The sequence below is a fragment of the Apodemus sylvaticus genome, chromosome 18, assembly GCF_947179515.1.
Source record: "Apodemus sylvaticus chromosome 18, mApoSyl1.1, whole genome shotgun sequence".
NCBI classification, from domain to species: domain Eukaryota; kingdom Metazoa; phylum Chordata; class Mammalia; order Rodentia; family Muridae; genus Apodemus; species Apodemus sylvaticus.
Window position 1 is genome coordinate 57400263 of NC_067489.1, and position 72089 is coordinate 57472351.

Below are 72089 nucleotides of genomic sequence, written 5' to 3' on the forward strand. Positions count from 1 at the left end.
GTGTTGACATTTTCCATCTGTTATCCATTGTATGGCTGGATTTGTGGAAAGATATTATGTAAATTTGGTTTTATCATGGAATATCTTGGTTTCTCCATCTATGGTGAATGAGTACAGGGTATAGTAGTCTTGGCTGGCATTTGTCTTCTCTTAGGGTCTGTATAAGATCTGCCCAGGGTCTTCTAGCTTTCATTGTCTCTGGTGAGAAGTCTGGTGTAATTCTGATAAGTCTGCCTTTATAAGTTATATGACCCTTTTTCCTTACTGCTTTTAATATTCTTTGTTTAGTGAATTTGGTGTTTTGGTTATTATGTGCCAGGAGGACTTTCTATTCTGGTCCAGTCTGTTTGGAGTTCTGTATGCTTTTTATATGTTCATGGGCATCTCTTTCTCTAGGTTAGGGAAGTTTTCTTCTATAATTTTGTTGAAGATATTTACTGGGCCTTTAAGTTGTAAAATTTTGCCCTCTTCTATACCTATAATCCTTAGGTTAGGTCTTCTCATTGTGCCCTGGATGTCCTGGATATTTTGGGTTACAAGCATTTTGCATTTTGCCTTTTCTTTGACTGTTGAGACATGTTTTCTATGGTATCTTTAGCACCTGAGATTCTTTCTTCTATTTCTTGTATTCTGTTGTTGGGATTTGCATCTATGACTCCCGATTTCTTTCCAAGGTTTTCTATTTCCAGAATTATCTAATTTTGTGATTTCTTTATTCTTTCTAATTCCATTTTTAGATCCTGGATGGTTTTGTTCAGTTCCTTTACTTGTTTGATTGTGTTTTCCTGTGATTCTTTAAGGGATTTTTGTGTTTCTCCTTTAGTGCGTCTACCTATTGACCCATGTTCTCCCGTATTTCTTTAAGGGAGTTATTCATGTCCTTCTTGAACTCCTCTATCAGCATCATGAGATGCGATTTTAAATCCAACTCTTTCTTTTCTGCTAAGTTGGGTTATCCGGGACTAGCTGTGGTGGGAGAACTGGGTTCTGATGTTGCCAAGTAGCCTTGGTTTTTATTGGTAGGGTTCTTGTGCTTGCCTTTTGCCATCTGGTTACCTCTGGTGTTAGTTGGTCTTGCTGTCTCTGGCTGGAGCCTGTCCCTCCTGTGGGCTTGTAAGCCTGTGGTGGTACTTCTGGGAGACCAACTATATTTAGGTGGGGTCTGAGCACAAAAGGTTATAGAGCTGTCTGGCTCCCTGATGCAAATGTCAATTAGAAAGTTCCTAACCCAGCTGCTCTACTGATCATATGCCCTGTGCAGTCCTAGCTGTTCCCCTCTAGAGAGATATTGGAAAGAAAGTGGAAATCTCACCTCCTGGCTCAGAAGTAGAGACACTGCTGGGAGATCACTCTCTCCTTGCAGGCTGTTCACTGAAGACTGTGAAGCAGCCTGGGTGCCTGGTACAAATGGCAACTGGAAATTTCCTGTCCCAGCTGCTCCACTGATCTTATGCCCTGTGTTCTCCTAGCTCTTATCCTCCAGAGAGATATTGGAGAGAAAGTGGAGGTCTCACTTCCCCTCTCAGAAGTGGAGCCACTGCTGGGAAATCACTCTCTCCTGGTGGGCTGTTCACAGAAGGCTGTGGATTTGCCTGGCTCCATGGTACAAATGGGCTTGATGCAAATCCTTAACCAGCAGTTTCTCCTTTCGTCTTCATGTTACATAATTCCACTGTCCTCTCCAAACATACTTGAATTGGGTTGTAAGAAAGTAGGCTTTCCCATAGCTTTTCTCACATACGTTATTCTTAGGTTAGTTTTTTACCTAAAATCCTGATTTCCTCAATCTTCCCAAAGCCTTCCCCCATCAAGCCTGATTTCTCCTAACATTCTCTCTGTCTTCGTCTTGAGTTTTACTCATAAGTCATGCTTCTTCCTTTATTCTTTCATATGTCATTTTATTTTGTATTTTATTCTTACTATATATATCATATCAAAATCAATTCTGATCTTTAATATATTTCCCTGCATATCCATGATATTTTTGCATTTATACTTTTATTTTAAGACAAACTAAAATTTTAAATGCTTTAAAATGCTTTTGAAAAGTGCCAACATTCAAAATTGTGAATACTTAATACATTGGTGAAATATAAAGAAATAGACATTAGAGATGTACCTGTGAACTAGAATTTCTTTTTCAGTGGGACATCACATAAGAATGCGATGTTACTAGAGTTCTTCAGTGATGATCAAGACTCAGAACTAAAAATATTTCTAAACATCATGAAATGTCTGTCCATCATATACAGCTATGTTAGAAGACTAAGAATTCTAATCTCAGAAAATGATCCCTTCTAGTCATTCTTAAGTAAGCAACAAAAATTATCTTCAAAAATTCCAAGTTCATGTCAGAATCCCCGCCAATGTCTCTCACCCCCACCATACTTTTAAAATATTAGTGCTTATAATAAATGTTTAATTTTGCTAGTAGAAGTTTGTTTTTTAATACTAATTATGCTGAAGTAAAACTAATCATTGTCTAATATAAGTCCATGAATTAAGCTTCCATATTTTGGTTATTAAATGATTCTTTTAATTTCAAAATGTATAATATTTGTCATTTACTGATAAACTCTCTCACAAAGCCCTTTGGCCATCTTCATCAAGTGTTCCAATTTATTGGAATATCAGTAGAGCTCCTGAAGTCATACATGTTGATTGCTTAACCTTGTTCATTTACAACATATTTTGATGTGCCTCAGTCCTAAACTAATCAGAAGCAATAAAAATGACTCTAATCGCTTTAGCAGACCCACTAATAAGATTCTAGGGCTGCACTCAATTAATTATTCTTAATGATGATAATAATCTTTGTGCTTAATCACTTTTAAAATTTCTACCTACTTTATCATAGAAAGCTTTTGTGTTCATCAAATGAATATTGGAAAATAGTTCAAAAGAAAAAGAGCATGCTACTGAAACACCATTGTTCACAACACAGTTTAAATCCTTTAGTCTTAATTCATACCTGCCATGTTCTCATCACTGTTGGGGGAGGAAGAAAGAGAGAATATTATGAAAAATCATCGTGCATTATTGTACACCTACACAGATACACACATTATATTTCATCTCTGTTTAACTTGGTTTTATTATTGCACCATTTTCATTATTGCTATTTCCAACTTTCCCTCAGAATAATTTCCTGCTACCTGGGAAACATACTTTTAATTTCCTTTCAGGAGTATCTCCTGATGTTGTGATCTTATTTTCCCTTTATGCCAGTACCATTTTTCATCTGTATGTGACAGACCCTGTCATTGCTAACAAACCCTCAGCAACAAAATCCTTTTCAGTCGATTAAAGACAACATCTCATTGTGGCCATCAGCTGTCAGTCAATTGGAAGAGAGGCTCTTACCTGCTTACATATTTTTCTCTTTCATTTCCTGTGATCTCAGCCACAATTGTTTATCTGTTCACTTCTTATCATGATTTTAATTCATTTTATTAGTTCTGTCAGAAAGTTTGGTTTAAAATTTAATTTTAGGATTTTCCAGTCCTGTTATAGATATTTAGAGGGTTTAAAGACAACCAGCTTGTTTGTTTTCCAAAGCATCACATTCCAAGAGATCTCTGGTGTTTAGTTTGTCTCACACTACAATGGAATGTGAGAGAAGCTTTCAGTATCTATACAACATAGAAAAGTATTTCAGATTATATGAGATAATAAGTCATAATTTCCTCATACTGCTTAATTCCAATGTGTTTGGTTATTTTAAATGGTGGCTTGAACTTTTTCCAAGCAGAGAAATTTTGGTCTTCTAGAAAATCATGAAGTAGAACTCAGATTTTTAACAATGCCTAGACAGAAAAACATCCAATAAAACTGCCACTTCAGGAGGAGCAGAGAAGAAGCTCCAGACTCTAATGATTGTGGTTTTCAGAAATTATTCACATTACATTTTTAAAATGTGATTAATTAAAAAATCTATATACTTCAATTAAATTTATACTATAAAGTTAAAAACTATGATTCACATTTTACTAGGAAATAAAAGGTTTACTGATATATTTTGCCTATAAAATTATATATATAATGGTGATTAAATTATTAGTCAATTTATGCATTGAATTTGGGGACCTCATTACCAACAAATATTTGTCTTCCAAAAGAGACATTCTTATTGGATCTGGTATGCCAGGCCTGAATCAAATACTGAGGAGGCGACAGGAGTCAACTTCAGTTTAAGACCCTCCTGGGCTACATAGCAAAGTCCAAGACATTGTGGACTGCATAGTGGTGTGAAACAGTGCAACAGAGGGAGGAAGGAGAAAGAAAGACAGAGAGGTTCCAGAAGGACTGTAAGTGTCTTGTTAATAATAAATGATTGTGTGAATGACTTTATGTGCTGGCACTGTTAGAATGATCCTACAACTCCAGATACTCAAGAGACTTAGGTATGAACATGATAAGTTCAACCCAGATAGTATAGTGAACCTTCACTGCAAAATAGTAATGGAAAAGAGAGTTTTGGTCCCTGGGAACTTTGGGAGTACTGGATGGCTCATATTGTTTTTCCTCCTGTAGTGCTGGAAACCCCTTTAGCTTCTTGGGTCCTTTGTCTAGCTCCTCCATTAGGGACCCTGTGCTCAGGTCAATGGCTGATTGAGAGTGTCTCCCTCTGTATAGGCAGCAAGAGTATGGCCTTGTTGGACATCAATGGATGGCCCTGGGTCCTGGGAAGCTCAATGCTGCAGAATAAGGGCACACACACACACACACACACACACACACACACACACACTGTAATACTAATTTAAATTTCAACAATCTTGTCTGCTTTCTGAAAACCTTTGTCGTGTCTTAGAGATTAACCATTTAAAAAGCCTCTTTAACATAGCAGCTTAGAAAATGTCTTGCTGCTATTTGGGGAATTCATCTTATTCTTATATAACTGAAGGCTCTCATTAGCTAAGCCTATATATACCTTGGTGTTAAAAGAAAAGTAATGGACTAATTATATCAAACAGAATTTGAACCAAGAATGTGGCTTAGGAATTAGTAAGAAACTCAGAAACCAGAAAGCCCCGTGTAGTCAGTATGCACAGAGGATATAATAGGACAAGCAAGCAAGGTTCCTATTAGGCATCTGTCTTATTTGGGCATGGTATGATTACTTGGGTGTTTGTCATCGTCTGAAACTCAAGGTGTGTGATTTCTATTTGTTGCAAAGATTAGAGTTCCACATTCAGTTGAGGTTTATTTAATGTTAAATTACCCCAGTTTCTTCCATAGGAACCCAAAGTATTGATAAATTCAATTCATATCCCTTTGTACTATCCATTAACATTAGAAAACTTAGAATGAATTAGAATGTTTAATGGGTAGAAAGTGAAAAAAATTAAACCATTAAATGTTTCTTGCTTCATTTTTTAAATGTATGAGAACACAGAAATCACTGTCTCCATACAATTCTCTGGCCACGTGTATTTCAGATGAGTCCAGGACCAAAGAGTTCAACTACTTGCTTTAAAAAAAATCACTTTCTTAAAAAAAATTGCAAAATTTTTTTCATTAATTTTTCAAGTATGTTTTTTTAAAAAAAATAATTCGCACTTAAGTGTAATTTCCCTTCATCAGTTTGGTTAGAATTAATATTTCAAGCATCTTTACCCAATGCATCCAAGTTAATATTTCATACACTGTACCTAAAATGTCTGTAAAGCAAAAATCGAAACTTCAATAAGAGCATACCATATGATTATTTGTGTTGGCAAGTACTGGAGTAAAGGGAAATGTGAGAGTTGTGCTTTGGAGACCAAGTTAAAAAAAAAACTGTGAGTGTATAGCACATAGAATTTATTGAACCAGGTCTCCAGTATATCGAATATTAAGAATCTTTATCCAATAGTGGAATGAAGAATAGATGCTTTTGCAGTTTTATAACAAAACACCATGAGTGTTCTGCTAAGTCATTTGATTTTTGTCTGAGAAAGTGCAAAATAGTGCCTTCTGGGGAAAATGTTTTAAAATTTATCTCTATAAAACCAGAGTCCAAGACCACATAGCCATCATTCAGAACTGTATCCATCCAGCAAAAACAGATAAGGCAGCATCATAGCTGAGAAGGCTGCAAAAGTAAGCACTGAGTCGCATGTGTGTGAAACGAAAGTTAATTTCCAAATTCATTTTCCAAAAGATGCTATGGGCAACCAACAGTGACATCAATAGGAAACAGTGCATCTTGGGCACCAGCAACATTGAGGTCTAAGTGCCTGCTGCCCTAAAACTTTAGAGAAATTTAAGAAGAATATCCTGAGGAAAAGCTCACATTTCTAAAATATACAGGAATGAAGCCATGTGTTAGCTATTTGAAATAAATCCATATTTAAAAAAATCAGAAAAATTACAATTTAAAATATAATATATGCATTTACAAATCTTCATATTTATTTAATACTAAAGCCCTCTTAATTAGATACTACAATAATTATCTCCAATTTCATTGAAATAAAAATTGTGAGAACTATGGTTTTACCTTTTCCTTGTATACCAAATTACTGTACAGATAGAACTTGAAGAAAACATACTTTTATTACTTTGTGATTTTAGTAGGTGCATACTAGATGATACCTCTGCCTCAGACTCTCACCAGGTACAGCAAAGCTGTCAATCATGTCAGCTCTCCTGGACTCTTAGCAGATTTCACTTCCTTTTGATGATGTATTCAAGATTTCCACTTCTTTTGTAAAATTTTAGTATTGTGGTAGTTTAAGTAAGAATGCACACACACACACACACCCATATTTGAATGCTCAGACATCAGAGACTCATACTATTTTAAAGAATTAAGATGTGTGACCTTGTTGGAGTAGGTATAGTCTTGTTGCAGAAAGTATGTCACTGGGGGTGAGCTTGAGATTTCCAAACCCCAAGTAAGGTCCAGTCCTGCCCTCTCTTTTTCTGCCGCCTATGGATCTGGATGCAGACATCTCAGCTACTCTATCTGCTTGTGAAATACCATGCTCCCCAACATGTGCATAATGGACTAAACCTCTAAGACTATGAGCAATCCCCAATTAAGTTCATTCATTTTTTTAGGAGTTCTCTTGATGTCTTTTCATGTCACACTCAAATTCACACATTGACTAAAATAGTATCATTTGGGGTTATAATTAATTATTTGTGTTTTGTGATTATAATATAATTACATTGTTTCCCCCTTTTTATTCTTCTTTCAAGCCCTCTCATGCAGTCCTATGTGGTATCTTTCAAAATCAAAGTCTCTTTCTTCATTGTAATAGATATTTCTTGCAGCGAACAATATCAGAATGTAATACGATTACTTTACCAATTCATTACACATAGCATGATATAAATCTTTATTGGAACTTGGCATAGTAGTGCATCACAGAATCATAGCATTGGTTAGACTGACGCAGGAAGTTTGTTAGTTCAAGGCAAGTTAGGTTATATAATGAGTCCTTATCTCAAAGTAAAGGTTAACTAGGTAAATAGTAGTTTTAATCAATAGTTGTTGGGAATTAGATATTTGTAGTTTTTGATTTATTTGCTTGGATATTTTAATTTTCCTGTTTAACTTGGGAGTGAAATTTGGAGAACCTTCTCTCTATAGTCAAGAAGTAGTTTTAGTAGAAATAGTTTGGCTTCTAGCTCAAACTATATGTGGTTAAACACTGTATTTGTTTATCTGAGTTACTAATATTTGAGATTTTGTGTTTATGCTAATAAATTGCAATTTTTATCATTTTTTGTTGTAACCTCTGACTTTGGAATTGTAAGAGCATTAATCTCATATTTCCATTTAAAATCCTTTATTTCCTTTCTGTTTGAGTAAAGTGTTTGTTATTTTTTAAAAAATATAATTTTTATAGAGCATGATGGCACATATATGTAGTCCAGCATCTTGGGGCAAAAGCCCAGAGGATGTCAATTTGAAGATCAACTTGATGTCAAGAGGAACAACCCAATATCAAAAGAAACAAATGATTTTTAACAACAAAATCATATGGATTTATCTGTACTTTAATAAAGATTTATATGACAAACTTATATATTTGATAGCTATGTGTTTGTTCAATATCTATTTCTTCTTGAATACAGCCTAATAATTTTTGTCTTTCCAGATATCCATTGACTTGACTTTTAAAAGTTATGGACACAGAGATTTTTAATACTCAATTTTTAAACACTAAATAGATGATAATCATTAAGCTTACCTCCAATTAATACCTAATTTCAAAAATAGCTTTAATTAGAGGAGTTCTTAGAGCTAGATTGGCTTGATTAATCTCAGAAATCAGGTTGGTTTCTCTGATTCTTATTACTTTGTATATTGTTTTAAAACTAAATAATATATCAATGATCTTCATGAAGATAGTAATATTTTGCAAACCAGTGTGGGGTAATGAAACTATATTCATGATGATTTAATACACATGATAAATAGAAGTACATAGCATCAGTAATTATAATGTGATATATTTAAATTATATAAACTTTAATCATGAATAAATTTTAGAAATTAGTTTTATCACTGAATAACAATTTTGCATCTAATTTGAAATTATTTATCCTATAAATATTGCCACCTGTATTATGTGGAATGTGCTGATGTTCTTATTAAAGCATAACTTGATATTAAAACTTAAATTCCTTCTAAAAGAAGTATTTTAGAAAAAGTTTGCTCATTGTTTGAATAGTCTGGCAACATTATGGCCTTGAGATATTCTAGTTCCCAAAATATCACTAAGGGCATCTTTCTTCCCTGGAGACTTTATTATTTCCAATAACCAGACTCTGGAGTTGCATTACCATCACAGAGCATCATTTATATGTGACATGCATTTCACTTTCAGAGCAAAGTTTTACAAAGGGCTGTCAGATGTTCCCTTGTGAATTTTAAAGAATAATGAGCAAATCAGAATATTTCTTTTAAAATTAGCTTCAATTTCTGTTAAACTAGCCTCAAAAGAAAATGAATAATAAAAAACCCAAATAAAGATGCAAAAATTTAAAATTTAATTCTTCTACTAATTTAACTGCAATATTTACCAGATTAATGGTGCTTTGGGATATTTAACAGTAATTCAAAATTATGTGCTCTATCAACTACTTTATATTCTAAATAAATGACTGTGGAATTTTCTCTTCTAAAATATTCAGAACAATTTAATAACTAGAATATATTTCCCATGTTCAGTTATTTATGTATTATTAAGTCATATAATCTTAAATTTATTCACCTAGTCATTAATTGCCAGTTATATATGCTATTTATTTGTCAAGAAAACTCCCTAGCCCACCCCCAAAGTGTACAGGTTCTTTCCATCTCTCTTAGCTTCACAACAGAGCAAGATGATAATCCCATATTGATGCAGATATCATGGATAACATTGATGCATGTAACCAAACCATGGTTGTAAGAAAGCAAGCTTAAACTGAGGTGGAAACTTTCTCTCTGATATATTTTTACAATGACAGAAGGCGCAGTATAGGCTTTTGGGAAGAAAACCACATTGGTGGTCTACCACAGATATAAACACTAGAACTATATATAAGCTAGTCAAAGACCAAGGACTTTGGAAGTAATATGCTCTATAATGAAGGCTACTGCTTTGAGTTCACTAAGTTGGCACAGTGTCAAACTCTCTTTCAAAAGCCTATTTTTATACCCATAGATGCACACTACTCTTAAGTATCTATTTTAATCATTAATTAAAATATTAATTTATGATTTAATAATAATAAAAGCATTAATAATGGAAGCTTGTCTATAATAAATCTAGTAGTAAATCCAAAGTGTCTTGGCTACCCAAAGTGTATGGAAAATAGATTGCTGAATATTTGACTAGAAACAGAACATTTATGCCACCACTTCTAAGGCTCATGGGATATCATAGAAAAAGAGATAGAGTGAACATAAAAGCTAGAAAATAGGGGAAAAATAGAATGCCATCCAGTTATCACAATCATAAACTCACAAATGTTTCAATTTCTTACAATGGGATACTTTAAGACTGTACTTATCCACATCCAGACATGGATGGAGGAGGGGGCTCATGGGACTTTACCCATATTTGCTGAACAACTGTTAATGAAAGATAGTAAAGAAGATAGTCAGCATCTTATGAGTCTACCAATTTCCAATGGATAGCTCCATATACATGGCCACACAGTAGATCACAATATAAAGCACACAACACGGAATGGGAAAGAGTTCTTCCCCAAAGAAGGAGGTTGGCAGAGTGAGAGATATATAAATAGAGGATGAGAGTGTTAGAATGCATTACAGACATGTGAGAAAAATTTAAAGAACATATTTAATTATTTTTTAAATCTATTTCTTTGTAAGAGATTATTCCTATCACAAATGCAGTCAGGATTCCTGGATTCGAATGCTGACTACAAACCTGGATTATTCTGCTTGCAAAATATCACCACATTGAGCTTGTGGCACGCAACTGTGCCACACTCTCTGCGTGCTTTACATATTTTTTGTATTATTCAACTTTACATTACTCATAAATTAACTTTACTACTCTTTGTACACTTCCAGTTACATATAATTACCCTATTTACCCATTGACTTCTAAACCTTTGGTTCTCTGTCCAATTTCATCTAATGCTGCATTTTCATGTTAGACCATGAATGTTATTATCAGTAACTATATTTCCTTCAGCCAGTTTTCATATGAAATTCTGACAAAAGTAACTTCATCTCAGTTAACAATGAAAAATGGAACACATCTTTAGTTATAATTTATCTAATTAAGTATAGTTGGATAAATAACTATAAACATTTGTAATTTTCTTTCTATTATAAGTTATGTTTTTCTTCTTTAGTATTCTTCTTTTTCACAAAAACATCCTAAATTTTTTGTATTTTCATAAAAATACATGCATATTACTGCATGTTTTATTTTATATTAATCCTTATCTCATTTAAAATATATTCTGTTCTTGTAACCTTTGAAACAGAATTAGCACAAACACAATTTTTCCTCTTGTAACTGAAATTGCAGTTTCTTTGCTGGATTTGTTCTATATTTAAGCAAAGAATAGTACAGTATCAAAATCAAAACAATTTCATTAATTTTACAAATAGTCAATACTATGCAAGCAATTTTACACTGAGCAGATGAAATCAATGTTTTGTAGATGTTTTCAGAAATACCCATGGCTTTTAACTGATGTCTCTGTTATATCCAAGGTATTTATAACTGTATGACATATTTAGAATGATTTAAGAAAACTTTTCTACTTGAATTTTTATGCCAAGTGACTGAATCTTTAGGACTTTCGGGGAGTAGGAGCTAGGAAAGGGGAAATCATTTGAAATATAAATAAAGAATAAATCGAAAAAATAGTAAGCTATAGCCAGAAGGGAGAGGAAAATAACCTCTAGAAGTAGAAGGAAAGAGGGATCTGGGACGGAGAAGGGAGAGGGAGGGAAAAAGAGTACAGTTCACATACATGGGAAGAGATGTGGAAGAAGAACAGAGGCTCAGGAATTTGAAAGGAGGTGTATAGTAGTGAGGGAGGGGGAACTGGGTGTAATCACTAAAAAGCCCCAGATGCCAGGGACCCAAGAAGTCCCAGAACCTAACAGGGCAGACATTAGCCAAAATACCCAACATAGGGGAGATAGATCCTTTAGAGACTGTATCCAATGGATAGGTATGGCCCACAATTGAGGAATGGGGCCACTCACCCACGTCAAAAATATTAATTCAGAATTTCTCTTGTCAAAAAGAAATGCAGGGAATAAGAGTGGAGCAGAGACTGAAGGGAAGGCCACCCAGAAACTTCCCTAACTAGTGATTCATTCCACCTGCAGACACCAAACCCAGACACTATTGCTGAAGCCAAGAAGTGCTTGCTGACAGGAACCTGGAATAGCTGTTCCCTGAAAGACTCTGCCAAAGACTGACCAATACCTATGTGGTTGCATGCAGCCAAGCATCGGGCTGAGCATAGAGATCCAAAAGGAGACATTAGGGGAAGGACTGAAGGGGCTGAGGGAGTTTGCAACCCCATTGGAAGAACAATACCAGCCAACCAGAGCCCTGAAACACCCAAGTACTAAACCTTCATCAACCAAAAGGTTCAATGGGGGAATCGAAGGCTCCAGCTGCAGAGGATTGCCTTATAGAATGTCACTGGGAGGAGAGCCCCTTGGTCCTCTGGAGGCTCAATGACCCAGGGTAGGGGAATGCTAATGCACTGGAACAGGACTAGGTGGGTGGGTGTGTGAGCAAAGCAGGGGAAAGGCGGGAATCGAGGTTCGTAGTGGGGAATCTTGGAAGGGGGATGACATTTGAAATGTAAATAAATAAAATATCTAATAAAAATAGAAAAAATAAAATAGTAAGATAATAATATATTTTGTAAAATAGTCTTACAAAGGTCAATAGAGATACACTTTAACACTAAAATCACTATAAGCCAAAAGAGAGTGATAATTATTCCATAAAATATTATTAAGGAATAAGATAAAATGAAAAGAGTTAGAAGTATAAATATAAATGTATATTCGCTGAATAAAGCAGTTATGTTTATACAACTGCATGGAATAAAAAAATCACTATGAGACATTATTTTCCTAGGGCAACACAATAAATTAAGATAAGAAAATTTTTAATAATTCTTGCACTACATTGTTTAAAACATTAATTCCTAATACAAGATGGTTATCAAATTTAAATATTCAAAAATCTGTAACAATTGGAGAAGAAGTAAAAATAATGTAATTCTACCAAAACAGCAAAAGGAAATTATTAAAATCTCTTTTACAACCAATGCAAAAAAAAAAGATAATTAGTCAGTTAATAGAGGGAATATGAAATAATAAAAAGACTTTTGTGCTAAATTAAAATATTTATTAAAATCTTAGCTATGGTTCAGAAGGTAGAATGTTTGCCTGGCTTATGTGAATATCAGTGTTGGATTTGTAGCACAGCATAAACCACTGCCCTTTCTCTCCATATCTTTTCAATATAGTACTTGAAGTCCTAGCTAGAGCAATCAGAAAACATAAGGAGGTCAACGGTATACAAATTGGAAAGGAAGAAGTAAAATTATCACTATTTGCAGATGACATGATAGTCTACTTAAGTGACCCAAAAACTCCACCAGAGAACTCCTACAGTTGATAAACAACTTCAGCAAAGTGGCAGGTTATAAAATCAACTCAAGCAAATCAGTTGCCTTCCTATACTCAAAGGATAAGCAGGCTGAGAAAGAAGTTAGGGAAATGACACCCTTCACAATAGCCACAAACAATATAAAGTATCTTGGTGTGACTGTAACCAAACAAGTGAAAGATCTATATGACAAGAACGTCAGGTCTCTGAAGAAGGAAATCGAAGAAGACCTCAGAAAAATGGAAAAATCTTCCATGTTCGTGGATTGGCAGGATTAATATAGTTAAATTGGCCATCTTACCAAAAGCAATATACAGATTCAATGCAATCCCCTCAAAATCCCAACTCAGTTCTTCACAGAGTTGGAAAAAGCAATTCTTAAATTCATCTGGAATAACAAAAAACCCAGGATAGTTAAAACTATTCTCAACAACAAAAGAAATTCTGGGGGAATCAGTATCCTGGACCTCAAGCAATACTACAGAGCAATAGTGTTAAAAACTGCATGGTATTGGTACAGTGACCGTCAGGCAGATCAATGGAACAGGATTGAAGATCCAGAAATGAACCCACACACCTATGGCCACTTGATCCTCGACAACGGAGCTGATAACATCCAGTGGAAAAAAGATAGCCTTTTCAACAAATGGTGCTGGTTCAACTGGAGGTAAATCACTTTTCTGACCCTGGTACTGGAGAGGCACAGAGTGGATGTACAGAAATTCAAGCTCATCCACAGCTACTTATAGAGGTAGAAGAGGGGGTGGGATACATGAAAACTTAAAACAGACAAACAAATACAAATAACACACATACGTTTATTGAGGGATAATAAAACTTATTTGAAATTACTCGATATTAAAATGAAAGATACTTTTTGAAAAGACTGAAGAAAATTTTATGCCTAGAGAAAAGAAAAGCACTCTCTCTTTTATGTTTGAATATTTAATTAAACAATTCATTAATGACTGGGTTTGTGTGCATATATTAGAGCTCACATGGAAAGGAGACTGGATGCTCACAGGAATGACTTCTCTTCTACAGTCTTAAGTTTTGGGATTGAACTCAGGTTGTCAGGTTTGGTAGCAAGTGTCTTATCCAATTATCTTACTAGCCCAGTGTAACTGGTTTAAAACCTGAGGGTTAGGGAAGCTACAAATGAAAAAAATTAATTAACAGGAAAAGAAATATTTCATAGAAATAAAAGTTAAATATTTAATACCTTTTAGTCCTATATCTGCGTGTTTGTGTGTATCACCATAACTTGCCATAAAATATATCGAATCTAAACTCCAATCAAGATACCATTAAATGAGACTTAACCCAAAGAAATATTTTCCTAGCTATTATATATATATATGTATATATATATAATATATATAATATATATAAATTATATATATATAATTTAAGCACATGAAAATACAATAAAGCAAATAAATAAGCAAATTTATCTCATACATTTATTCATATATTTCTTTTAAAATCATTTATATCTACATTTATTTTATTTACTGGTGTGTGGTGTGTGTGTGTGTGTGTGTGTGTGTGTGTGTGTGTGTGTGTGTGTTTGGCTGCATGTATATGTACCATGTGTGCAGTGCTTCCTAGGGAAGTCAAAAGAACATATGCGAACCCCTGAGCCTGGACTTCAGTCAGTTGGAATTTGGGATTTGTATTCTGGGAACCAAACCCAGGTTTTCTTCAAGAGCAGCATGTGCTCTTATCCCCTAAGCTGTCTCTCCTTTCCATTTACTGGTCTATTAAATGTACTTGTCTATCTATCTAGCCAAATCGCCTTTAAAGCAATTTTGATCCTAGTGAATAACTCAGTAGTTTTGTGTATTACTAAGTCAATGTTAGAATTTCAAAACTCATTACTCCTTTCTTGTTTAAATCTGTGCATTGGGGTCCTATGGATGATACATTGTATGGCTGTACATGTATGTGGACAAGCATTACACACATAACCTATTCATGATTTTGTACCAACAGCACATGTCTCTCATTTTAAACTGGAGTCCATTATTCTTTTTTTTTTTCAATTCTTATATTAACAGCAATCCCTAAATTGCATGGAATATAAAATGATTTCTATGATGTATTAGTTTCCTGGGGCTACAATCATAAATTATCACAAACTGAGTGTTTTACAAAAATAGAAATTCAGGGTTTTTTTTTTTCATTATAAAAGCCAGGCTTCTGAAGTGAAGTTATCTGCAAAATCACATCTATACATACTCTACACACTGTATGGGAAAGCCTATTTTGCTTCATGCACTTCTGGTGCCTCTATCATTCTGAAGCTTCAAAAAGAATTATTCTGATCCCCATTGCCCTGTCTGGCATGGCCTTCTTCGAAAATGTAAGAATAAACCTTCTACCTTCCCCTTACCTCAACAAACACAACAGGATTTGTATTAGAGCCTAAAATGATTACAGCCAGGATAGATACAGAAAGATTTGATCTGGAGATTCTCTCAGAGATATATCTGTAAAGCCTTCATTTCCAAGTTAAGTTCACAGGTTCAGGAAAACTTGAATTTGACAGTCACACTTCAATTCTCTCTCTCTCTCTCTCTCTCTCTCTCTCTCTCTCTCTCTCTCTCTCTCTCTCTCTCTCTCTCTCTGTGTGTGTGTGTGTGTGTGTGTGTGTGTGTGAGTGTGTGTGTGTCATCTCTCTCTCTCTCTCTCCTATCATTCTGATTTTATACTCTCCCTTGTGATAATTTCTTAAAGGTAAGGTAAAGGTATAAGATTCTGTAGCAGGGAAAAATATAAAGTTAAATACTAATTAGACTTAGCCAGTTACTCAGCTTGCCTCTGTGTTTTCACTGAAAAAAAAATCTCACCATCAACAAATTCTATCATAGAGGAGTTAAGCAAAACAGGATGTCAATGTGCAAACCACCCACCTATTCAGCATATAAAGCCCTGATATTTTCCTCTCAGAAGTGATAACTATAACATTATGAAATTGATATAAGAGAGAAAGCTTGCTAACATATGTCATCATACACAACTAGGGTATTGCTACAATGTAACTCATTTGACATATATTGCAATGAATAGCACCCCCATAATATCAAGTGTTTAAATTGCTCTATGAATTCAATCTGGTAAACAGCATATATCCAGCCATCTTAAAGTATGTGAGTATTAAGGTTTGATGTTTCAATCTGACAAGGCAGATGTAGACAATAGAATCTAGCTCACCATTACATTGTCAATATTTGTGTTCAGTCATGGACCTCTGTTGTTTTATTTTTCCTTGTATTTAATAAATTCATCTCTGCAACACTGGATGACTGGGTTTCTTCTGGCACAGATTATTGATATTCTGGCTTCTTCTTTTGTGCCTTTGGAGCCCTTCTCAATCTTGCCTCAAGCAATGCTATACTTAGGTTGTCAAGGTCAACCAGGTGTTCTCTGTCTGCTCTATTATGGAGGGAAGAAGTTGTGGTGGGGGGTCACTCCCTCTGTTGATTCTCACATAGGACGCAGGTCCTACGATGGACTGGCTTGCAGATGAACTGCCTATGTGCTCAGTTCCTGAGTGCAGGCAGACCCCTGGTGGTTTGCACCACCAGAAATCTAAGACTCAGGGTGTTACAGTACCTAGTGATCCTTTTGTGTCCCTGCAGACAGCAAATATGGCTGCGGGGTTCTCTCCTTCCACAGCTTCCCGAGCCTGGCAGACTGGCAGACAGACAAGAATAAGCTAATTCACCTTGGAGGAGAAGAAGACAGGAAATCATCAAACTCAGGGCTGAAATCAATCAAGTAGAAACCAAGAGAACCATACAAAGAATCAACAAGACCAAAAGCTGGTTCTTTGAAAAAATCACCAAGATAGATAAACCCTTAGCCAGACTAACCAAAGGGCACAGAGAAAGTATCCAAATTAACAAAATTAGGAATGGAAATGGAGATATCACAACAGAAACCGAGGAAATTCAAAAAATCATCAGATCCTACTACAAAAACCTGTACTCAACACAACTGGAGAATCTGGAGGAAATGGACATTTTCTTAGACAGATAACAATTACCAAAATTAAACCAGGATCAAATAGAACATCTAAACAGACCCATAACCCCTAAAGAAATAGAAGGGGTCATAGATAAGCTTCCAACCAAAAAAAGCACAGGACCAGATGGTTTCAGTGCAGAATTCTATCAGACCTTCAAAGAAGACTTAACACCAATACTCTTCAAACTCTTCCACCAAATAGAAACAGAAGGAACACTACCGAACTCCTTCTTCGAAGCCACTATTACGCTGATACCAAAACCACACAAAGACCCAACTAAGAAAGAGAATTTCAGGCCAATTTCCCTTATGAATATCGATGCAAAAATACCAAATAAAATTCTTGCCCACCGAATCCAAGAACACATCAAAACGATCATCCACCATGATCAAGTAGGCTTCATTCCAGGGATGCAGGGATGGTTCAATATACGGAAATCCATAAATGCTATCCACTACATAAACAAACTCAAAGAAAAAAACCAATGATCATTTCATTAGATGCTGAAAAAGCATTTGACAAAATTCAGCATCCTTTCATGCTAAAAGTCTTGGAAAGGACAGGACCCATATCTAAACATTCAAGGCCCATATCTAAACATAGTAAAAGCAATATACAGCAAACTGGTAGCCAACATCAAACTAAATGGAGAGAAACTTGAAGCAATCCCACTAAAATCAGGGACTAGACAAGGCTGCCCCCTCTCTCCATATCTTTTCAATATAGTTCTTGAAGTCCTAGCTAGAGCAATTAGACAACAGAAGGAAGTCAAAGGGATACAAATTGGAAAGGAAGAAGTCAAATTATCACTATTTGCAGATGATATGATCGTATACTTAAGTGACCCTAAAAACTCTACTAGAGAACTGCTACAGCTGATAAACAACTTCAGCAAAGTGGCTGGCTACAAAATTAACACAAGCAAATCAGTAGCCTTTATATATTCAAAGGATAAGCAGACTGAGAAAGAAATTAGGGAAATGACCCCCTTCACAATAGCTACAAACAACATAAAGTATCTTGGGGTGACTCTAACCAAACAAGTGAAAGACCTATATGACAAGAACTTCAGATCTCTGAAGAAGGAAATCGAAGAAGATCTCAGGAAATGGAAAAACCTTCCATGCTCGTGGATTGGCAGGATTAATATAGTTAAAATGGCCATCTTGCCAAAGGCAATCTACAGATTCAATGCTATTCCCATAAAAATCCCAACCCAGTTCTTCATAGAGCTAGAAAGAGCAATTCTCAAATTCATCTGGAATAACAAAAAACCCAGGATAGCTAAAACTATTCTCAACAGTAAAAGAACTTCAGGGGGATTCAATATCCCAGACTTTAAACTCTACTACAGAGCAATAGTGATAAAAACTGTATGGTATTGGTACAATATCAGGCAAGCGGATCAATGGAATAGGATTGAAGACCCAGAAATGAACCAACACACCTATGGTCACTTGGTCTTCGACAAAGGGGCTGAAAGCATCCAGTGGAAAAAAGATAGTCTTTTCAATGGTGCTGGTTCAATTGGAGGTCAGCATGCAGAAGAATGTGCATCGATCCATTCTTATCTCCTTGTACCAAGCTTAACTCCAAATGGATCAAGGACCTCCACATAAAACCTGACATACTGAAACTAATTGAAAAAAAACTGGGGAAGACCCTGGAGGACATGGGCACAGGGGAAAAGTTTCTGAATAGAACACCAATAGCTTATGCTCTAAGATCAAAAATTGACAAATGGGACCTCATAAAACTACAAAGTTTCTGTAAGGCTAAGGACACCATCAAAAGGACAAAACGTCAACCAACAGACTGGAAAAGAATCTTCTCCAACCCTAAATCCGACAGAGGGCTAATATCTAATATATACAAAGAACTCAAGAAAGTAGAACCCAGAGATCCAAATAACCCCATTAAAAAGTGGGGTACGGAGCTAAACAAAGAATTTTCACATGAAGAACTTCGGAGAGCTGAGAAACACCTTAAGAAATGTTCAACATCATTATTAGGGAAATGAAAATCAAAACAACCCTGAGATTTCACCTCACACCAGTCAGAATGGCTAAGGTCAAAAATTCAGGAGACAGCAGGTGTTGGCGAGGATGTGGTGAAAGAGGAACACTCCTCCACTGCTGGTGGGATTGCAAGATGGTGCAACCACTTTGGAAATCAGTCTGGCGGTTCCTCAGAAAACTGGGCAAGTCACTTCCTGAGGACCCTGTTATACCACTACTGGGCATATATCCAGAGGATTCTTCAGCATGCAATAAGGACACATGCTCCACTATGTTCATAGCAGCCCTATTTGTAATAGCCAGAAGCTGGAAAGAACCTAGATGTCCTTCAACGGAGGAATGAATACAAAAAATGTGGTATATTTATACAATGGAGTACTATTCAGCCATTAGAAACAATGAATTTATGAAATTCTTAGACAAATGGATAGAGCTGGAGAACATCATACTAAGTGAGGTAACACAGTCTCAAAAGATCAATCATGGTATGCACTCACTGATAAGTGGATATTAGCCTAGAAACTTTGAATACCCAGGACATAATCCACAAATTAAATGATGTCCAAAAAGAATGGAGGAGTGGGCCCTGGTTCTGGAAAGACTCAGTGCAAGAGTATAGGAGAATTCCAGAACAGGGAAGTGGGAAGGGGTAGATGGAAGAATAGGGGGATGGAAGAGGGTTTATGGGACTTGCGGGGAGTGGGGACCCAGAAAAGGGGAAATCATTTGCAATGTAAAGAAAAATAATAAAAACATAAAAAAAATTTGGCCATTAAAAAATAAATAAATAAATAAATAAATAAATAAATAAATAAATAAATAAATATAAATTTATCATAGTAAATAAAATTGTAAATTTTGTGAAACATTTCTGAACTGAAAAAAAAAAGTACATTTCCAGGTGTATTACAAAATCAGCATCTAGGAAATCATAAACCATGTCTTGTTTCAAATGAGTATGTTATTCTTACTTAATTTTTAAAAATAGATCCTACAATTGATCCAGTCCAGAAGAGTTAATTGATTGCATTATGAGAAATAAGGGTGTAATTTCCCTTACTTTTAAAATTACAGACTTACAAATTAAAACTGTGGACTTTATAATATTAAACTTATTCTCAGTCTATAGAAAACAAAAAGTTCTTTCATATTTTAAAGCTTTGCCAAATACCTGGATTCATTTTCTAAAGTTGGCAATTCAGAACATTCAGATATTAAAACTAGGTTAGCAACCAATCCAAGGAATTGGAAACTCAACACCCACATAGAGATCAGTAAGATAAAATTGAATCCCACATCCTGACTCCTTAAGATGAGGGACAGCTGAGGAATGTGTTCAGATTTCTCACGCTGGGATGTCATTCTGACTACATCATCTGGCTCCTTCCATTCTGTACATATGTGTGTTTAGCTGCATCCAAGAATTTTTGGAGAAACATGCTCCATGGACTTATTAGAATTACTTTCAAATTTGTTCTCAGCACCAAGAAAAAAGAAGATATTTCTTTCAAGAAATAGTAGGAATTCAATTGATCAAAACTTCATTTTAGTTGACAAATTACAAATGTATTCTTTCACAGTTCTATACATGTACAGTATATTCTGTTTATTCTTACCATCCCTGTGTTCCACATCTCTAATATTCCTACATCTTTATGATAGTTCCTTTCTCATATTAATATCCTTGTTTCCTGTGGTAAAAAAAAATTTTGAAAACATTCTGGTGTGGGGTTCCTTCCCATCTATGACCATTTATGTTCCCAGATAAACACACACACATGCACACACACACATACACACACACACATACACACACACACACACACAGAGCCTTTATATTTCTAAATATGCCTTATGTAGCATAATAGCTGAGCAATTACCTAACCTACATGTTGTTAGAATTTACTTTTCTACTGACAATTCTGAATTGCGACTTACTAATTTCTATGTTCCACTTTGGCTGCTCTTGACCCAATTGAACAGCCGTGAGACATGTTCTCTGAGCCCTTTTTACATGGTGACCCTTTTGCTTCTATAATATTCTCTATCCCTTTTCTATCCCTTGGTGGTTTCTGTCTTTCCCCCCATCAGAGTCTCAAGCCCTGAAAACCTCAATCCTGCCTATGTCTTTATTTTGACAATCAGAATTAACTGAGTGAGGGTTGGGTCCCAAAGGCTAAGTACTGATTCCAAATCAAAGGGACCAGCACTTAGTATTACAATAAACAGTAAAAAACAAAACTTCCACAGTTTTCCCTTTTAGTCTTAATAAAAGACTCTTTTCTCTTAGATATAAATTGAACACAATTATAATTCTGTAAATTATAAGATATAATACATATTTATAACATCTAATCCATAATATTTGGCAATTTGGATAATTATTTTATCATCTATCTTATCTTAAAGACGTTAGAATTTTGTACCTCAATCATGTTTGATATTAATTTGTATTACCATCTGAAAACTATCTTTTTAAATCTAGAATATCTTTTTAATGTTAAACACCTTAGGCTTAATTGTGATATTATAATTGGTCTTCAACCCCATCAGAGATTTGAAAAGGAATTAAATATTACCTGAATATGAAGAAAGCACAAAGATATAGCTTCCAAAACTTATATAACTGGCAGAAACAGTTGACTGCCTGAACAGTCCCAATATTCCTTATAATGTTGAAGCACCTCTTTAGCCTTTTGGCATAGCACATCTGATAGACCTTAAGTGAAGTAGGAATTATGGAGGACTAGCTTATCCTGGATTGGCAGAGCTTAGCAATCACTATCTTGCATCCATTTGTCCCTTTGAACAGCATTTTATCTGTAGATGAAATTAGGTCATTTTTTGTCTAGTGTCTAGCTTGCCACAATCGGAGCAATATTAAATGGAAGTATTGATCCTCATATCTTTTCTTGAAGTGGAACGGGGTTACTCTCAGGAGCAGACATGTTTTGTAGTTAAAAGATCTATTAATAATAAAATGATTTTAAATGTCATATTTTATGTATCCTGACACTTTGAAGATCACCTATTTATATATAGCACAACTGATTTGTTAGCCATTGATTATTGTTTTTGCTATTCACTATTTGAAAAACCTTGAAAATATTTTATTATATTAAACTAAATTAGAACATAATATCACCATGAGTTTTACTATCTATTAATTTATATTACTTAATTATTTTAAATAGTTTATAATGGCACCTATTAGAAGTACTAGGTCTAAGCCATGTAATTTTAAGTAAGTTGTATAGGCATAATGCTTATCTAAGAGTAACAAAGTTAATTTTAAATTTTGTATTAGAAGTACTAGGTCTAAGCCATGTAATTTTAAGTAAGTTGTATAGGCATAATGCCTATCTAAGAGTAACAAAGTTAATTTTAAATTTTGTATCAATATATAAAAATTCAAACAAATAAAAACCTTAAGCCTGTATTAATATCTAAAATTCTGTACCAGTGTAAGAAGATAAAGCTTTAATTTGAATCAAAGTATAAATATTTTTTTTACCAATTTAAGATTATGGATATAAAATGTTTTGTTTAAGAATAAATTTAATAATCTTTCCCCATATGTCTAATTTCTTACATTACTTTATCCCCCTTTTTACTTTTTAACCCCTTTCCATTTATCTAAGAAAGAAAGGGCAGAAAAAATATATAAATAACCAAGTCTAAGCTCTCCTTTTGTTTTCCTCCCTATCCAAAATTACAACCATTTTAAAATCATACTTTTAAATGACAATGTATCTAAATTTAGAAATTAACCAAAATCAGGTATCCCAACTTAAGGGATTGGGACAATGATGATTTTTACTGACTGCTTTCTGCTGAGTTGGGATAGAGAGACTAAAAAGACTCCTATGGGTGCATAGGAGCAAGAAAATTAGAAATACAAGGTTAGACTTTAAAAAGGTAAATATAGCATTTGTTGTCTAGTCTTTTATGTTAAGAAACTCAGGACTTAGGTGAAGTCCTAATTGGAAACATTTGAAAGGCTGGATGAAGCTTAGAATACCCAAGATAGAATTAACAGACCAAACAAAGCTCAAAAAGGAGGAAGACCCAAGTATGGATATTCTGGTCCCTATTAGAAAGGGGAACAAAATACCCACAGAAGGAGATACAGAGACAAAGAAAGTATGGATCAGAGACTAAAAGAAAGACTATCCAGACACTTCCCCACCTGGGCATCCATCCCAAATACAGTTACCAAACCCAGACACTGTTGTGGATGCCAACAAGTGCTTCCTGACAAGAGCCTGATATAGGTGTCCCCTGAGAGGTTTGACCAGTGCCTGACAAATACAGAGGTGGGTGCTCTCAGCCAACCATTGGACTGAGCACAGGGTCCCCAATGGAGGAGCTAGAGAAAGGACCCAGGAAGCTCAATAGGGCTTGCAGTGCCATGGGAGGAACAATAATATGAACCCCCAGAGCTCCCAGAGACTAAAGCAGCAAACATAGGGTATACTTGGAGGGAATCATGTCTCCAGCTGCATATGGAACAGAGGATGGCCTTGTTGGACATCAAAGGGAGGAGAGGCCCTTGGTCCTGAGAAGGCTCTATGCCCCAGTATAGAGGAATGCCAGGACAGGGAAGCAGGAGTGGGTGGATTGGTAAGTGGGGAGAGAAGGGATGGGTTAGGGGGTTTTCAGAGGGGAAACCAGGAAAGTGAATAACATTTGAAATGTAAATGAAGAAAATATCTAGTAAAAAAAAGAGAAAGGTTGGATGAACTGAGGTTATTTGGTATCAGAAGCCATTCTAGGAGTTGTTCTGGAAACAATTATCTGTAAACAGTATTAGGTGAGGCAGGATTAGGCAAGAAGCTGGAACAGCAGTCATTTTAATATCTCTGACAGTGAATCTTGTGAGAACTCTATCATAGTGTTATATTTTATAATATGTAAATCATGTGACCAATATTTAGTTTTATAAAGGTAATTGTAGGGATTGTGCAAGATTTATGGCTGTTTCCATGTATAGGGATCAACAAATCATGTTACTTGTCATGTTTGGTCTTCTTGTCAGGATTTTTCTTTCATGTCTGTAGTAAAGATCTTTAGAAGGGTTTCTCTTATCATGTTTAATCTATATTAGTTTTAAAGAAGTGTAAACCCTTCTCTCCTTTCCTGTTAATATAAATATGTACCCTTTCCCCCAAAATAGTATGTATGGCAGCTTGAAATTGATTGATTTAATTTAGTAGCCTTTTTTATTTTAAATCTATTTAAGAGAATCAGTAACACCATTAGTATCACTGAATGTACAATCAACTTTATTTTGATAATTAAAGTGGCACAAAATAATTTGAAAAATTTTAAACAATTAGTATTTATTGAAATGGGATTTTTCTCTATCTCCATGTTTTTGTTATTTTTTCATAGTTGAGATCAAAGGCATGGATTTATTTATGTTTTATGAATATTTAAAACTTTTAAAACAATTACCACTATTTCTCCCTCATATTCTTAAAACAATTAAAGTAATTTTTATTTATGATATACTTGCTAAGCTTTGATTTAACCAATATCATCTCTGCAGCCATAGGTTTGACACATTCTTTGGAGACTGTGGACTCATCCTTTTGCACATAACTGAAGCCAGTTACCTCAAAAATATATCAATTGCTAGTAGTTTGGTAAGGAAGTATGGGGCCACATGGACCTCTCCTACATTTGTAAGTGGCTATTGACTTTTTTACAGTTAAACAGGTCCTGCACAGTTAGCATAGTCACTGTGGGATTTATTTGAAATGTCTGTGGCATGATCTGAAGATTGCATTTTTCATCACTTTACCCTCCTATTTTCTGGTTCCTACATTCTTTCTGCTCTCTTTTCTACAATATCTTATAAGACTTAAGGGAAAGTATTATTCCCTTTTTAGGGCTGAGTACTAAGCCTTCATTATAAACATGTCCAACAGCCACAGATCTCTGAAGTCAATGCAGAACATTAGAAAAACTTCTCTAAGGACAAGAGTAACATTTGTTTATAATAAAAAGATAAAGGTTTATATTGCAGTTGGTTCTATGTCAATGTAGCTAAACCACAGTAGTAAGATGCACTCCATGAATTATGATTTATCAGTCCATAGATTTCATGTGTTTTTCTTATCATCAGTAATTTCTTAGAATGTGTTTATATGTCAATGTGAGTGTATGTTCACATGAGTACATTATCCACAGAGGCCAGAAAAAGGGTCTAGATTATATGGTGCTAGAGATACAGGCATTGTGTGTAATATAATATAATATAATATAATATAATATAATATAATATAATATAATATAATATAATATAATATAGGTACTGGAAACCACATTTGTGTCTTCTGGAAGAGCAGCAACTACTGATGAGTAGTCTCTGCAGTCCCCCAAATATGTATAAATATAGTACAGTAACATTATATTATATAAAATGTATAATAAATAAAATACATATAATAAATAAAACACTTAGTATTAGATATAATCTTAGTAATGAAGACCTCAGTAATGCAACCCTGTGTTGAATAATCAAACTTCTATCCACTGTTATTATTGTTAAGCATTAGGTCTACAATTTCAGATTTCTAACAGTAATCCAACTTTTAAATGCTACTTTCCTACTAACACTAGAATATAATTAGAACCTAATCTCTAATTTGTATGTTGAATTTATAAAATGTGATGGAAATTTTCCTATTCCTTATTTTCAAAAACACAAAAAAATTAAAAATATATTCAATCAATATATGAACAGGATATAAAGTTTTTACCATGCAAGTCATTCACTCACTTGCTTAGAGTTACCCCAAGTTATGTTTTAATTCTTCTGTTTTAATTTAAATAGTATTGACATTAACTGTTCTTTGAAAATCTGGTAGAATTCTGTGCTAAAAACCATCTGGTCCTTTATTTTTTTTGGGTTTTAGGACAATTTAAATTGCTTATCTGTGCTGAATCCTCCATCGTTCCAATTCTTGAGTATCATTAATGGTGTCAGTAATGTCAGGGACAGGGATTGGTCTCAAGTTGGAACAGTTATTGATTGGGCATCTATCCCCAACCCCCGAGTCTTTGCTCCATCCCTGTCCCTGCATTTCTTGTAGACAGGATAAATTTGGGGTCAAAAGTTTTGTTGGGAGAGGGTGGGTGTTGGTCTCTGTATCACAACATTGGAGTTGCTTCTAGGCTACAGAAGTTGGCTACTTCAGGTTCCATATACCCAATCCTATGAGTCACAGCCAATTCAACCCCATTGATTCTTGTGTGCCTCCCTTACCACAGGTCACTGTTTCTGGAGTTCCCCCTATCTCATCCACCCTGTCAGTTGCAGCTTTCCATTCATTCTTATGACTTTCTGGCCATGCCTCCTGTCCCTCCCCACACTTTATCCTGAACCCCCCATCCTCTCTCCCAGCAAGTTCCTTCCTTCCATCTGCCTTTATGACTATTTTATTGTCCCTTCTAAGTGTGATTAAAGCTTCCATGATTGCGCCTTCCTTCTTATTTAACTTCTTTGGGTCTATAGATTGTAGCAAGGGTATCCTGCATTGTATGGCTAATATTTACTTGTAAGTGAGTACATATCATAAATGTCCTTTTGGGACTGGGTTACCTCACCAAGGATGATATTATTAAGATCAATCTGTTTGCCTGTAAAATGCATGATGGTTTTCAATAGCTGAATAATATTCCATTGTGTAGATGTACTACATTTTCTTTATCCAATCTCAGTTGAAGGACATCTAGGTAGTTTCCAGTCTCTGGTTATTATGAATAAAACTGATATGGACATAGATGAGTAGCCATCTTTGGGGAATGGTGAAAAAATATTTTGGTTATATGTCCAGGGGTGGTATAGCTGGGTCTCGCAGTATAACTATTCCCGGTTTTCTGAGAAACTATCAAACTGATTTACAAAGTAATTCTACATGTTTGTACTCCCAGCAGCAATTGAGGAGTCTTCCTCTTTCTCCACATCCTTGCCAGCATCTGCTGTCACCTGAATTTTTAATGATAGCCACTCTGATTTGTATAAAGTAGAATCTCAGGTTCCTTTTGATTTGCATTTCCCTGATGACTAAGGATACTGAGCATCTTTTCAGGTGCTTCTTGGTCATTCATGCTTCCTCAGTTGAGAATTCTTTGTTTAGCTCAGTAGCGTATTTCTAAATTAGGCTATTTAGCTTTCTTGTGTGTAACTACTTAAGTTTTTTGTATATTTTGGATATTAGCCCTCTATCAGATGTAGTATCTTTTCCAAATCTGTAGGTTGCTGTATTGTTCTATTGACAGTGTTCTTTGCCTTTTACAGAAACTTTTTGTTTTCATGAAATCTTATTTGTCAATTGTTTGTTTTAGAGACATTGCTGATCTCTGTAGGAAAATTTCCTCTATGCCATGCTTTCGAGGCTATTTCCCATTTTCTCTTCTATTAGATCAAGTGTTCATTGGTATGTGGGTTTAATTCTAGGTCATCAATTTTATTCTATCGATCAACCTGTCTACCTTTGTATCAGTACCATATGGTTTTTAACACTATCTCTGTGTAGTACAGCTTGAGGTCAGGCATGGTGATCTCTCCTGTTTTATTTTGTTTGTTTTGTTTTGTTTTGTTTGTTTGTTTGTTTTTTACTGTTTTCACTATCCTAGAATTGTTGTTACTCCATATGAAGTTTAGAATTGCTCTTTCTCTGTGGAGAATTGAGTTGGGATTTTGATGGGAATTGCTCTGAATCTGTACACTGTTTTTCATAAGATGGTCTTTTTTATTGTTAATCCTGATGATCCATGATCATGGGATGTCTTTCCATCTTTTATTTCCCATTTTTTCTTTTCTTTTATTGAATATTTTTTCTATGGTATGATCTCTTCTTTGATGTCTTCCTTCCGGGACTTGAAGTTCTGGTCATACAGATATTTCACTTGCTTGGTTAGTGCTACACCAAGATATTTTATATTATTTGTGACTATCAGGAAAGGTATTATTTCCCTAATTTCATTCTCAACCAGTTATCCTTTGTATAGAAGAAGGCTAATGGTTTGTTAATTTTCATATGCAGCCACTTTGCTGAAACTGCTCATCAGCTGTAGTACTTCTCTGGTAGAATTTTTGGGGTTGCTTATGTATACTATCATAACATCCACAAATAGTGATACCTTGACTTCTTCCTTTCCAATTTGAATCCCTTTGACCTCCTTTTGCTGTCAAATCACTCTAGCTAGAACTCTAAGTACTATATAAAATAAATAGGTAAAGAGTAGACAGTGTTGTCTTGTCCTTGATTTTAATGGGATTGCTTCAACTTTCCATTTAATTTGATGTTAGCTATTGGCTTTCTATGTATTGCTTTTATTATGCTTATATATGTGCCTTGAATTTCTGATTTCTCTCTTAACATGAAAAGGTATATTTCTCAATGGTTTTTAAGCATCTAATAAGACAAACATGTAATTTTTATTCCTTTGAGTTTGTTACAATGGAGGAGTATGATGATGGATTTCTGTATATTGACCCATCCCTGTATCTCTGGGATGAAGCCTGCTTGATCATGGTGACTGATCATTTTGATGTGTTCTTGGATTTGGTTTTTTGAGAATTTTCTTCAGTATTTTTACATCAATATTCATATGTGAAATTATTGTTCTTTGAGAAGTTATCTTTCTCTGTTTCATCTTTGTTTAATTAAGGTATCAAAGTAAGTGTGGCTTCAGAGAATGAATTAGGTGGTGTTCCTTCATTTTCTCTTTTGTGGAATAATTTGAGGAATATTGGTATTAGGTCTTCTTTGACGGTCTGGTAGAATTCTGCCCTAAAACCATCTGGCCTTGGGCTTTTTTTTGGGGGGGGGAACTTTTAATGACTGCTTCTAGAAATCATAAATGGTGAATAAAACGTTTCCTTAAGGGTTATGGAACTGTTTAGAGAGTTTACATGATCCTGATTTTACTTTGGTACTTGGTATCTTTCTAGAAATTCATCTATTCCATCAAGATTTTCCAGTTGTGCTGAGTGTAGGCTTTGGTAGTAAGATGTGATGATATATTGAATTTCCTCAGTTTCTATTGTTACATCTCCCTTTTCATTTATGATTTTGTTAATTTGGATACTATCTCTGTGTCTCTTAGTTACTTTGGCTAAGTGTTTATCTTTTTTGATTTTCTCAGAGAACCAGCTCTTAGTTTTGATGATTCTTTGTATTGTTCTCTTTGTTTCTAATTGGTTGATTTCAGCCCTGAGTTTGATTATTCCTTGTCATCTATTCTTGCTGTGTATGATTGCTTCTGTTTGTTTTAGAAATTTCAGATGTGCTGTTAAGTTGCTAATATAGGATCTTTGTAATGTTTTTTATGAAGGCATATAGTGCTGTGAAGTTCTCCTCTAATTCTCTAAGGGAGTTATTTATGTCCTCCTTAAAAACCTTTATCATCTTCTTTGAGATTTGATCAGAATCTTACTTTTCAGGTTGTTAGTGTAAGTAAGATAAATAATAATTCAATGTTATATTCTAGTTTCAAAAGTCAGATGATTAATTAAATACTTACTATGGTAACTTAGATAAATCAGTGTAGAACAAAATGGCTAATTGGTTCCAGTCTGTAATATGAAGAAACCTACTACTTCTTCATATGTAGCATTTAGAGGGCAGAACAAAACTTAGACTCCATCAAAAAGATAATGTTTCTTTAAATATCTAGTCTACCAGTATTAGATAAAAAATAAGAACCCTATTATCCCAAGTCACCCCATTCTATTACCAAACAATCAAAAGAGTGAAAATGTACACTAATTAGGAAATAATGACTTCACCTCAGACCACTTATCTGGACTAAATAACCTTAAAGAATGGAAATTCTGAGGACCATTAAACCCACTCTTTTATTAATACCCAGGAAATGACCCAAACAGCCAGCATTATAAGTACTTCACATCAATTTTCAGGACTCATTTGAATTAACAAGTAATGCACAGTAACATAGGTCCAGCATATCTGACACGTGATTATACTTTAATATTATGTGTACAGATGCTTTTAAACATTTAATTCTAAACATTTGTAGACTCTTTATGTTGAGAGTCAATTATTGTTCTCAATTGGGTTTATTGAAGTTAGCTTTTCATAAGCAATAATGCTAAGCTACAAATGCCTGAGCTACACAAAATTCTGACATCTGGAACATGGAAAACTCTGATCCTCAATAAATTCATAATGAATCCCTTCCAATTCTCTGCTATGACATGGGGGTCAGCAGTAAATGGTTTTCACTATACAAAAAGTCAGGAAAGACTCATAGAGAATGTTTGTCTGGTTTTGAAGGGACTGTGTCTAGGCTTACATAGTAAAATCATAATAGCAGATATTTGGAGATGCTCTGTCATGAATTAAATTTCATACTAAAAATTATACACCTCACCAGGTTATGGTGGCACACATCTCTAATCCCAACATTCAGGAGGCAAAGGCAAGTGGATTTCTATGAGTTTAAGGACAGCCTGGTCTACAAAGAAAGTTTCAGGGCACCTAAAAATACACAGAAAAACCCTGTTCCTCAAAAAAAAAAATCATTTCTCTAAGTAGATTGTAAATTCTTTTTTCCAAATATCTGTTTTATCAGTTATTTTGTTTATTTATATTTCAAATGTTATCTCCCTTACCAGTTTCCCCTCTGAAAACACAAAACAACCTCCTGTCACCACAAGAGTGCTCCGTCAACCACCCACCTACTCCTGCCCCACCACACTGGCATCAAGCCTTCAGAGGACAAAGGGCCTCCCCTCCCATTTATGTCAGACAAGATCATCTTCTGCTACTTATAAAGCTGGAGCCATGGGTACCTCCATGTGCATTTTTTGGAGGTTTAGTCCTTGGGAGCTCTGGGGTGGGGGTCTGGGTAGTTGATATTGTTGATCTTCCTCTTGACTTGCAAACCCATTCAGCTCCTTCAGTCCTTCCCCTAACTCCTCCATTGGGATTCCTGTGCAGTCCAATGGCAAGTATCCATATCTGTATCAGTAAGGCTCTGGTAGAGCCTCTCAGGAGACATTCACATGAGGTTCCTGTCAGCAAGCACTTGTTGGCCTCAACAATGGTATCTGGGTTTGGTGTCTGCAAATGGTATGGACTCCTAGGTGGGGACTCCTAATTGGGGAGTCTGGATGGTCTTCCCTTCCGTCTCTGCTGCACTTTTTGTCCCTGTATTTCCTTTAGACAGGAGCAATTCTGATTTAAAATTTTGAGAAGCATGGATGGCCCCATTCTTCAATCATAGGCATGCCTAATCTCTGGATATGTGCTCTATAGATTCTCTTTCCCTTTTATTGAGTATTTCAGCTAATGTCATCCCAGTTTGGGTCCTGGTAGTCTCTTGCTTTCCTGGCTACTGGGATCTTCTGTTTCCCAGTTTCCCATCCCACACTGCTACACATTTTTATTCAATTTCATGACCCTCTGTATCTCCCCCCAACCCCCTGCCCAGTCTTCTCACTTACCTGATCCTGCCTTCCCTTTTTTCCTCTCCCCCTTGTCTCTTCCTCCCTAGTCCCTCCCACCCTCTTTCTCTTGTGATTATTTGGTTCCCCCTTCTAAGTAAGACTGAGGCATCCACACTTTGGTCTTCCTTCTTCTGATTTGAAAGGCTTAATACGGTTTATTTTTTAAAGGCCATTTACATTTGGCACTTGTGGATCAAGAGGTGAGCTCTCAGCTGTTCCTGCTGCAGTGCCCTTTTTTCTATCACCATGGTTTCAGTCCCTGAAGCCACACACACAATAGAATGATTTATTTCACACATTACCTCATGTTCACGGATTTTCATCACAGTGATATAAATGTAATTAAGACAATAGGTTATTGTGACAAAAAGTAAACAGAGATGCATCTAAATTAAATGATATCCTACATTAAATGGGTTTCAAACACATCAACATAACATTCCACCCAAACACTGCCAATACATATTCCTCTCAGCACCCCTATGGAACTTTCTGTAAAACAAATTACAATACACAAACCAAGTCTTAGCAAATAAATATTGAAATAATTTCTTGTATTCTGTCATACCAGAAGGAAGTAAAACTCAATAGCAAATGAAATATAAAACTCTCTCTCCCTCTCCCTTCTCCCTCTCCCTCTCCTTCACCCCCCCTCTTCTCACTCCTCCCCCTCCTCCCCTCTTTCTGTCTGTCTCTCTCTCTCTCTCTCTCTCTCTCTCTCTCTCTCTCTCTCTCTCTCTTTCTCTCTCTCTCTCATACACACACACACAGATTGAACATATGCTACTAAAGAAATCATGAAGCAAATCAAAACATTCCCAGAATCAAAAGAATATGTGACTATAGTTTATCAAAGCAGTTGGAAGAAGGAAGTATAAGTACTTTTGTAGTACTTGAAGGAAGTATAAGTACAAGTACTTTTAAGTGCACTTAAAATCCTTAGCTCTCAAATAATGTAGTAGTAAGCCTTAGAGCCTTGGAAAATAAGAACAAGTCAAACCCAAAATTAAAAATAAATAACAAGAATAACACAGAAATTAATAAAGCCAAAGAAAAATAACAAATATACAAAGCAGCAATACAATAATTCAGTCCTTTAAAAAGATTTTTTTAAAAAGACATAGAACATTCAAATTAATAAAATTAGAGGTAACATTTATGGTATTTTGTATTTCCATATTAGTTTTACAAATTTTTTTCTATAAACAGTGTCATGGAACTTTTGACTAGAATTGAAGTAAATCTTTAGATTGCTTTTTGCAGAATAATCCTCTTCCCAATAGTACTTCTACTAATTCATGAGCATGGGATGCCTTCTTAGCTAGTGTTTCCCTAGACTTCCTTATTCTGTGTGATTTTCTAACAATTATTTACTGTTTGCTTATATGCTTGTCACAGGACATTGAGGCAAAATCAATGACAACAGAGGACAACTTGAAAGGGCTGGTTCTTTCCTTCTATCATGTGCATTTTAGAGGTCAAACTCAAGTCTTCAACCTTGTTTGCAAGTGTTGTTGCCTGATCAATCAACCACCCTGATGTCCCTACAGAGTTCTGAATTCTTCATTATAGACATCTTTGCTGGTTACATTTATGCTTAGGCAGTTTTGGTTTTATTTTGAGTCTATTATAAATAGGACTGTTTATAAATAATAGCATTTAAGTAAATGAATAAATAAATAAATGAAGTGACTTATTACCCTAAAATATAAACTTAATACCCTAAAATAAAAGCACTTGAGAGTTAGAGAAATGGCTCAAAGGTTACAAGCCCTGGCTTTTTTTCCCCCAAAGTACCTAGAATGAATCACACTCATGTGGGAACTCAAGACCATCTACTACTCCAGTGCTAGAGATCTGGCACTTACCTTCTGGCCTCCACATGAACTTGGTATATACATATGTATACAGCCCAACAGCCTTATATATGTAAAAATTAAAAATGAAGGAATTCATTTAAATATCAGCTGAAATATAGAAAAGGATTATCTATGGGTATTAGGAGTAGCAATATATGAAGAAGAAAAATGTGCTTTATCTGCTATTTATCCTCGAGTAATTTATTTAAAAGTAAAGTGCGTAAAATCACCTTGTATCATTAACTTCACACATAGGAAATGTCTATAAATACACACCTAACATAGTATCCCCCAGTTCTTACCCCATAGTAAGAGTGCTGTGCTATATGCATATCCAGCAGTCCCCGCCCCCAGCCCAGGGAGTATAAATGCTGTTATGGATGAATTTTTAATATGGGTCCTGGAACTCAGTTCCTCATCTTTTCCAACTGAGCCATTTTTCAAATCCATACCTTTCATTGTTTTTGCTGAGAGAAATTGTTATTATATCTCCTGGCATTCTAGGTGCCCTAACCTCAGTTCTAGCTAAAAGGGTGGGGAAAAGAAAAATATTTAAAGGAATTATTTTCCGGAATAATTTGCTAGTGCAGATACACTCAGAATTCTAAGACAGTATTTTATGTCAGTTAAATATGTCCTCCCAAAATATCCTAATCTGCAAAAGGACAGTATTAGGGTATAAAGCCTACAGGACAGGACTAAGTTATGGAACTGGGATTACTAACCAAATAAAAACATTACAGAGTTTTTTAATATTTCTGTTACATGCAATACCAGTGAAATAATGGCTACAAAGGAAGATGGAGTCCACCAAACCTCACTTTGTGCCTGCCTTGATTTTTGAAATACTTAACCTTCAGAAATACAAGGGAAAAAAAAAAGAACAAAAACTCAGGTTTTAAAACTGCCCATCTACAGTTGTTTTTACAGCAGTACAATTAAATTTTCTTGACAAAGACTCTAGAAATCGATCTGGAGTTTCCTCAGAAAATTGGAAATGGATCTATCTGAAGACCAGCTATACTACTCTTGGCCATATACCCAAAAGATGCTCTTCCATACTACAGGGGCACATGTTTCACTATGTTCATAGCTGTCTTGTTTATGATAGCCAGAAGCTGGAAACAACCCAGATGTCCCACAACAGAAGAATGGATATAGAAAATGTGGTTCATTTACACAATGGAATACTACTCAGTTATTAAGAACAAGGACATCATGAGTTTTGCAGGAAAATGGATGAAACTAGAAAATATACTGAGTGAGGTATAAATGAAAGTTATAGACTCATACCTGAATCCAAAATATTTACATGAAAACATTTCATGCATGTGTAAAAATTGGATTCTTTAATTAAGAAGTGGTGGTACATAATTAGCTGTCAATCTTATAACCTGACTTTGAAGCTTGCTGACTAAGAATACTAATAGACCCCTTATTAATATGCTTTAATTTAAATGTATTCAGATATCACGAGATTGAACGTTTTACGTAGTTAGCTCAGACTTTGAGGTTGTAGAGATTTCACTGGTGTATGTATACATATGCACACACTGACATAATAATGCATACATATACAAACAAAAACAAGAGCCAAAGAACATGCATAAGAAGCACATATAGACCCAGAGACTTATAGTCCCAGAGACATCCACTGGGATCCTTAGGACTCTGTGTGCTTACCCTCTTTAGGGTTTTAGCAATTCTTTGTTGGTTTTAGTGGTTTTAGGTTTTGAGTTAGGGTTGACTTAATAGTAACTTAAAGATGCCATGGTGTCATGAATATTTCTTAAAAATGAACATCTCAGAATCTGCTTCTTCAATTAGCTGCAAAAGAATTCATAATTCCTTCCTAGTGATAAATGCTAAATCATCACTTACTTAAGTCATGTTTGAGCTAATAAAATCTAGAAGCATATGAGGGACTGTAAAAACAAGCTTTATATCTCCCTAGAAATTATGGCTGTCTAAAAACATAAAGCCCACTATGATATAGTACAGACTTAAGCTTGGTGTTTTCCAGAGTTCACTGAATGGTGCCATGAGGGTAGAGCACAGGATTTCATGATGCACCTTGAACACTGTAACTACAGCCACCATATATCTTTTTTATACACTTGAGTGAGGGAAACTGTTTTCATGCATATGCATAGCTGATCTGCCATTGTGAACTATATGGTCTTTATCAGTAGTATCAGAAGACAAGAGGAAATCCCAGTGACATTTTTTTTAATGTGACATAGTTTCATGAGGACATGAACAATAAAAGACAAAAGTTACCCAATTAGTAAAAGTTTTCCGACTCATCCAAGATAGTGAAGACTACTAAACATTTATCAAGTTAACAGATGTATTTAAACTTTTTTTACATAAAAAGAAAATCTACTACAATAGCATTTCATTGAATTTTTGGAGGTAATAGTAACTACAAGACAGGCAATGCAGGTCTTGCATATAAGTGATAATTCTGGGCACCAATCCCAACCCTAATGTAAAATTATCCAACTTTATGGTCTCTTCACTCTTCCCTACTTGCCACTAATAAGTAAATTGGCTCTTGGGTTTGGCTCTAATACAGAAATGTCATAGAGATCCCAGAATGGTAGCAATTTTCAGACTAATAACTAAAATGAGGAAAATAACGGGACCCTTTTGGGTAATTCAAAAAATATGCTTTAGCACATAAGACCTCATAGAAATCTAACATCTGAGGAAATTAAAGCAGTGGCTCTCCCCCAGCAATAAAAGAAAGGATTTTATTTCACTTAATGCCTCTCCCAAAGGATCAATTTTCTACCACAATGAAAGATATAAGAAGTTCCAAAATTTTTACTCTGCCTTACAATGCCCACATTTATGAAATCTTTCATTCTGTCATGTCCAACTGATACCTTTGCTGAGTCAATGACCAGAAATTGCCTTTATGTTACTTTGTTTAAGAGAGAACTAAGTTGGATTCATATAATTCTCTTCCCTTGTCCAGTTGGAAAACATCCATTGGATCTTTGTTTAAAAATTGCATTTTTATTCAGTGTTTAAATGGAAACCTTCATCTGACTGGATAGCCAAATGAAATGTGCAAACTACATGTTTCTGTCCATGTGCACACATATAGAGCATTGCACACATGTGCAAACAATTTGAAACAGAGCTTTATTGTCTACACATGTCTTCTCCTAGATAAAAAGATAGAGTGTCTATGGACATAACATTTAACTGGCTAAAGGTAAGGGGAACGTAGTGCTTTATGGTGGAACTCATAGGAAAGCATACCTTGCATTGATAGGTAAAATGGCATAGAAATTTCACTCATTCCATCTTACCTTCCAGCCCTTCTGGAGCATGTTTTCAGATACTAAAACACAAACAATAAATTTCAATCATTTAAAAAGCGATACACTGACCCTAAACTTTCATAGATTTATAACTATAATATTAAATCAGAGTTATTCAAACAAAACTTTGAAAGTTCTCTAGAGAAAGTCTGGGCTATGCCCTTACTAGATATCAACAGCAGACTGTGAAGCCATGCAAATTCTCTAGGCTACTGAAGCTGAGTTACTTCTAGCTTTATTGATGCTTTGATCAACTGACATGTTCTACTTGTGAATATTTTAGGATTCAGGCCTTTAGAAGTACTGTTTATATTTTTCATTAAAGAAACTAGAATAAATTACCTTTTTCATGTTTTCATTGAGTATCTAACTTGTATACAAGCAAGGAAATTTGCATGACCCCTAAACAGATATTTAATAATGCTTTGATGATTTAATGACTGAATTCTCAGGAATTAGCAAGACAGAAGGGTATTGATGATATAGGAGAGTAAGAACAATATCAAGTAAAGAGATAAAAGGAGAAAATGCAGTTTAAACTAAAGCAAATCAAAAATAACAATAATCTCTCTCTCTCTCTCGCACACATACACATACATGCACACACACACACAGACACACACACACATTTGCACACACAGAAAAGCAAAGAAACTGAAAAAAATCCTGGATTTAGAAAACATACATGTGGGCTTGAGCACCAGCAGCCTGAGCGAGACATGCCCAACAGCCACTTTCATGAGAAGACATAAAATAAGAGCAACATGGATCAGAAATAATAAGAACCCAGGGAACAACTTCTGGAAAATGGTAGTGCTGAGTTCTCAAGTGATGTAGGATACAGCCACATGGGGAGGTAAAATAGTGGTAGCAAATGAGAATGGACCCTTTCCACAGTTAAACAGAAAAAAAAAAACCAACCTACACTTTAAGTGGATAGAAACAAAGCATCATTAGCTGGAATGCATCATTCAAACTTGTTCTTCCAAGACTGCAGTTCTGAAGCTTGAGATGATGAAATCTCATTAGCAATTGCATATCATCACCTAGTCTGCCCATTTAAAGACTCCTTCATTTTAAATTGTTAATATTGATAATAACCAAGAAATGGTGGCTTGCTAATGATGCTCTGACAGTCAACATGAGAATCATAAATAAGAATCAGAACAAATGGCTTAGCGCTGGGAAGAAGCAGAGTTGGAAGGGAACACTAAGACTAGATAACCAAAAATGTCTCTAAAACCCAGGGTGCATGGGAAGCAAGGGTGCATGTCAGGAAACTGTATTGATTAGGGGTTGGACACCTGCAGGCAAGGAAGAGTCACTTAAGATTTAGGGGCCAGACTGCAAGGCATCAGCAAGGCAGTATTTATTGAGCTGCAAGGTGTTCATAAAACTGTACTAGAGCCACGGAGAACAGAGAGGGTCTGGCACACAGCTATTCTTCTAAAACTGGCTTAAAAATTAGAAGCAACTAAACAAAATTAACAGAAAGAAGTGAATAAAAAACATGAATGTCTTTGTTATTGAAAGCTCTTGCTTTCTTTAAGCAATTGAATAGACAAAATAGATCATATTTAACTGCATTAAGGAAGCAACCATATTCACACTACATGTCTTCATCTAATTCCTTAGATGTAAATATAGGCAGGTACATGAATGGGTAAAGATTTAAAAACAAAGATTTGTATGTATAGAGTAACACTGCCTGTGTACAGAGCCTCAGTAACCATGGCCTGCTTGGAAAGTTCTGTGAGTCTTCTAATTCCAGAGAATTAAAATGCTAAAATTAAACTAATCTCCAGGTTTGTTGCTGCTGCTGCTGCTACTACTGCTGCTGCTGCTGTTGTTGCTGCTGCTGCTGCTGCTGCTTCTGCTGCTTTCAAGATTACTAGAGTGGAAGGTATGCTCCATCATCATCATCATCATCATCATCAGTTCTTTCTATTGACATCAATACATAACTCATGGAGTAGACAAAAGTCATCACTGTAGTATTTTAAAACATAGCCACCAACCAAAGACCACGCAGGTACTAGACCTAGCCCCCCTCCACTATGTAACACATGTGCATTTTGATCTCCATGTGGGTCCTCCAACAATAGGAGCAGGGGTCATCTTTGACTTGGACTCTGTTGCCTACCTTTGGATCCCTTTCCCCTAGCTGGCCTGCCTTGTCTGGCCTCAGTGGAAAAGGGTATGCCTAGCCATGATAAGATTTGATGTACCTGGGTGGGTTGAGACCCATGGAGTGAGGCACTCCCATTCTCTGTGGAGAAAGGGAAAAGGGGAGTGAGAGGGTGACACTGGGGGAAGATCAATGAGGGGGCCACATAAAAAATTGATAAAATAGCAATTTATTTGTGTTTAATGATTACAATAATAAGCAATGTATAAACACTGTCATATCGACTCTCAAATAAACCATGGGATAATTAAAGCTATGTCTATACACAAAGAAAATTGCACATGACAGAAAAAGTGACCAATTTAAAAAATAAAATTTTATTGTTTGGATGTGAAAATTCCTTGAGTTTACTAAGTCAGATATTTATGATTCTTTGAAAATATATACCATATAACAAATTGGATAATGATGCTGAAGTATAAGATATTTTAGTGGAAGTGATTTGGCATCTGCATAAATGGTGGGAACATACTTAACAAGACTTCAGCTACCATCTCAGATCCTTTTTCAAGACTCCACTGTCAAAGATGACAAACTACAATTAAACCTCATTGAAAACATCAAATCTTCTCCTACTTTATTGACTTATAAGGTTTTATGTTGTGTTTGAAATGACTTTCACCTCCAATCCCAAACATGTTTTCTAGGTAGACATTGTATCAACACTCTGAGTTATAGCTATCTGATTTTCCTCTCCAGCGTAGGAATGAAGGCTTATTACTCGATTACTTTTCTTTGATTAATTAATATATAAATCACATTTCTCATATTGCAAAACATTGGTTGTTTGTCTAACATATACTTTCTCTGATATTATTTTCTCTGGTTGAGAAAAAATAAATCTTGAGAAAGACTTATTCTTTCTCTAATATTATTTTCTCCATTCAATGCAGATTTTTTAAATGCTGCTTGAGTTATTTTTATTAAGCATAGCACAGTTTTTTCAAAAATTATGTAAATAGTAATGTTGTGATGTAATGTTACTTTTTTATTTAATTTTTTACGTGTATGGGTATATGTAGATTTGTGCAATACATGCATGCAGTACCAGTGAAAGGCAGAAGAGGGCACTAGATCCTCTAGAAGTGGAGTTCCAGATGGTTGGTTGTCACCTTGCCAGTACTAGAAGTACAACCCAGTTTCTTTGCAAGAGCAGTGCTTTTAACTGTTAGCCCATCTCTCCAGCCCCAACATTGCTTTGCTTTTATTTAGAACTTGAAATCTTTACCTTTAGGATATTTTTACCAGTTATATACATTTTAATAAGTGTCAAAATGTGTATATGTATCTATTCATTTAAATACACATGTAGCAACAGACAATTATTAATAACTTACAATATAAAAATTCATGCAGTGTAAAGGAAGAAGGGTCTTCTGGTTTCGCTGGCTAGGCACTAAGGGTCTGTGGTTTCTGGGCACACGGTAAAACAGGAGATAATGGCGGGAAGTGAATCGCTTTGTAGTAAACGAAAGGCATGAAAACTAAGCATAAAGTAACTAAGAGGAAGAAGGGCGTGGTTCATGTAAATTCCCAAGAAAGTACCCACAGGGACCTACTCCTTTCCTTTAGGTCCTAATCTCTAAATGTTTTAATACCACTGAGTGCTACCCTGGACTGTCAACCAAACCCTTCTTCATGGCCTTTGTGCTATTATTTCATACCCAAATCATAGCAAAGTGATAACATACAAGTCAGAAATCAGATTTTATCTGTGATCTCATATTTTAGACCAAAAACTTACATAGAATTAGTTTGGCTATTCTTAAAGCAAATTCTGAAAATAATTAATAAATTTTTTGAATAATTCAGGAAAGAAAATGTCTGGTATTTTCAATGCAAAAAATATTTTAAATTTTATACTAGCACACATTTGCTTAACAAGGCTATTGGTTTCATGGTGTCATTTGTTTTTCCGCACAGGTTGTAATTTAAGCACATTCTGTTTTTATCCACTGATGCCACAAGCGCCCCACCTGGGCTTGCATATTTCAAGTCCCCTTTGTCATTCCACCTTTGTATCAAAACCAGGCCCACAAATAATTTGCGAACATAAATTTATCTTAGAAGTCTGACTTACATATCAGTAAGATCTATAGTTTTTTCTAATTTTATTCATGAGCGTTGGTGTGTGTGTATGTGTGTGTGTGTGTGTGTGTGTGTGTGTGTGTGTGTGTGTGTGATGTGTACAGAAATGTCAAAGAAAAACACCAAACAGTGGGCTGTCTCCTAGCCAGAATTGGCAGGTTTGTGTGACAAGAACATTTACCCAGAGAGCCATCATGACAGATTGAGATCTTTTAACTTTGAAAATGGTTTGTTATAACACATGTTTCATTTGCTTTTCCAAATATATAGTAAACCATTTGCCATGTCTCCCAGATTTTCTCAAGTGTTTATTCGCCTATTTATAGAAGGCTTTTACTTTGTACCTCAAGCTGTCTTAAATTGAGGCTCTAGTATTTTAAATCAAGAGGTATTATAAGTGATTCTGACTGACTCCATGAAAATAGTATTGCAACACCCTTGATATTTCCTGCAAAAAAAAACTGCATTTAAACATAATTACTGACAAAATAGAAAATATCTTCTGATTATATGCTATATAAAATTTTAAGGATGAGTACATAAATCAGTCTGAAAAAGATATACTATCTTTGTGGACAAAACAATTTATACCAAAGTTTATAAGACTGAGCAAAGTAGTCATAGATCACTGTAGTCTGAGTCTGCTATGATGACAGGATTTCTCTAGTGTTTAGGTATAAAACAAGATTTAAACAAACAAAATGCTTGGATTATTAGCTCCCTATATCCCATTGGCTCGTGGTGTATCTAAAAATGTTATTTTTGTTGTTGGTAGTGGTGATGGGTTTTTTGTTTGCTTATTTGTTTGTATGTTTTTAATATCCAATACTCCTGGAGCCTCAGGTATTTTCTCACATACCTAGTATCATTAGGCTACCCAGGTTACTGATTTCTGTAAGACTCAATTTTGATAACGGTTGACCACTGATGCTTGCAGTATGAAGCGTAATGAGATAGCTAAGTGAGAAAGAAGAAATTCTGTCTTTGTGTTTTATAATGATCGAGAAAGGATGTATTAAGTTTCTTGGGCTCTAAAGACACTTCCTTGGTTGCAGTTTCATATGCCTGTGCCCTAAACTTACACCAAATGAGTGCAATCACAAACCCATACTGTTCCTCCCACAGCAAGTCCACTCTGAAACCAGAAGCCCTGTTTTATAAAAGTGATTGTTACTGATAAACAAGTTTACTATCTCCATGAGATAGTTCTCTTTGATAGTACGTCCATGCACAGCAACCTTCTCCACTGCCATGAATACCTCTATCTCCTGAAAACTTTTTATATCTAAATTTTAATCCTGGACAGAACATATGATTTGGGAAGACAGTTCCTCAACAATGGAAAGAAGTAGAAAATGGCAATGAAATATACCAAGTAAACCTAGGTGAACCGAAGGCTCAACACCAACCAACAGGTATCTCTGCTCCTACCATTTAAACATCATTATTTAAATGATTATTATTATTAAGCTTGTACCGTGTTCCATACTGTCCAGAAAAAATCATTTTGTGAGACAATTAACAAAATAGAAATCTCAGAAATTTAAAAATTGATAGTCAGTTGGGAATCCTTACTCCATTTTGAGAATTTCATCACAAAGTCATATAGTTTATAAAATACTTCTGAAATGTCTTAAAATAAATAAAATGAAGATGTACAAAACAAATGATGATATAAATTACAGATTATCTGAAGAATTTTTCTCTCTCACATACTTTTAAATCCCTGAGACATAGACCAATTACAGGCTATGCCTTCTCTAGTAATGACCTGTGAAATTAATAATCCAATCACCTATATATATATATATATAGATAGATAGATAGATAGATAGATAGATTCTTAATAATTACTAAATTTTTATATGACATTCTGTCTAGTTAGTGGAATTCGTGATTCCTTTGACACATGTAAATCCTCTTACCAAATGTTACTAGTGGAATTGTCAGCTATGAAACATCAATGAAAATTTTATGCTATTAAAATAGAAAGTTAAATAGATTGCTAGAATAAGGAAATAAAGATAGAAATATTAACCTTTATGGTGACTGGAAGTCATCATGTCCACAGGATAGCTTCTAAATAGTAATGACAAACCCTCTAATGAAGTTGTCAATAATCATAATGGAAAGTGACAAATAATAGGATGTATCACCAACAAATAATGAATTCTGACTAAATTCTAACTCCTGGAGAATTAGGGAATATTGCACAGCTTTTGACCATTGTATTCACATATACATTTACTATTACCAAACATATATAAAGCTGCCAAGGAAATGGAAAACTAAAATTAATAAATAAATAAGAGTACTGCAAGTGATGCATGTATGTATATTTTTCCTCTTTTGGTTCCTGCTAGCAAGTATTCAAAAGGCAAATTGCACACTATACTCTTACAAAAACGACTCATGTGATTATACAGTAAGAAAGCTCGATTGAATAGAATTCACAAAATCGTGTTCTAAAGTTAAAAACACCTTAAGAAATGGAAGATTGTACCTGTCACCAAACAAGCCCTGACTCATTTTTACAAAGACTAGATCTCACACACTTATACAGCTTTAGAGGAGTCTTGGTGCATTCAGAGGATCTTGGTAGGTATTAACTTCCTGCTGGGAATTTGATCATTTCTCCTCCCAGATGTATCCTTTTTATAGAAAGGGAAGTAAGGCTTCAGTGGATGCAAAAGCCCTTAAGAAAATATCTATTTACATATTGAACATATTTCAAATGTTTTCATGTGTGAATCTAGAAAGCAATTTTATATATATGTAGAGCTTTTGAGTACCTAAACTAAAGCTAAAACAGATTCAGATGTAAAGGGAGACTGTAGTTTGGGTGTCTGACCTTGAATACTAACATTCCTACAAGAACAGAGAACACCTTAACTCTCAAAGGAAGAAAAGCATTTTTCAATCTTCCAAGTAATCAATCTTATTTAGGTTGGGGCAACAGAAAGTTGCATTTTTAATATGCAATATCAATATTTTCAAACTCTTTTCTAAAATTAAATAAGCTTAATTCTTCTGTTCTCACTAGGAGCTATGGAGAGATAATACAAAGGCTCTAAAAATAAATAATGAATTTATCCTTTGTGTTAAGCAGCTGTGGGATGGTAGCAAAGTCTACCTTTAATACACTTCCCATGATTCCTTGCAAGCTCAGGAACAGACAGCAATGCTGGATTGCCAGGTTGTCTGTGCAGCAATGGTCAAGCTAAGATGACAGGTTTTCTTTGTGTGAAAGAAACCAGTAACTATATGATGCAATTTTGGAATACCAAAAAACTCTTTAGGAAACCACATCCTTGCCTGATATAACTGTGCTCTTCTTATAATCATACTATTTCTGGCTGAAGTGCTGGTGTACAGATGAAAACTTGCAAATATCCTTGTATAATAATGATGTCCTGTAAGAAATGAACAAAGACTGTGTCTTAGTCATTGAAGATGCAGAAGCTGCATCACTTTCCTAAGATTTAATCTACATATTTTGTCATGGAGTATCAAAATCCATACCTTACAAATTTTTCCACAAAAGGTAAAATCATTGCTTTCTATATAGTAACAGGGTAAGCATGCTTCTCAACTCTGCTCTTGCAGCATAAAAGTTTTCATGAACAAAATTTGAAAAAAAATAACTGATTGTGTTCAAATCTAATTTTGCTTAAACCAAAGCTCTAATGGTGTGTAATTTTCATGCCACAAAATATTATTTAGTTCTCAATAACTTGAGAATGAAAAAAATCCTACATTCTTAGCCTTCAAACTGAATAAAGCAATAATAATCTAGACTAGATGTGAGTCTCAAACAATAGCTATAAGTTCAAATATAGATGATGAGAACTTCAAACTTACAAACTGGTTCTCTCATCCACAAGACTATGTTTGTTATTGCGGTGATCACACCAAAACTTCTATAACTTTTCTAATTTGTTTTTCTTTTCCTTCCAATCCTTAAACCTAATCCTTTCAAGTTGGATCAAATTTTATTGAGAAATCTATTTTTTTTACCATCTGGATCCTTCCATCTTAGTCAAGTGACAATCCCCTGTTGGCTGTCTCTGCTTCCAATCTTGCTAAAGTTATTTGATTTCCACACATGTAAAATGGTCTTCACATAGCAGAAATAAGATTGTCCTCTGGTTATTTATTTTAAATGTGATCATGGCTTCAAGTCTCACACAGAAGAAAAAACTCTTAGGTCTGTACCAGATCTTAAGTCCTCCTTTTGTTTTACTGCTAGCTCACTGCCCTTCATTTCTACCAGGCCAGTCAAATGCAATGCATGCTGTCGCTGAAACATTTAATCACAATTGCTCTAGGAGAATTTGAAATTATCACTCTCTCCCTTAGAGCATTTTTCTCTTGTGGATTTGCATGATCTTCTCTAATTTCTGAACATCCACCTTTTCTTCTAATATGTATATTCGAGAATTACAGGTAGACATGTCTCTTTGTGTGTGTGTGTGTGTGTGTGTGTGTGTGTGTGTGTGTGCGTGCGTGCATGCATGCATGCATGCATGTGAATGCATGTACATACTCTACTTCTTATTAGGTCATAACCTAAATGAATAAGTGAATGAATTATCAAGAGTGAATGAAAGGCTATGGTGACTGACAAATGGATCAGGAAGAACTGGAATTAATATCTGACCAACAGGACATCCATTTTGAGAAAAATTCTTTCCATGCTATTGTGTGACAACCACCAAACAGGGAGTCAATAAATGGTAAGCATACAGGCTGTAGGTAAGTCATACTTCTATGAATATCCCTTTTGCTACAGCACTTAGTAACTATTGTAAGTTACTTAATAACTCTGAATCTTAAAAGTTACCCTTATTAAGTAGAGATGCCAATTCACATGAGAAATAACTGAGTACTTTATATAAACTCTTAAGCATAATACCTAGGAAATAAAAGTTAAGCATTGAAGATATAGAAAGCCTACTTAGTTACAGTCACTCATATGTGAACAACACAAAAATATAGGACATCTCAAAAATTCAACTTTAGAGAAAGCTGATTAAGTTCATGTAAATTTTTCCATCTAACAATTGTAAAAATGTCTAGTGGTCCTAAAAGCTCAAGTGATATACATACTGGTGAGGATGTGGTACCAGGGGAACACCCCTCCAGTCCTCATTAGTGTGCACACTTGTACAACCACTTTGGAAATCACTTTGGCAATTGCTCAGAAAACTGGGAATAGTTCTACCTTAAGACCCAGCTATACCAGCCCTGGGCATATTCCTGAAAGATTCTGGGTATAAAATACAGTATGCCCATGCTATACTGCACAGACCTAAAGAAGCTAAACAGCAAAAGAGGCACAAGCAAGGATGCTTGAATCTCACTTAAAAGTGGAAATAAAATAGTCAGAGGCAGATGGAAGGAGGAAATGGGGAAGGAGAGAGGACTGTGGAAGCAATGGACGAGGGAAGGTCAGGATCAAGTGTGGCAAGGAACAGGAGAAATGGAGAGACGGTCATGTGGATGAATTGAAATCGATAACTAGCTGGGATGGGGAGGTCAAGGGGCCTCTCTAGTATTACATAAAGATCTGAGATAAGGTAGGTGCCCAAGAACCAATGGGGGTGACCATAGCTGTTACAGCATTAAGACTATGGAACCTGACAAAGTCATCTCCTGTAGCCAAGCAGAAACTCTAGTAGAACAATAGGGTACCAATACACCCACAAAACTTTTGAGCCAAAATGTATCCCATCTACAGGAAATGCAGGTATCCAGGATGGATTAGAACCTGAGGAAATAGCTAACTAATAACTAGCCCAACTTGAGACCCACCCCATGGACAAGTGCCAATCCCTGACACTATTAATGATACAGTTATGCTTTGAGAAAGAAACATGTTGTCCTCTGAGAGGTTCCACCAATAAGCTGACTCAGACAGATACAGACACCCATAGCCATACATAGATGGAGACTGGGAATTTATAGAAGAATAGAAGGAATAATTGTGGGTCCCAAAGTGGATAGAATCTCCAGAGGAAGTTCAACAGGGTCAACTAGCCTGGATATTTGGGGCTTTCAGAGACAGAACCACCAACTAAGGAACATACATGGTTTGGACCTAGGCCTCTCTGCAAATATGGAAGAGATGTGCAGCATGGTATTTATGCGGGTTCCTACCTGGAGTGGGGGCTATCCCAAAAGCTGTGGCTGGTCAATGGGATATATTCTTCTAGCTGGGTTGCTTTGTCTGATCTCAGTGGAGAGATTATTTGATTCTAGGGCTAAATAATATCTGCATTGTTTATGTATGCCATTTTTTGTCTAGTCAGCCATCGGTGGACACTTAACAGGTTTTTCTCAGTTATTGATTTCTGTGATTAGAGTTATGATCCAGATTCATGTCAGATCTATTTTTAAATTAAGTTCTATTACTATAAGAAAATAGTGAGAGCTCTGTATGAAGAACAGAATTTGTTTCTGATGTTTCTACAGTGTCAGAGAATTGGTTTCTAATGAGAGTACATTTTGTTATTAAAAAATGGCATCTTATCTCTACATGCTCTGGATAGTGAATTAGTGCATAGTCCAAGAGGCACAGAAGCACTCTGGAGTTTCTTGATAAGAACACTAATACTACTCCAGGCACCACTAATGCTATCCCCTTGGGGATAAGGAGCTCAAGATGTCAAGTGTAGAGTCTGAATCACAGTGTTCAGATCACAGCAATCCATTCTTTATAATCCCACCATAAACTTTTTTAAAATATAACATTTTAAATCAAATAGAATTATATCACTTTTCTCCCTCCCCTTTCTCATCCAAGACCTTTTCAAATATGTTCCCCTACGCCTTTCTCTGTACCCCTTCACTCTCAACTTAATACCTTCCTTAAATACATAGATTGAAGATGTGAAGCCATTTTTCTTCCATTTATAGACCTTGCTGTTTTAACAAAATTCAAATTGATCCAGCATGCTTGTTTTCCTTAAAGCTACTAAAGCTACTTCTGCGTCGTGCATAATCAATAGTTTCCAGACTTTAGTGTTTGTTAGTAGCACAGTGAGAGGTAGGCGCATAAATCTAATCAAGAATGTAAAGGCCTGAATTCCCTCTGAGTACACAGCTTCCTATTCAGAATATTTGACTTTAGAAAGTCCATTAAGTAAGGGTTCCTGTGATGGTCATATCAACTACCTATTTGAACAACTGTTGCTCTGATAATATCACATTAGTCCTAATAAATCATCTTAGAAACAGAATTTTTGGCATTTTGGGAGCATCACTAACTCTTTTCTACCACACAAAATAAAATGTGCCTGTCATGTTTAAGCACTGTTGTAATGAAATTAACACTACAATACAAAATAATTTGAAATTTTCTAACTTTTCATGAATTGTTCTTTAATAAGTATTATGTGAATTATGCGATAAAGTTTTTTGTTTCATGGTTGTAGATATTCTTTCAAACAGACCAGAATGTGTTGTGTTTTGACTGACAATAAAATATCACAATTACCTTTAAAGAACTTGGGAAATATAAATATGTTTTTAGATTTGCTTGTTACAAAGTCCCATTTTTAAAAAGTGTTATGGGAAAGCAAATAGGGCACAAAGAAACAACTCAGTCACACTTTTCCTGGAGTTCTCTTCTTGACTGGAGAGTAAGTGAAAAAAGAAAAGAAACCTGAAAGCTTCACGAAGCTTGTAAAGACTGTTGATTGGACATGAGTGTCATACTTCATTTTGCTGTTCGAGAAATAATTACTGCACCGTAATGGTTGACAGGCTTGGATCAAATTTTACAGTCTAGATGCTTGGGAGGAAGAGATGCAAATGGCAACTCACAATGCCTGTCAGTAGTGAGTCACAAAAATTTGGAGAAGCGTGGGTATCTTGTCTGTATGATAAATGCACACCTGTCTTCATGAGTAGCCTCTCTTGAAGGCAATTTTCTCATGCTAAATTATGTGAAGGCTTTGGTTAATTTTTTTTCCTTTCTTTTTTTTAATATTTTTATTTTCTATGTTCTTTGTTTACATTCCAAATGATTTCCCCTTTCCTGGATCCACCCCTCCCCATATATCCCATAAACCTTCTCTCCATCCCTTCTCCAATCACTCCCTCCTTTTTCTCTGTCCTTATATTCCCTTCCAATGCTAGATCAATCCTTTCCAGGATCAGGACCCTCTCCATACTTCTTCATGGGAGTCAGTTGTTATGCTATTTGTGCCTTGGGTATTCAGAGCTTCTGGGCTAATTAATATCCACTTATCAGAGATTGCATTCTATGTGTATTCTTTTGTGATTGGGTTATTTCACTTAGGATATTTTCCAGTTCCAACCATTTGCCTAAAAATTTCATGAATTCATTGTTTTTAAAACAGAGTAGTATTCCATTGTGTAAATATACCACATTTTCTGTATCCATTCCTCCATTGAGGGACATCTGGCTTCTTTCCAGCTTCTGGCTATTATAAATAAGGCTGCTATGAACATAATGGAGCATGTGTCTTTATTGCATGCTGGGGAATCCTTTGGGTATATGCCCAGGAGAGGTATAGCAGGGTCCTCTGGAAGTCTTATGTCCAGTTTTCTGAGGAACCTCCAGACTGATTTCCACAGTGGTTGTACCATCTTACAGCCCCACCAGCAGTGGAGGAGTGTTCCTCTTTCTCTACATCCTCACCAACACCTGCTGTCTCCTGAGTTTTGACCTTAGCTATTCTGACTGGTGTAAGGTGAAATCTCAGGGTTGTTTTGATCTGCATTTCCCTAATGACTAATGATGTTGAGCACTTCTTAAGGTGCCTCTCGGCCATCCGAATTTCTAATTACTTAAAATATGTTTTGGGAGATGATGCAAGGTAAAGGGAGAACCACATACTGTGATGATACCTCTCATAAGAATTTGCCATGAAGTTAATCTAACTGGGGAATATCTAATATAGACATGGAAGTAGGAATAGGAATTATTTTTTTACTCTTTATATACTAATAAGGTAAAAAGTTTCCAATACAAAGGTAATGTTTCAAGTATTATTATAAAAGCCTCTAATATTTTTAAATTGTTTTGATTATAGGTGAGATCAGCTATTCTTGCAGAGTTAATTCATCATTACCTATAATATAAAAGTACACAATTAAAACTCAAGAATATTCATATATATAGGTAAGGAGCTGAATTCTTTTTTTTTTTTTTGTCATGTGGGTTTCTTTTTTTAATATTTTTTATTCAATATATTTTTATTTACATTTCAATTGATTTCCCTTTTTCTGGTCTCCCACTCCCCAAAAGTCCCATAAGCACTTTTATGATAAATGCTTCCCCCTATTCTCCCTCCACCCCTTTCTACTTCCCTATTCTGGTTTTGCCCTATACTGCTACATTGAGTCTTTCCAGAACCAGGGGAGCTGAATTCTTATCTCCAGCACCAGTGGGAAAAGCTAAATGTGCTATACCTATAACATCAGATTTGTAGGGAATGGAGACAAGAAAACTGATGGGTTTAGTGGCCACCTCCCTAACTCCAATAACAGAAAGATCTTATCCAAAGGAAATGAGGCATAGAGACGTATAGTAGGACATCTGGTGCTCTTTCCTGGTCACTCATGCTCACAGGTATACATACCTGCACAAACCACACACATTCATCCCCCATACAGAAAAGGAATCTATTATTAGAAATTAGTTTTTTTCACAAATAGGATACAATCAATTATCACATTCCTTTCAGGTGACTTAAAGATTTCGTGTTCTGCACATTTAAGGAAAACCCTTGTCTCCATCAGGTCCAACAGGGTAGACTTGGCCCTGTTCTAATAATTCCAGTGAGAAGTGACAAGCAGAAATGATGTTGAGAAGAGCATAGCATCAAGGCACACAGTGAGCCAGAGTTCATCTTCATGGTATAGACATGAGCTTTACGTTTGAGTACAAAATGGATCCAAGAAGGAAATATAATAAAGTGGCCCTTCTCGAGATATGGTTTGGAAGACTATTCTCTCTGTTGTAGTCTGTAATGTGGTCCCAAAGAAATGGTTTTCACTGTCATTTCTAGAGAACTGTAATCTGCCTTTCAGAGGTGAATATTTAGGCTCCAGTATGCATCTTCACCATCTTGAATAATTGCCCCTATTTAAGCATAGTAATCCTCTAGGCATTCCTTTGGGGCAACTGCAATTATTCTCACAAAAATTTGGATAATTTAGTCCTCTTTTTTTTTTCTGGGATTCAAAATGAGTAGGAAAGAATGACTGAAAAAGAGGCATTAAGACATCAAACACAAAGCCAGACAGACAGATGGTGTCAGGCCTGGAACTGGCATCCTCCAATTAGATTTATCCATTGACCCACAGTAACTAGTTCATTAGTTTTCTTTGTAATCCAATACATTGTTTTTTATACAATATATTATGAACATTATAAAATAGATGAATATTTTAATGTTATCAAATGATCATGGTGACTAGTAACAGTTTTCAGAAAATTAGTAGAGGTGGATTAGGCAGACATTTTAACTTGGTTTTGCATTTAATTTAATCAATCACATTAAGTTGGATTTTCCTCAGACTGAAGATTATCTGGAAGGTCATATTGATAAGATTACACTGAATGATTGCTGAATTGACCAATCTGTCTATTTTTTTTTTTTTTTTTGCTTAATTGGTCACTTGGGGTAGAATGTGTGCTTTGAATTCAGATAAACAAGTTCTATTTTTCTGAGAAAAACAGTGTTTGTTATCAATTATAAAGTTAACAGGGCAGTTTCCTTTCTTTTACTTAGGGAATTTATAAGTGATTAAAATCTGCTGAGTGATGGCTAAGGTGAAAAACTCAAAGAGTATGATCACTTGCTGTACAACTATTAGGACCTAAGGTAGAATCCTTGGTGCCACATAAAAAGCCAAGTACAATTACATGCATCTTACCTATAGTGGTGGGGGCTAAGGCAAGTGGCTGCCTAAGGTTTGCTGGCCAGCCAGGCTAGCTGAACCATGGCACTACTATAATCAATGAGAATCTCTGTCTCAAGCTGATAAAGGGAACAAGTAATATAGTAGAGATCCTGATACCATTCTCTCTCCTCATGCACACGTACCTGCACACACATGTACACACACCATACGGATAATGATATTTAATAGTTAACTATTATTTCTATTAGTGACAAAAATCCATAATAGTAAGCATATTCTATATATAACAATCTATAAAATAATAGAAGATAGACTTAAGTACAATAAAACCTGAAATTAAATGTCATTAATGCATTATAAGCTTATGATATAAGTGACTGAAGTACATACTACAATGTGTCTTATAATGAGCTTCAATTATTGAGACTTAACATTTATTGATTTTTGTTTCACCTACCTAATAATGTTATACAATACTGTACCTTCCAACACCAGTTATAAAGTAACAGTGAATCCAGACATATATTTTTTACAAGTATAGAGTTAAGGAAAAATATTCTTGCAATGAATATTCCATTTCAAATAATGACATTATGTTACAAAACTGTAGTCTATCTATGATACCTCATCTTATAACAAATGAGGGAAAACATTGAAAGGTGTAGGACCTGAATTCCTTGTACAGCATGTTTTCATTAAGTGAAATACATATGTGCCAATGCAGAACATACTGCTGTTTTTGTCTAAAGCTCTCCCCTTGTTTGCAATACATAGAATTTTAACCAGAAATCAAAATATACTTTATCTAAGTAAAAAATTGCTAAGCCAATACCATACAGTTTTATCACTATTGTTCTGTAGTATTGCTTGAGGTCTGGGATATTGATTCCCCCAGAAGCTCTTTTACTGTTGAGAATAATTTGAGCTATCCTGGGTTTTTTGTTATTCCATATGAATTTGGAAATTGCTCTTTCTAACTCTAAGAAGAACTGAGTTGGGATTTTGATGGGAATTGAATTGAATCTGTATATTGCTTTTGGCAAGATGGCCATTTTAACTATATCAATCCTGCCAATCCAAGAGCATGGCAGATTTTTCCACGTTCTGAGGTCTTCTTCGATTTCCTTCTTCAGAGACCTAAAGTTCTGCTCATACAGATCTTTTATATGTTTGATTAGAGTCACACCAAGATACTTTATATTGCTTGTGGCTATTGTGAAGGGTGTCATTTCACTAACTTCTTTCTCAGCCTGTTTGTCCTTTGAGTATAGGAAGGCTACTGATTTGCTTGAGTTGATTTTTTTTCATTCTTTTTTTTTATTCGATATAATTTATTTACATTTCAAATGATTTCCCCTTTTCTAGCCCCCCCCCTCCCCGAAAGTCCCGTAAGCCCCCTTCTCTTCCCCTGTCCTCCCTCCCACCCCTTCCCAGTTCCCCGTTCTGGTTTTGCCAAATACTGTTTCACTGAGTCTTTCCAGAACCAGGGACCACTCCTGCTTTCTTCTTGTATCTCATTTGATGTGTGGATTATGTTTTGGGTATTCCAGTTTTCTAGGTTAATAACCACTTATTAGTGAGTGCATACCATGATTCACCTTTTGAGTCTGGGTTACCTCACTTAGTATGATGTTCTCTAGCTCCATCCATTTGCCTAAGAATTTCATGAATTCATTGTTTCTAATGGCTGAATAGTACTCCATTGTGTAGATATACCACATTTTTTGTATCCACTCTTCTGTTGAGGGATACCTGGGTTCTTTCCAGCATCTGGCAATTATAAATAGGGCTGCTATGAACATAGTAGAGCATGGATCCTTATTACATGGTGGGGAATCCTCTGATCATCCACCATGATCAAGTAGGCTTTATCCCGGGAATGCAGGGTTGGTTCAATATACGGAAATCCATCAATACAATCCACTACATAAACAAACTCAAAGAACAAAACCACATGGTCATTTCATTGGATGCTGAAAAAGCATTTGACAAAATTCAGCATCCTTTCATGCTTAAAGTCTTGGAGAGAACAGGAATTCAAGGCCCATACCTAAACATAGTAAAAGCAATATACAGCAAACCGGTAGCCAGCATCAAACTAAACGGAGAGAAACTTGAAGCAATCCCACTGAAATCAGGGACCAGACAAGGGTGCCCCCTTTCTCCTTATCTTTTCAACATTGTACTTGAGGTACTAGCTCGGGCAATTCGACAACATAAGGAGGTCAAAGGGATACAAATTGGAAAGGAGGAAGTCAAACTATCATTATTTGCAGACGACATGATCGTCTACCTAAGTGACCCAAAGAACTCCACTAGAGAACTCCTACAGCTGATAAACAACTTCAGCAAAGTGGCAGGTTATAAAATCAACTCAAGCAAATCAGTGGCCTTCCTATACTCAAAGGATAAGCAGGCTGAGAAAGAAATTAGGGAAATGACCCCCTTTACAATAGCCACAAACAGTATAAAGTATCTTGGGGTGACTCTTACCAAACATGTGAAAGACCTGTATGACAAGAACTTCAAGACTCTGAAGAAGGAAATGGAAGAAGACCTCAAAAAATGGGAAAACCTCCCATGCTCATGGATCGGTAGAATCAATATAGTTAAAATGGCCATTTTGCCTAAAGCACTATACAGATTCAATGCAATACCCATCAAAATCCCAACTCAATTCTTCACAGAGTTAGAAAGAGCAATTATCAAATTCATCTGGAACAACAAAAAACCCAGGATAGCTAAAACTATTCTCAGCAACAAAAGAAAATCTGGGGGAATCAGTATCCCTGACCTCAAGCAATACTACAGAGCAATAGTGTTAAAAACTGCATGGTATTGGTACAGTGACAGGCAGGAGGATCAATGGAACAGGATTGAAGATCCAGAAATGAACCCACACACCTATGGCCACTTGATCCTCGACAAAGAGGCTGAAAACATCCAATGGAAAAAAGATAGCCTTTTCAACAAATGGTGCTTGTTCAACTGGAGGTCAGCATGCAGAAGAATGCGAATTGATCCATCCTTGTCTCCTTGTACTAAGCTCAAATCCAAATGGATCAAGGACCTCCACATAAAGCCAGACACTCTGAAGCTAATAGAAAAGAAACTGGGGAAGACCCTTGAGGACATCGGTACAGGGAGAAAGTTTCTGAACAGAACACCAATAGTGTATGCTCTAAGAGCAAGAATTGACAAATGGGACCTCATAAGGTTACAGAGTTTCTGTAAGGCAAAGGACACCATCAAGAGGACAGATCGGCAACCAACAAATTGGGAAAAGATCTTCACCAATCCTACATCAGATAGAGGGCTAATATCCAATATATATAAAGAACTCAAGAAGTTAGACTCCAGAAAACCGAACAACCCTATTAAAAAATGGGGTACAGAGTTAAACAAAGAATTCTCACCTGAAGAACTTCGGATGGCGGAGAAGCATCTTAAAAAATGCTCAACTTCATTAGTCATTAGGGAAATGCAAATCAAAACAACCCTAAGATTTCATCTTACACCAGTTGAGTTGATTTTATAACCAGCTACTTTGCTGAAATTTTTTATTAGCTGTAGAAGTTCTCTGGTGGAGTTTTTAGGGTCACTTAAATATACTATCATATCATTTGCAAATAGTGATAATTTGAATTCTTCCTTTCCAATTTTTATCCCTTTGACCTCCATATGTTGTCTAATTGCTCTAGCGAGAACTTCAAGTACTATATTGAAAAGATATTGGCACAACAACAGACAAGTGGACCAATGGAATAGAATTGAAGACCCAGAAATGAATCCACATACCTATAGTCACTTGATCTTCAACAAAGGAGCAGAAAACATCCAGTGGAAAAAAGATAGCCTTTTCAACAAATGGTGCTGGTTCAACTGTAGGTCAGCATGCAGAAGATTTCGAATTGATCCATTTTTATCTCCTTGTACTAAGCTCAACTCCAAGTGGATCAAGGACCTCCATGTAAAACCAGACACACTGAAACTTATAGAAAAGAAACTGGGGAAAACCCTTGAGGACATGGGCACAGGGGAAAAGTTCCTAAACAGAACACCAATAGCTTATGCTCTAAAATCAAGAATTGACAAATGGGACCTCATAAATTTACAAAGTTCCTGTAAGACAAAGGACACTGTCAAAAGGACAAAACAGAAACCAACAAACTGAGAAAAGATCTTCACCAACCCTACATCCGACAGAGGGCTAATATCCAATATATTCAAGGAACACAAGAAGTTAGACTCCAGGGAACCAAATAACCCTATTAAAAAATGGGGTACAGATCTAAACAAAGAATTTTCACCTGAAGAAATTTGGATGGCTGAGGAGCACCTTAAGAAATGCTCATCATCATAAGTCTTTAGGGAAATGCAAAACAAAACAACCCTAAGATTTCACCTCACACCAGTCAGAATGGCTAAGGTTAAAAACTCAGGAGACAACAGGTGTTGGCAAGGATGTGGAGAAAGAGGAACACTCCTCCACTGCTGGTGGGATTACAAGAAGGTACAACCACTCTGGAAATCAGTCTGGAGGTTCCTCAGAAAACTGAATGTGACACTACCGGAGGACCCTGCTATACCACTCCTGGGCATGTACCCAGAGGATTCCCCTGCATGTTAGAAGGACACATGCTCCACTATGTTCATAGCAGCCTTATTTATAATAGCCAGAAGCTGGAAAGAACTCAGATGTTCCTCAATGGAGGAATGGATACAGAAAATGTGGTATATTTACACAATGGAATACTACTCAGCAATTAAAAACAATGAATTCATGAAATTTGTAGGCAAATTGTTGGAACTGGAAAATATCATTCTAAGTGAGGTAACCCAATCACAAAAGAATATACATGGAATGCAATCACTGATAATTGGATATTAACTATCCCAGAAGCTCTGAATACCCAAGACATAAGTAGCATATCAAATGACTCCCATGGAGAAGTAAGGAGAGGGCCCTGATCCTGGAAAGGCCTGATCCAACATTGTAGGAAAGTACCAGGACAGAGGAAAAGGAGGGAGTTGATTGGAGTACGGGTGTAGAGAAGGCTTATGGGACATATGGGGAGGGGGGAACTGGGAAAGGAGAAAGAGTTTTCGAATGTAAACAAAGAATTTAGAAAATAAAGAAAAAAAAAAAAAAACCAATTGCTAAGCTCTTGTTAGTTGAATAAACCAGTTAACTCTATTTGCAAAATGTAAGTACAAATTTCTTAGATTAAAAACATTTTTTTTTCTGGAATGGAGAGTATAGTTTGTTTGATTATAGACTCTTTGAATGCATGTGTGAAGGAAGATTATATTGGCATTATAATCTACACAGTAAAAATAAGCAGAACACAAAGTAGTTCACTCAGCATTGTCTGCATAAAAGACCCTGACCAGTAAGAGACCAAGTAGGATAGCAAAGGAAGGACCAGTAAGAATTGACCATTTCTGAAATTTCAAAAATATCCCTCAAGAAATTAACAGCAAATGCAGATCATGTATCATGAGACTGCATTAGGCATATAACAGCTGATTGAACTGAAAGCTCAAATCAGATGAGGAAAGCAGAGGCTTCTAATCACACCTAGCCCTAGAGTGACAAAACACCACCAACCCTTCTGCACAACCACTATGTTCCCAGAAGTGAGCATGGCTTTCATTCCTCTCGAAACTCAGTCTGATAAGGCTAATCCATGAATTAGTTTTAGATGTACACTCTAGGTTACAACAATCTCTGAGCATTATACAACTACTTATTCACATAACATTGAGATGTACATAAGTTTTAGCAGTCAGTTTTCATGTTTCTTGCTGTCAAGGTTATTTTTATTTTAACTTTTGAGAATTATTTTCACATAGCTAAGGCTGACCTCCAGTTCATGATATGGTCATGGATGATCTTGAGCTCCTTACATTCCTGCCTCTCTCCCACATCAAAAGCAGGTGAGACCACTCAGATCTCACTTGTCCAGTCCTAATTTTGATTTTAAAAATGTGTTTATTTCTCACTGATGCCTTACTCCTAAGACCTAATTATTGGCTAGCTAAAATATCTAATTTCTATTGATTCAACAACTCTATCTTTACCATTAGCACAAACCTTAATAACAATTTGTACACATGTCATTTTCTTATTTATAATACACAATGGGAATGTTATCCACTTTAAAATGTGTTAATCTTACAGAATGAACGTGTTTTAAACCGTAAGATGTAAAATAACCAAGGATGTACTTTTGATGTTTCAGATGGAAAAGCATCTTCCAACTAAATAATATATTTGTTATGATTTAATCTTTTTGGCATTAAATATGTGCTACAGGACAGTGATGAGATATTAAGAAATTGAAGTATGTGGTCTTGCCTTTTAAAAGTCTCCGGATACCTGGATAAAAGCAATAATTTCTCTTCTCATTGAATATTAGACCTTTGGTATAGGTGAACAGACTGCTCTGGAACTCGTACTAAGTCATACTTTACTTACTTTAATAGCTGCTGAAGAGAAAGAATGTTCTTGGGAAATTTTAACTGTAAGGCAGAGGCATAACTAGGTGACAATGAACTCACTTTCAGTGATGCAGTAGGCAATATTCTTTCTATGGGTAATGGCAGTGACTGGAAACAAGCAGAGGTGACTCATGAAGCCCATGTTTATTCTCACTGCTTCTATGGACAAAAGGGACAGAAAAAGCACAAGACACCTGTTCTGGGACCTCCATGGCTTCTCTGAGCTACTTACTTGGAAGTTTGAAATGTGTTATTGTCTTCATTATACCAAAAGTGAAATGTGAGCTACGTGAGGTGAAGGTTCAGCTGTTCAAATGTTTCCCATGTGAGTGAGGAACTGATTTCAATCTCCCAGGATTAGTATTAAAAATTATGAGTTCAGAAAGATGTATTTACAATCCCAGATATGTGCAAACAGGACAATTCATAGAAATGACTGGATAGACAGTATAGTCAAATTGTCACACTTCACTTGAAAATACATCTCAAAACGAAATAAAGAAATTAGTAAGTGTTAGGATAACCGAAGCAAGCCTCTGACATCAACCTCTGGCTTTCAAAGGCATGTTAATGCCGTTTCCATGCACATACACATTAACAGGCATGTCAACATGCACAACAATATTACACCCAAAATAGGAAGAAAAATATTTTGATCATATTATAAAGTTATTACTAACTGCAAAGAAAATCAACAATGATCTTGTCATCATCTTTTTATAGAAAACATAGTCTTAAATAGAGTAGTAATATCTTCATAACAATATAGAAGTCATTTCATGTTTTTACTAGAATAGATACACTACATCTGGGTATTTCAATAGTATATACATACACTACGTGTATATTCCAAATATATCTGTTGCAGGAAGATTATTTTTATAGATTAGCTGATGTGTGTATGTGTGTGTGTTTCCTTTCTGAGAAGTCCCTATGGCATTCTTTTTGTTGTTCAGTCATGAAAGTGTTGACATATAAGAACGAAGATAAAATAGAAACATCAATTCTTGACTTCTAAAATCCAGAGGCCTAGATCTCAGGAGGATACAAATAACTTAGGGCATGAATGACAGATTTGCATCAGTTCAAGGAGAACAGCTTTCTACACAAAAGTTCTAACATCCAGACAAAGACCAAGTTTTCTTACACTGTGAAGAAGGACCAGCAGAGAAGTAAGATAGAAAAAAGACAGGAGCACAGCCTAAGCCTCTGATAAGGTTGAGTCTTCTGCAGCAAATTTCAGAGGAAATAAAGGAGACAGAAAGAGCAGATATCCCTAAGATGACAAGGGAAGGGATGAGAAGCTGCTGGGTTGGAATATGCCTGTGTCATTTTCCAAACCAACAAAGCTATTCCAAGACAAACAATAGAATCTTGTTCCACTCTTAAGAGTATGGAAAAGGCAGTGGATAGTCAGGCTCTTGGGTATCTATCTAGTCATAAAAGATCACTGGGAAGGAGATGGGACTTTAGGTTCACAAAGGAGAATGGAGTTTCCCAAAAGACAAGCAGTCTAAGGGAGAACACAGTACTGAAACACGAGAGATAGAAAGATGTCAATAAGCATCAGGTTAGAAGTGCTCATCCCTGAGTCGCCTATCAAGTGAGAACCTACACATGAACTAAAAAGACTAAAAGTCAGACAAGAGAAATTGCACGTTGACCCTGGGGACTATGCACAACTGAAGACTTTCCCAGAAATCCTGGGAAGTAAAAATCAAACCCTAAAACATGAAAGAAACTCTAAGAAGAAAAAGATGTAAAACACTGAGCTAACACAATAACTTTGAAATTTTAATTTTTTATTATAAGATCACATTGTAATTTCTGTACATTTATGAATTTATCTCTGAAGTGTCAGACATTCTAGAGATGAAAATTTTGTTCAGATTTTTCATAAATTTTAGTGTAAAATAATCATCTCCATTCAGATTAATAAAAAGTCTAAGTAAACATGGGACTCATTTATATTGAAGTTGTGACTACCAAAAGGTTACACAGCATTCAGTGTCCTATCATAACATGATTCCATTTATAAATTTTTAACCTCAGAAATAATTCCACCTTGTTGAGACTACAAAACCACAAAATGACTTTGACTTAAATGTCTTAGATGAGACCCAATGAAGGCTTCAGTGTTTAGTTTAAAACATGGCCATAGGAGAAGACAGAAATAGAGTGTGTGTGTGTGTGTGTGTGTGTGTGTGTGTGTGTGTGTGTGGTGTGTGCATAGCAGTCAGAGGGACAATTTGTGGTACTTGGTTCTTTTCCAACAATATGTGAGATCCAGGAATTGAACCACAGTTGTCAGGCTTGAAGACAAGCACCACATCAACTTGCTAGCTAGGGAGAGTGTCTTAAAGGTCTATGTGTTAGTTTCTGAATTTCTAACAACAAAACCTATTTCAAATTTATCCAAGAAATACAGGGCTCAGAATAATAACATTCATAATTAAAAGAACTTATTTCTTAATTGGACCCCAAATGGGGGTCCAATTCTTCTTCTTACAGACTGTAAGAAGAGGTACTAAGTCTGCAGTGAGGCAAGATATCACTGCAGTGCTCAAGCAGAAAGCTCTGTGAGAGCAGCTGCTGCAGCATGCACAAGAATATTTGCTTTCAATTATTTTTATATTTTTACTTATGCATGTCCTCATAATTGAAGTACATGAGGAGAATTCACAGTGCGTAATACAACAGCAAAGACTGGCTCAAAGGTTGCCTTTCAACTCAGAAATGGATCAAAGGGTACAGTCATGTTTTTCTGAGAAAAGAGGTCCCTCTATACTTTCTCTTTTCTTGAGCAAATAAAACACCTTAACAACTGAAATTTGGGTTAGGAAGTTTTGTGGATGCATTGGCATCTCTATTCCTCCACTGGCAAACACTTTCAACCCAAATAGTAACCAGTCTACAAGAAATGCAGGCAGAAGGGATAGAACAAAGACTGAGGGAACAGACAAACACTAACTGGCCTAAATTGAACCCAATCCCATGGGCAAGAAGCCATCGTTGACACTACTAATGATACTCAGTTATGCTTTCAGACAGAAGCATGTTGTCCTCTGAGAGGCTCCATACAGGAGCCTCAAACAGAATGCAGACAAATGCAGATACCCATAGCCAAAAGCTTGTGAACTCTTACAAAAGCATAGGAGGAAGGATTGAGGGCCCCAAAGGGGATAAGAACTCCACAGGAAGACCAGCAGAGTCAACTCAGCTGGACCTGTGGGGATCTCAGTGACTGAAACACCAACCAAAGAACATATACAGGCGCCCTGGCCCGCCCGGACAGTAGAGGGTCTTTAAGAGAAAGGGTGGATATTCAGAGCTTCTAAGCTAATTAATATCCACTTATCAGTGATTGCATTCCATGTGTATTCTTTTGTGATTGGTTTACCTCACTTAGGATGATATTTTCCAGTTCTAACCATTTGCCTAAAAATTTCATGAATTCATTGTTTTTAATTGCTGAGTAGTATTCCATTGTGTAAATATTCCACATTTTCTGTATCCATTCAAGACATAAGTAGCATATCATATGACTCCGATGAAGAAGTAAGGAGAGGACCCTGATCCTGGAAAGGCCTGATCCAGCATTGTAGGGGAGTACCAGGACAGAGAAAAAGGAGGGAGGTGATTGGAGAATGGGTGGAGAGAATGCTTATGGGACATGTGGGGAGAGCAGAATTGGGAAAGGGGAAAGCATTTTGAATGTAAACAAAGAATTTAGAAAATAATAAAAAAAAAAGAGAAGGGGTGGGGATGAGGAGGCAAGAGACAAGAGAGATGGAGGCAAGACAACATTCTGATCAAGTCTCCTTTATTGTAAGTAAAAGCAGTCCCTAGGACACATGCTCCACTATGTTCATAGCAGCCTTATTTATAATAGCCAGAAGCTGGAAAGAACCCAGATGTCCCTCAGTGGAGGAATGGATACAGAAAATGTGGTATATTTACACAATGGAATACTACTCAGCAATTAAAAACGATGAATTCATGAAATTTTTAGGCAAATGGTTGGAACTAGAAAATATCCTAAGTGAGGTAACCCAGTCACAAAAGAATACACATGGAATGCAATCATTGATAAGTGGATATTAATTAGCCCTGAAGCTCTGAACACTGAAGATACAATTAGCATATTAAACGATTCCCATGAAGAAGAAAGAAGAGGGCCCTTGTCAAGGAAAGGCTTGATCCAGCATTGTAGGGGAGTACCAGGACAGAGAAAAGGGAGGGGGAATGATTGGAGAATGGATGGAGAGAAAAGGACTTATGGGACATATGGGGATGGAGAACTGCGAAAGGGGAAGGCATTTGGAATGTAAACAAAGAATATAGAAAATAAAAAAATATATCTACAAAAAAATAAAATAAAGACAAAAAGGAACTTTCTGGGGAATATCAACAGGTAGCAGTTGTTCTTTCAGGCAGATCTGTGGCCCAGCAACGGTTTATTCTGGGCCAAATCCCAACCGCAGGCCCATCATGAATTCTGAGAAGAGCTTCTTCTACCAAGAAATGAAACCCAAGCAGAATAGAAGTTTACCTTGTTGGTGCTTTGCAGGCCTTAAGAGACAAAATGGTGAGGCTTAGGTCAAGCAGCCGTGCCTCCCGGCACCCAGGCTGGACCTAGGTCCCTCCACTTCTGCATATGTAGCAGATGTGCAGCTTGGTCAGTATGTGGGTCCTGAACAGCTGGAGTGGGGCTATTCGAAAAGCTGTTACCTGTATGCAGGTTATATTTATCTTGCTGGGCTGCCTTGTCTAGCCTCAGGGGAGGAAACACCTACCCTCGTGGAGACTTGAAGTGCAAGGGTAGGGGGATACCCATGGAATCCCTACCCTCTCAGTGGAGAAGGGGAGGGGGAGGAGAGAAAGCTTGTGGGAGGGGGATGGCCAGGAGGGTGCAGTGAATGGGATGTAATACACACACACACACACACACACACACACACACATTTTTACAGGTGAATTGATTAAGTTAATGTAACAAAAGAAAAATTTTACATTATTCTAAAGAAAAATTATAGCATAAGACATATCTGAAATCATGGTATGGTAGAGTGTATCTGAAAAAAAAATGTGTTTTGTCCCATCTCTGCTCAGCATGCCAAATGTGCAATGCAGCCATTGTAAAGGCTTCTGTGACTTTACAGTGCAGTGATACAAATATGTGCTCAACAAGAACACTAATAATAAACCAGAAGTTTGATCTTCAGCTCTTCAATAGAATATTATGTTTTGGACATTGGATCAAGTTTTTAAAAAGGAAAAGAGGCAAACTGAAACTACTGTCAGTAGAATTGAGCAAAAAAAAATATTGACACAACTCCATAAAGCATTGTTGAATCATCCTTTTCAAATAAATACTAAAGGACCAGAACTGAGTACAAGAAATGTAACACGTTGTTTTGTGTGGGTTTATCATATGAGAATGCCTAGTGTGTTTCACTGATATTATACAGAAAAGGTAGATGAAAATGTTTTGCAGAAACAATAGCAATATACAATGTAGTCATGAAACAAATGCATATTGTGAGAAGAGCTACACTGTCTATATGCAAAATGCAGTTTTAATCAGAATGAAAGTGGATTAAGGGTAAAGACAAAGGTAGGAAATTCCCTATCTGGTTGACAGGGGAGAGCTGCCACTTGCAGACTACATCAATACTGACTGAAACTTAACTCTTAGATATCATACCCTCATATTTCGTGATCTGATTGACACAACCTCACCACTGCCATAGCTTTCACATTTCAAGATTAATAACAGTAAGTGGAAAACTGGCTTCAACATCATTTGAGGAAGATAATCAGCCCTCCCTATCAGATTGCTACAGTTGATTTAAGAATGAGTTTTCAAGTATTCTCAAAGTCACAGTAAGCATGAAGGATCATCAAAGTGACTGATTCTCCATGGGTGAAGTGATTGAATTTAAAAGAATTTCTAGGAGGAAAAAAAATGTGACAATGGATTTTCTAGCTTGGCTAAAGCAGTCAGATAAGAGCTTTTGAAAGGTTTTTTTTTTTTTAACATAAATTTTATACAAGATTTAAAATATTTTCCAATTGGGTATGCTAAGAGCAAATTCCAATTTTTCCAGTCTATTCCCAATATTTTGGAATCAGTAAATTGAAAAGTAGTATTTACAGTTAAAACTTAGTGAAAAGTGTTTTCCATGGTAAGTACAAAGGAATGAGTCTAAGAGCCTGCACCTACACCTACCTGCTCTTACCATTCCACACTTAGATATTAACATTCAACAACAGCACTGTAGCACATGGAAATATCTCTTATTTTTCATACATTATCCTTTGCATCAAGAATCAAATACTCAAGAAGCATGTCTTGTAGATTTTCAGCATTCTTTAAAAACAGTCCTTTGAATGGAAGCTGAAAGACTTGTGTTGAAGGTGTTTACTATGAGTTATGTTTTGTAACTACATTCAGGAGAGAATTCTCGGAGTGAATAGCAGCACATATCGAAACACTAGGGCATACAAATAATGATACATTACATTTCAAACAGGAGATTACTGTTTAAAGAAAAACACAAGCTTAAATAATATAAAGAAATATATAAAATTAAAATATTTCATTGAATAAAATTATATGGAACCAGAAAACCAGAAAAATCACATTGGTAGGATAAATGGGCATTTGGGGCAAATAAACACTGCAGAGAGGAACTACACCTATTTACCTGTTCTTTCAACTTCTTGCAGATTAACCAGTTATCAATTACTTTAACTAATGCTTAAAGGAACATTGAATAGTGATTAGAGGAACATTTGCTTAGCATGTATCAAAACTAAACTTCTTTGAAACTAACACTTAAATGACTTCTGGGTTTTCTAGAGTCACAGAAATTATAGAATGTCAGTATACATTAAGGAAATTTATTGTAATCACTTACAGTCTGCAATCCAACTAACCCAACGAAGGGCAGCTGTGAATAGGAAGTCCAAAAATCCAGTCGTTGCTCATTTCCATGAGGCTAGTTGTTTCATCTGATGTTCTGTATTGCCATGAACAGACCCAGTCAGGTCTCCTCCTGTAAGAGAAGCGCAGTCCAGGTACTCAGGTAGGTAAGGAGTCGGCAAGTGACAGACAGATACAACACACCAAAGAGTGGTTTGAATCTGCTGCAATTTTACTTCTGTAAACATCTCAGATATATACACATGATTTAGGAACTGCTTTTTGATTTCAGGTGATGATCAGATGGGGGGGGGTTACATGTATACAACTTAACTTGAAACTAAAAAGCACAGAGCAGGAAGTATTTTTGGGGTGGGAACCTTTTGGTACCCAGACAGTGGTTAATCAACCCAGACTTGAGGTCACTCTATTCTTAGAATTCTGCTAAGCTATAGTCTGAGCAAATTTTCTGTGGCTAGTAAATTTTATTAATATTTTATGGCCAGTCAGGCCAATTTGGAACTGTTGTCCTGAGCCTTTGTGGAGTTTCCCTATTTACTGGAGGAGCCCACCAACACCCTCTGAGTAAATAATGCTTCCTACCATATATTATAATTGTTGGAATTCCCAGACTGTTCTCAACTTCTGACATACCATCCTCATCTTTTGCTATAAGCTGTGAAACTTTTATCCTTTCACTATACACAATATCTGGATTTCTCACTGATAGCTCTTCCTGTTATAACTGATTTATTACATCTCCAAATATCTCATTTTCCTTCCACTTAACTCTGAGTAAAGCTTGAAAAAATGGGGGATCTTGTGTTGAATAGTTCACGAATCTTCTTTGACCAAAGTATTGTATTACCTGGTGCTGGTCATCAGGTTCATTGGCATCAGTCTTTGTAGGCCCTGGAGTGATCACACTATCAGCAATGCTTTCTGGAACATCCCTTGGGCCCTTGATTTATCAAGATCTGGTCAGGTTGCATTATGTTAACTATTATCATAAAAACCAAAAAAAAAAAAAAAAAGACAAGGCACAGAACAGAAATCCACAGAACTTTATCAATGCACTGGAACAACTTGCAGAAGCAGGATGCCAGGGACCTCTGGGAGGCTAAGTTCTGAGGAACAAACACCTCATGTCTGAAAGCACCACTTTCGCCATGTCACATAGACTGCACAGGAATTGGTGTGGCACTGTATAAGCTGGAATCCTGAAAAGGTATGTTCCAACAGATGTGCTGGCAAGTCAGTGCAAGCAGGCAAAGATGACTGAGCCTTCCTTCTTCCAATGTCCTTATGTACACCTCCTGAAACAGGTGTGGCTAAGATAAAATAAAAATGTGTGCCAACACACCTGGATCTGGAAGTTGCTTTATCCCAGGCTGAACTTGGACTCAGATTTGTACTTGCCTCAGTCTCTTGGGATTAAAGGCATGCACTACCTTGCCTGGGCATAAGCTTTTCTTGGCCTCTGTGCCTCAAGATTTTTGTCAAGATCCAAGTCAGAAGCATGTGTCTTCCAGCCTCAAAATCTGGATCACAGGTGTGTCCTTCATTTCTGGACTGTAGTTCATTCCAGATGTAGTCAACCAGGAATAGCCATCACAACCTCTAAACATTTAGATGTATTGGACCAAAGATAGATTGAGAAGTGTATTTGGCTCTATAGTTGTTGGATTTATTTTTATCTTTGGAGTTGAATTAGATTTAGCAAAGTTGAAAGACATTGTAAGTAAAAGTGGTGCTTGTTCTCTGGGCACAAACTAGTATACCACTGATCAATTGAATTTTAAAAATAAAACAAAAAATTTAGAGGAGAAATAATGACCATGCTTGGAATGCAGTCAATTTAAGGCATCTGGAAGATGTCTAAGTAAACAAGTCTATATAAATACATTGACATATTTGCTGCAAAATGGGTAAAGAAAACATCATCTTTAGTAATATTTTTATTCGCTTACTTTGTTATTCTTTGTGTGTAAGCATTTTGACTATATTCATGTGTGTGTTCTATGCATTTGCTTGATGTTTGCAGAGGTCAGAAGAGGGTGTTGGGACCTGAGTCTAGAGTTACAGGTTATTGTAAACTGTCATGTGGAGTGGGTACTGTAAAATCCAACTTTGGTCTTCCCCAAAATTTGCATGTATTACTAACCACTGAGTCAACTCTCCAGACCCTCTTGGTAATACATTTTTGAAAAATCATTAGGGAAAGTGTCACTAGAAAGCTGGGAGTTTATTAACATACAGATTTTAAAAAATTATGTCAATGTATGCAAATTGATGTTTCTTTTTTCTTGAATTTAAATATTATTGAGAGTTTCATGCATGTGGAACATATTTGGGTCATTTCACTCTGTTTCTTCTCTTCTAACAAAATTATAAACATGAAATTTAAAATATTTAAATACTACTTCTATATTTTTCTAAGCACAGGTCTTGTGTGCTCATTGGAGGGCTCTAAATGACGCTGCTTTCTTAGAGTGCCTCAACAAACAAGCCCAAACAAACAAATCCTTATAGATGCAATTTTGGAATGTCAAAGTTTTTATTTTATATATTAATGTTGTCCTTATTTTCCTAAATGTATTTTTTTCAATTCTGTGCTCTAGTCATGCCAAGGCTTTCAGTAGCTGAGAAGAGAAAATCAGGATGATACGTTATTTATTTATTATTATCACAGAAATCAGATTCCTCCAAGAAGGGATATTTGAGGTGTCTATCTTTTTGTACCTGAGCTCATATTTTAGCAGGTGATTTAGGAGTATTATGCAGTCATATACAAAGCCTTCAAAGATGTTTATACTCTCTACTTTTATTAGAATGAGCAAAGCTATCATGATTTTCTGAAATGCCATCTTACATTTTACAATATGTCAGAGAACATATTGTAGAAAACCTACTTGATATTTAATATTTTAAGTTATTTTCTTCAAAAACTATGAATACATTTATATTCATTCACATAGTCATCATGATTAGTTTTCATAGAGCATATAAATCTTGCCCACAGACTGATATACACATGGAAATATTGAAGAAAGGCATGGGGTATTTCTTCAGTCATTATTAGTTGTGTCACTATGTGTAGACAAAGAGAAGTGGGTATAAAGATACAGCAATGGAAAAAATATACTAACAGAGAAGTCTGTGAATTGATTCTAGAATGATGGCATTATCCTTTGAAAATTATCCTTTGTAAATTATCATTTACAAGTATCTCTTTACTCTCTCCACATCCAACTTGTCCCTTAGAATGACCAGCATCCTGCTATCCTGCCTATAGAGCCCAAGGTGGTGACATGACAGATCATGTGACTTCTATATGATTCTGTTTATCATCCCTTTTACCTAATAGCTGCCTTAAGCTCAGTATCTTTCACATTCCTTAAAGGAGTAATAGCACCACACAGAAACCAATGTCTTCAAAGAAAGTTAAACTGTTACTCTACTTACTGTTGTCCAAATGACTTCTTCCTAGTGAACCCAAAACAACAGCCAGAAATGTGATCAACCACCATTAACTATTCAGCTCACCTTCTAAGTCTATCCGTCTAGGCTTGAACCACCATGTGGTCTTCATCTCATTTAATTCTTTCTCTTATTCCCTTGTGGATGAAGCTACCTGGAACAGATTTCCCTTTATGTACATACTCCTCCATGTCATTTCATATTTCATCAAGCATCAGATTGTATTACCATCTCTTATTTTTGTTTAAAAATTAGAATATAGCAACAACTGTTTTAGAACATCCATTAGAGTTTACATAGGTATCCTATTAAACAGCTTTGTTTGCTTCTAACCCAACTGAAGTGTTTTAAAGTTAGTTCTTATACTTGATATTAGCAAGGATAAGCAAAATACTTCTATTACATTCCATGTTAATAGCCTCATTTGTTCTACCTCACAAGAATATTGCTTCAACTCACCATGTGCTCCCCAAACATAAATCATAGGTAGCATTAATATTAATTACTTAAGAGAAAGTATATATATATATATATATATATATATATATATATATATATATATACACATACACACATACAGATGCACACTCATACAATGTAGATAGTATGTGTGTGCAAGTGTATGTGTAGTATTGTATATATACTACTTATAAACCATGTATATAGGATGTGTGTGCATATGTATGTGTGTACATGTATATGTACATACATATCATAATCACAAAGGCATTGATACAATGGTATAATAAAATACAATGTTTAACACTGGCTCTATATAGCCTCATCACAATAAAAGAATAACTATTAGCTTAAGTAAGCAGCACTATAATGAACAAAATCACCAGCAACCTTTCTATGTATATAGAGTGGCTAACATTCCTGAGTCGTTTATCATTTTTAGACTCATATCTTTGATTGTAAATTTCTTTTCCTCTTCCTGATAAAAGATACACTAATTTAATGAAATGATCAGTAGTTTTATGCCCTTAAAAGGACCAAAAACTATCGAATGATCTGCTTACAGAAGTTTATATGACCAAGGGAGAAGATCCTTCCCTAGAATTACCATGTTTACTTGCACATTATATATATATTTACATTTATATATGTATATATGTAATATATTACATATATATATATATGTGTGTGTGTGTGTGTGTGTGTGTGTGTGCAAAGTTATACTTGTATATGTAAGAAATCCTGAATAATTTTTTGAAAAACATAGTTTACATCTGGAAGAAACCATGTTATCATGGCTCATTTCTGTTTTATATTCATTGAATATAATACTCAATCCATTAAAACATTTAAGCTCATAATAAGGTATTTGACAAAAAGCATCAATAGATGCAGCTATCTCCTTTAGCTGGTTATTCTCTGAAAACATTATAACTTATAAAACTGTGTTTTAAGTGTTAATGATGCTTTCCAAATTTGATAGGAAACATCCTCTAGATTAGGTTGTTGTATTATCTATCTAATCAAATTTCCCAGGCGATAACTACAGAATTCTGTTTAAAACCAGTAACAACATCAGCTGTGATCTCATTCCTTCATGGGAATATTATGTAAGCTAATAATGTAATTCTGTTAAATCATTTTAGTTCCTAGGAGACAAGTGCTCAATAAAAGAAAATAGTAACACATTCACCTAGAGACCACACTGTTCTTTGCTTGGGAAGTCCTGGTTGGGAGATATCAGTTACATATCGACATCTGCTGCTGTGAATTGGTGCATTCATCAAGAATGAAAGAAAGGTACAAACTTTCATGAACTGCAGACTTCCATTGGTTGTATAAGTTGCTTCTCTTTTAGATTATTATTGCCAGTACTCAGTAAGGAAGCACTAGATCCAGGGAGATGTAATATAATGCTACATTGCAATGGGATGTAATTAAGAATTTCATCTACATGAACTTTAAATTAAAATGAAGTCTTAAAACAGCTGTGTGAGCTTTTGACATTAATATTTTCATTTAATTGCTCTGGATTCAAAGAAACTTTCTTATTGTCAAACTCTGTATATTTCTTCTGATTCTATGATGACACATTGCTAATTCCAAATTTTTTTCTTACATCCAATAAGAGAGAAACCATTATAAAACTCAAGCATGTGTCCAAACAAAGAAAGCATGTACCTTACCTTCTAGTAGGGAACAACAAAATGAGGCTTCCCACCTTGGCAAAATCATGATAACCATCTATGCAAGCCAAAATAATTTGGAAACAACTATTTAAAAATAGAAATGACTCATTAATTGTTTGCATGTCACTTTTTGTTAGGGTCCTGACACATAATATATTGTATTTTGGTAATTCAGGGCAATTAAATAAATCTCAATCAAGTTATAATGATTCAAAGCTTAAAATTTTTCTCAATAATAAAATGAAATTACAGGCTGTTGAAAAAAAAAAAACATCTAGAATAGGCCAGAGTATTTGAGTACTAAGAGTTTAATAACCCATTGATTCCAGAGTAAAAGAAAACTTGAAAGTGTTTTGAACTATCAGGAACTAATTACTCACAGGAAATGTTGTGACTTACATACTTAGAAATAAAAGTTCAAATTCAATAGACAAAAATGGTGCAATTTTTGGAATTTAGATAAATAAAACTTGACATCTACCTAAGGGATATTCAAATACCGTAAGTTATTCATTCACCTGGGCTATGTATCTGGGTTTCTATTAAGTGTCATGTACTTTAATTGCTACTTTTTAGTGCTCCTTGCACAATTGCAGCTATTGCACTAGGTGAATTCTTTTGTCCTCTGATGGTAAAAATTTGTTTCTAATACACCAATTTCAGATAGTTAAAATGTCCTAAAAGTAGGTCAAGATATTGACCTACTTTTATAAAAGTAGCTGAATATATTTGAGGATAAAGACTTCTGGTTCTTTGCTTGTCATGGATGATCTGATTCAACCCATTCAGTATATGTACAAGAATCTGGTTGAAAAATCTCTGAATGTGTTGGTGAGGATTTTTCTTTCCTGGATTACTTCCGGATTCATCTGAAATGAATGTGTTTTATCATGAGAGATATATGACAAAAAATGGCAAGTTGGAAACAAAGAAGCAAAGTCAATTTTAAGATAAAAAAGAAACCCATTCAAATTTAGCAACAGGAAATTAACACAAAAATGCTAATTATTT